The sequence below is a fragment of the Pangasianodon hypophthalmus genome, chromosome 5, assembly GCF_027358585.1.
Source record: "Pangasianodon hypophthalmus isolate fPanHyp1 chromosome 5, fPanHyp1.pri, whole genome shotgun sequence".
Classification (NCBI taxonomy): domain Eukaryota; kingdom Metazoa; phylum Chordata; class Actinopteri; order Siluriformes; family Pangasiidae; genus Pangasianodon; species Pangasianodon hypophthalmus.
Window position 1 is genome coordinate 17,836,363 of NC_069714.1, and position 72,089 is coordinate 17,908,451.

A 72,089-nucleotide genomic window follows, 5' to 3' on the forward strand; every position below is an offset into this window, starting at 1 on the left:
GGCAGTAACGATGACCTGTTTCCTCCTACTGGTGGTGGTGGAGGGGGAAAATCATTTGAGGATCCAGAGGAAAATGTGTTAGAAGATGGACGGGCACTAGAGGGAACAGGTGGTGGTGGTAAAGATGTTTGGCGGCCAGGGGGAGCAGGATTTGCAGGAGTGCTGGGGCGCCGACCTGGCAGTGTTGGTGGTGTAGAAGGGGAACTTGGGAATCGACCTCCTGGCAGTGTTGGTGGTGTAGAAGGGGAGCTTGGGAATCGACCTCCTGGCAAAGGTGGAGGGCCACCAGTATTTGGACTGCGTGACGAGGCAGATGTAGAGGAAGGCACAGGTGGAACACTGCCCCTGCTCATGTTCGATCGCCCAGAAGGAGTGTCAGGGAGACGAGGAGGCGCTCCTCCACTTGGTGCTGGGAATCTCCCACTGGTGGGTGGCATGGGTGGCCTTGCTATTTAAAGATAAATATAAATGTTAAGAACTCAAACAGTAGGCAGGAAAATATTTCATTAGACACATTTTGAGCAATTTATTCATTCATTTTTTTTTTTTTAAAAAAAGATGAAATGTTAATTACCAGGGCCACCTCCTGCAGATTTTAGTCTTGGCATCCCACCCTGGAACAGCCCCCCAAGTCCACCTGGAGCTCCACCTCCTAAACCACCACCACCACCACCACCACCTCCACCAGAAGCCCCACCCCCTTTGGGCTCTGTAAAACAGTTTTATTATTGTTGAAAAAAACCACACTGTGATTGCTTTTAATATACTAGTGAGCTATACTGTAGCTATTGTTGAAGTATAGTAGAAAAAACTTGTTTTGAAATTTGAGTTACTTACTATCAAGGACTGGAGCACTGCGGTCATTGGTGACAGTTTTTTTCAGGCGGGTGCCTTTGTTGATATCTGAGAGTAAAGCATTTCTGCCATGTTGCTCAGTTCTGGACAGGGATGGTTTCTCAGTATTCGCCTGTAAAAAAAAAAAAAAAAAAAAAAAAAAAAATCAGTTTCAGAGATCACTAATAATACAGTCACCACTAGGTGGCGCTCTACAATAAAAAATGCTTGATACTATTCTTCCTGAGTACTGATTAAGTAAAGATGAGCAGAACACAGGAAGAAAGTGCAGAAACTGTTTAGTAAGATACAAATAAAATTGTGGCAGTGAGCAGTTCTTTTTATTTGAATAACATAATGCACAGGATATATGTTACATTTTTGAATTATATCTAGCTCTACATTAGGAACCACTTGCTAATCTGAAGGGAACTAAGGGAAACAGCTCCCTAATGGAAAAAAAATACATTTCACATCTAATCATATGCTGTTCACGTGTGACTATGTGAGTAATGTAAACGTGGAAGAATAAAAACATATGCACTACATGTGAAAAATGAGTGAAGCTTGACATAGCACATTTGACTTTCTTGTAACTTTTCTGTAAGGGATATCTTTACCCTTTCAACAATCAGAAGAGGACAGAACTGTGTAGAAAGCTGTGATGTTTCTTACCAAAGCAAAGGTTGGAGGAGGGGGTGCTGGTGGGGGTGGAGGACCAGGCATATTAAGTCTGTGTTGCTCACTCACTCACGCTTTACCTGAAAAAAGAGAAGAGAACTAGAATGGACTAGTGTCTATAAACCTCCAGCAACATACACCATCTTAAACTTCACACCCCACCCCTATTCACACTTATTCTTCCGGTGGATTAAAAGGGAGCAACATACAAGGTGCAAAAGAGGCTGAAGCAAAGAGAACTAAATAACAAACTCAATCTTACTCCCCAAAACAAAGAACTTAGGCAGACTGCCTATTATTATGTTTCTTTAAATGAAACTTGTAATCATGTAGTTCTCAGGTCTGAATTCAATTCAGCTTGATAGCAGTAAAGATGTATTCAAAACAAGATCATATTTAGTAGAATGTCTTATGGATCCAAACTAGCCATGCATGATGCAAAGACCTGTGTCAAAACTTACATTTTTTCACCAACATATTTTAATTAAATAAGCCTGTTTCACAACAAGCCCAGGTCAAAGACAACGTCCGCACTGTACCCCGTGACGGTGGTTGAGTGGGACAAATATTTTATAACATGTGCAACAAGTTGTGGTTCTTGCTCTCCTTTTGCATCAAAAATTAATTTATTGTACAAAATAAATGTTAGACTGCTGAATCTGAAAGCTGTGCAGATTCTGGCTTTTCTCCAGTGGAAACTGACTTGGGACTGAAGCCAACTTGCAGTAGCTCAAGGCCTACATGGCCTGCATGACCTGCTACCTCACAGAGACGGCAGGAAGCTGGAGCTCTTTTACATTTTACATTTATTTTATTTTTGTTTGATTATGGTCTATAATGTATATCTCAAAAGTTATGCATTTATTCTGAGTTTTTCCGCTTCTGGTAGCTATCTGGATGTCATATCCAGTTACAGTAAGCCTTCCAGTTCTCATAGAAGGCAGCTTGAAATGAATTTCTGGAAGATATTAAGTCATTTACCAAACGTAATAGCTATCTTTAGTAAAATATGATCTCGGCAGAATTATGACCTTGTTGGTCAGCCAAATCTGTATGCTTTGGTGAGCAGAGGTGACAACAACTTCCTGATACAGTACATAAGCTACAAATAAGGGAGTCTAATACAGGCCACTCCGTTTCCTCTGCAGTTATAGCAATCAGCCTCAGACCAAATTTGTGAATTTGAGAATGTAATACACAGTAGCAGGTTCAGCATGATTCTAAAAATGAACCTGAATGAAAAGACCTATTATATGCCATTTGACACCTTTTGAAAAATTTACTTAGTGTCAGCTGTTTAGTCTTAATCTGTGAATATTGTTGCAGCATAAGTTACTTAACTGTAAGGAGGAAGACAGGAACTTGCTAGTTTAGAAGTTGTTAAAAAAAAAAAAAGTGGAACCAAAACAGTCACAAGAAAAATGGGATATGTTCCTAAAAGAGCAAGGAATGTAAACAATAAAAAGGCTTTTTTCCTGAAAAAAACCCAAAACATTTTATTAAAGTTTAAAGAGAATTATAACTTGTCAACAAACAGAGTTGATTTACAAAAATGTGATATTATTTACTATATAAGTTTGAAATGTACGGGTGTGGAGTATGAAGGCAAAAATAGGTCAAGACCAATATCTTTTTGCACCTTTCTGATTTAGGCTGTCAGAGTGACACTGGTTTTAAGTAATATATAAATGATAGAGTAACATGAACAATAAAATATTATAGCAATATAATGCTGCTGACGGTTTTAGTCCACCACTGATAACTAAGGGTTTTCAAAAAACTATATGTATATTTCACTCATAAATTCTACACTATTTCTGTTATTTCACTTCATATTTCTTCAGATGCCTTAATTTTCTAGGAAATGTGTTGTACATTGTGAGCAGTTCTCACAATGGAAAACAGATGAACAGACGGTATGGTTAACCTGCAACAACCCAGCAACCACCCTTCTGCTTCAGTAGCTTTGTGAGAATTCATATTTCCTCCTCTGAATTTCCTCTACAGCGGAGTCCAACAAACACATTCGCATGAAAAAACACCAACCTTTGACAGGCAGGGATGCCCTCACTGTCCTCCAAAGCTTCCCTTTCCTCTCTGTTCTCTCCTGAGTTTCCCCTCAATCTATTCATGGAAAAGATGGACTCACCCGAGGTTGAAGTTGTAGAGAAGTAAGTATCACAGTTGTGAACACTGTTCCATTGCACTTCCTGTCTCTGATGCAGCCAACCAATCAGTAAATGTTTTTACTAAGTGTGTGTGTGTGTGTGTGTGTGTGTGTGTGTGTGTGTGTGTGTGAGAGAGCGAGAGAGAGAGAGAAGAGAGAGAGAGCAGTCCTTCACACACAGAGTGGGGCATGCAAACGAACTCAACCACAGCAGACATTTCCTCACCTCTTCATTCTGTATGAGTACGTGAACACTAAGAGTAGCAGGTGAACACTGACAGAAAGAGGAACAAAGTGAATGATATAGGCAGAGATAAGGAGATGTCAAAAACATAAACCCTGCTAATAAATGCCTGAGCACTTGGATTTGTGGAGAAAAAAATCCTTTCAGTTCATTGCTTTATGCTGCTATCTTCAGCAGCACTTTGGTATTGATTTGTAACTGATATGGTTTAATTCAGTTTTGCACAGAAAATGTGTACTCTATGGGACAAACATTAATGAGATGGTATTTTAAGGGTATACAAAGTCAGATTTTGTGAAGATTAGATTTCCAGATCACAGGAGAATAAGAGCATTTATGTGAGAGGCACTTTGCTATTCAATCAAACCTGAAGGAAGAAAAAGTGAATTGAAGAAGACTGCTTCCTCTTTAGGGATGGCCTTTTGAAATGAGTAAGTCTGTGCCTGTTTACTTCATACTGAAGTAAAAGGAGAATGTCTCAACTGCAGTATGAGGAAGGAGCACTAGCAAGTTTTAAATTAGGACATGAAGGACGTGAAGAGGAATTGAGATCTGACCATTTAAATATTGCAAGGAGCTACTAATTAGAGTCTACACTAAACCTGACACAAAACAAAAGCAAGAATTGAAAATAAACATACACGCGAATGAATAAATCCAAGAAAATTAAGTGCATTTTAGACAAAAGGATATACTTTTATTCATATCAAAGCAGTATGCATTTTCTAAGAAAAATCTATATCAATAGTGAATATAAATCAGCCTACATTTAGGCACTGCTTTGCATACTGTGACTTGAATGTGTATGACACAAGTTTCTGATAAAACAATATAATATATAATCATTACTCCATGTTTTTCGGCCAACATTCATATAATGATGCACATCATACTAGACATTATGAATTTATGTACATAATTATTCTTCCAAAGGCACCTTATATTATAATTATTGATATAATATCATAACCATGTTATAAAAGACTGAGCTCAATGAGTCTCCCAGCAAAGACAGCCAATGTTCCAATTATACACACTGCCATGAAGACACAGAGCAAAATGTGGTCCAGAACCATCGCAACAAACTTCCACTCATCACAGGCCTACAGAGAGAGAGAGAGAGAGAGAGAGAGAGAGAGAGATACTGTGAGACAGAGACAGATATGTAATAACGATAAAGACTGATAAAGAATCAAAGTAATATTGAACACTTTATCACACTTTATGGTCTTACATTGTTGGACTCCTCATCTGATTTCATGGTTTCTGCGATGTATTTGACTCCTTCTATAGCACTGCGTACATCTGGGTTTTTGGTTATGGGTGATTGGAAGGGCACAGCAGTGGGCATCGGCTTCCCTGAGATATCAGAGATGTCCAGATCAGGGGTGAAAATGTTTTTAGTGCGTTTTTCCACGCTGGGCCTCTTCATAGCGGAGAAGAACATCCAATTGGGGATGGTTTCAATAAAAATCTAGATCCGGCAGAAGAAGAAGTGATAAAAGTTAAGTAATGAATTCTGTTTAATACATTATAGTGTTTTCACTTTTTAATTTTTATTTTTTACTGCGTTTAGTTGTTTACATATACCTAAATCCTGCTATGGTGTAACTATAGTTTCCATCACAAATTTTTTTCTTTGCTTATAGAAGATGAGTGGATATTTGCCTACAGCAAATGTTACTGTAGCAGACTGTGGTAGATCCATTTTCCTTCCTAGCAGATGTCTCTGAATGATAACACAGGTAAACTTTGTTATATTTTTTCTGAAAACTGTAGGCTTAGCCTGGATTAAATAGGAAAGATGAGTCATGAAGCCAAGCTAACTTGAAACTAGCTAGTTTAGTCCAATTTTCCAAGCTGACATAGGTTAGATATATACAGTAGCTGAGATATATAATAATACTGACTCTGTAATTGTGTTGTAATGTATCCCTTCTTGTGGTAGTGATAACTAGTGGTGATAACTGCCATTGTGACAACCTGAGAGAAACTTTTCCATTTTTAAAGGTTTAAATGTCATGTTTGTCATTTATGATTAGTTATAACTTTCCTGTATTCTCTATTCTTAGGCATTTCATTTGTGTTCTACACGGATGGATATTTTAATAATCTCAAAATGTTGTTTTGTATTCATCCACCTTGCAATTACTAACTAACAGGGTTTTTTTCTTTCTTTTTTTTTTTTTTTTTCTTTTTTTCTCTCTGCACAGCAAAGGAGGAAGCTTGGGTTAGTAATAATTTCAAATGCAGCTTTCCAGAAATATGTCTTAATAGTAGCTGCCATTTGATCCTGATAATCAAAATGTCTAATACCTTTGGAAGTGTATTCAGTGTTTGATAAAGTAGATTAGGTAAAGTCTGTTTGTTGGTCTATCTCAGACAGGGATAACACACTGATTGAATCACTAGGCGGCAGCACTGGGTAAGACAACGTACATAACAACAATTCCATGATGTAAATAGGAACATACCTCAGGTTGTGTATCTTACAATTATTGTAATATTGTACACTGTACACTCTTAAAAATAAATTGCACCAGAAAATTGCATGATGCCATAGAAGAATTAGCCTATTTTAGTTCCTCTAACGTATTATTTTCTCAGAGATCCATGCGACATAACTGCCAGTGTGACAACCTGAGAGAAATGTTTAAATTTTTTAAATGTTTAGAAGTCATATTTGTCCTTTATGATTAATTATAACTTTCCTGTATTCTGTATTCTACATGGCTGAATATTTTAATAATCTCAAAATGTTTTTTGTTTTCCATCTACCATCTGTGTGTGTGTGTGTGTGTGTGGTTTTTTTAAATATTGTTATCAAAATCAACCTTTTGCAAAACTATTTAATTTATTACTGAATAGTAATTATACTTTTTGACTGGTAACTTGAATGCTTTCCTCCAATCCTTCATGACTTAAACACGTCAGCCTATAAATACTGTCTACGTGGATGTGTTCTGTGGTGAATTCAGAATAAAATGCGTTAAGACTCCAAAATATTACTGTACGCACATAAATAATGTCCTTAATATTTGAATAGTTGTATTATGGTTGAAGGGGGTCTGTGAATTTTAGAGATATAGGGATGCTTGGCTGCAGCGAAAAAGACCCCTGCCCTAAAGAACCTCTTGCTCCATAATGCCTTAATCATTTTTGTTGTCGCCTGCATAATTATCTGCATAATGGTAATATTTATGTTGGGAATTTTTGATTTGCTTTGGCTAATGATTCAGCAGTAAAATAATTCTTCTTGCGCCTCACTCTAAATGACCTTTCCTCTCACCTTTATTTTTAAGAATATATGGTGAATGCATGAAATGTCAGGATGGCAAGGGACTAGAAGAATATAGACTCAGGTCTTCATTTAAATCTCATATGTATAGAAATATATGTGTAATACATTAGAGTAGTAAAAACGTCACAGAGGAGAAGTAACATAAGCACACACAATTATATTCTGCTTTGCTTCTCGTACCCACCTTGCGAACCCAGGCAGGCATGGTGTGTGTGCTAGGTGAGCGGTGGTGTGTGTTGATGACAATGACAGTGATGATGATAGAGGCAATGACGAAGATCATGGTGAAGAGCATGTATTTCCCAATGAGAGGAACAGCGCTTGAGGTAGAAGGGATGAGCTCCACGATCACCAGCAAGAACACAGTCAGAGACAACAGGACAGAGATACTGAGGGTCATCTTCTCACCTACACACATATATACAAATCATTTGCTGCCTTTAATGAACAGTTTTCACCACTCGTGATGTCATGTCAGATAGAGAAACACAGCTATTCAGCTCAGCATAGTTTTCAGCTGTCTTGGTCATCAATATGACCAGCAGAGTGGCCATCAGTCAGGCTAAATATACACAAGTGGCTTCTAAACTCCAGTGGTGCCTCGCAGTGGTCTATTTATAATCTTTTAATGTGTTTGCACAATATACTAAGCTTCAAGGTCACGGTGAAGGCCAGTGGGCAGTTGGCAGAGGCTTTACAGTGCTATGGATATATACAAAGCTGTTGACTGAAACACATTTATGTAGGGAGATATTGCAATGCAAAAATAAAGACAGGTCAAAAGAAAACTAACAAACACTTAAATGTGTTATCATGCCAATGGTGTATGTTTGGGTGCACATAAAAGTGAGAAAGAAAGAGTAGCACTATACATGTATATAATCGCTCTAATCCATTCCTGTCTCAATTGGCTGGCTGATACACATCCATTACTTTAAATAAACCTAATAATCCAGGTCTGTGCATGTTGTTAGGATAGTAACATGCTGACAATCTGTGAAATATACTAGGAGACACTCCTTCAGCTGAACCTGTTTTGTGACTGTAACTCTTTATCTCTCCAACTGTTGTCACATCTGAAGCCACATTGCAACCCCACCCCGACATTTGCCCACTCTCAGTCACATGCCTGCTACACTCACCAGTTTTCTGTTAACCCTCATTTACTTCTATGTACCGTTGTGATGCTTTGCCATTCCAGCGTGCAGTCATGAGTTGTTTCCTGATTTTTACTTTTCGCCTCTGCAGTTTTTTGATTTTGATTTGAATGCCCTGCATTTGCCTGATGTTTGACTTCTTGCTTGTTTTTGCCCCCGAGTTTGTCTACTGATTTGGATCGTTAATAACATATATGCTATACTACTTGACCTGTCTTCAAATGCTCTTCAAAACTCAGCTTATTATTCAGTTATGCATCTTAACATCTATGAATTATTGAGTGACTGCAGGGAAACTAATAAGAAAGGTATGCAGCCATAAATATTGAGGAATGTAAGTGTGCAGGAGCCGATGAGTCCTGGGAGTTCAGTCAGGGGTTCATTTCCACTCTGGTCAGCTCTTTAGGATTCTCCAAGCATGAGCTATTACACAGAAAGGACTGTGTGCTGATTATGGAGATTGCACTATTGCCTTTATCATGGTCCACTGAACAAGGAGACTGCTACTTAAGCTGATGAATCAACACTGACACTAACGTGTGTGTGTGTGTGTGTTGTGACCTTTTGGTGACTGTTCCAGCCAAAGACACTAAAACACTTATTCATATCACTAATCAGAAACATCTCTAAAATAAACCCACATAACAATGCATAACCATACAACCATGCGTAAAAATTACGGCAGATGGAGCACCAAGAAAAATTAGGATCACACTACTGATTATTAACTCAAGCTTCATCAGATCATCTACCAAATTAAGAGCCCTTATCTCACTCAGGCATCTAGAAGAGCACTTCTGAAATCATGAGACTGAGCGTGATGTGTGATGTATAATACATTAGAGCAGAGTCAGACTGGGAGACATGATGAGACACAGAGCATCGCTTCTACATACACACACATCTCATATATACATCAATGACAGACATCTGATGCTGGCTGTTTGTGTCAGTCACACATGCAATTAAATTCATTCAGTCAACCCTGTATTCCTCCAACCACCCAGCATCTTCTTTGAACCAGTGCCTGTTCTGTTTACTCATCCACCCACCCAACCTTGTGTTAGAAGCAAGTTCATACCTGAGTCTGTGGGCAGGTAGAAGACCAGGCCAGTCAGGAAAGAGAAAAGGATGCATGGGATGATCACGTTGACAATAAAGTAGAGCGGCAGTCTCAGCAAGAGGAAATGGTAGGTGATATCCAGGTATGGAGTGTCTTGGCAACAGGCATAATAAACCCAGTGCTTCCAGCTCCTGTAGTCCTTCATCACCCACTCACCACTCTCCATAAAGTTACTCAGGTCTGGCCGATCGCTGTCCTAAGACACAGAGAAGACGATCGATCTAATTCGACGCTCCACAGTCAAGGTAATTCAGTTTATGAGGGAGTGAACTGACATGGTGTGAATAGATCAGAATTTGATCAACTGAGATGTAATTAAGGTTGACTTAGCTGAAGTTTCAATCAATAACATAAATTGTCATTAGAATTCAGAATGATTCAATCAGATCATATCTTTATACAATAGCTGATACATGCAATTGTAAAATTAGACCTTACAACTGATAAAATCAGCTATTGTACAAAATCTGTATTTACATGTTTTATATACTTCCAGTAAATGTCTGTCCACAGTGTTGACTTATTTTACATCAGTACATCATAAGTCACACAACTTGGCATTAAAATACTCCAAGTGGTTCTTCACTGTCAAAAATTATATATTGTATTTTTTCAATATCTTAATGTTTTACACATGCAAGTGCAAGCCACCCTAACTCCACTCCAAGAACACTGAAATGTTTCCTCCTTAAACCACAATAAATTAAGCAAATGAATGATCTGCACTTGCAAATTATCAGTAAGATATTATGTGATGTTATTACAGGGTTGATGACGACAAGATTTCCATCAAATGTCCATGTTCCGAGTTTCATGCTGCAGTTCTGTAAGTCAAAGGGGAAGTGAAGCACAATGATCTCGCAGTAGCTCTTAAAGATGGCGGGCGGGTTCCAGGTGATCATTCCTGTATATTCTAGCAGAACTTTGGTCTCATGCACAATGGCAAAGTCACCGTCAGCACTATGGAGGTACAAAAAGAGTGAAAGAAACACCATTAACAATCTAGAGTAATAATTTAGAGAAAGAAATATACACCAAGAGGCTGTAGAGATAAACATTACTCAGTATAGTGACAAGGTGTGAGGTTCAATACTTTCTTTACAAAGCAGATCCAAAATTAATCTCTAAGACTGTTGCTGGGAAATAGTAGGCAGAAGAACGAGATTAGAGAAAAATGAGAAGTGAATGATAACAGAAGAGGATATGGTTAACAGATGTAGCTCTGCCTTGAGCCATCACAATCACGTGCATGCCAGGCAACCAGCACTGCGATTAACACAGGTCTCACACACACACACACACACACACACACACACACACACACACACACACACACACGTCCACAGCTGTTTCTCTCAGAAAAAATAAACTGCTGTGTGTGTGTGTGTGTGTGTGTGTGTGGTGTGTTATATGCAGTGTGTAGTATAAAGGATAATCCTACAGAAACTCTCTAACAGCCTGATGGTACTCTTAGCCCCTGACTTATTTGTACTACCATGAGCATGTTTTTGATGGAGACAAAAGCACTTCTGTAGGTTCTTCTAAAGAAAAGTGTCTGCTAAATCTTGTAAATGTCAGTGTAAACATCTAGATTTCGTCTGATACTATATGAGAGGCCCATACAGTACATCAAACACAGACTGCATGTAAACAAACACATCCACAAACCTACACCAGAGGAATAATCATGGCGCTCAGACTCACACAGCCTGCTCATTTTACATACATGTGTTCAAATAAAGATGACTAAAATTAAACAGATCTAATATCCTACTTGTTATAGAGAACAAGGTCAGGTCTCCAAATGTCAGTGCAGGGAACTCGGATCTTTTTTATTCCTCCGTACTCCTCTGGGTTCCACTGCAGGTTCACATCTTTCCATTGCTAAAGAAAAGTGAGAGGATTGTTTAATCATCATGAACAACACACACACAAATCGTTGAAACTTCGGAAGAGATCATTTCTATTAATTGTGACCTCCTTAGTAAATAGAAAATGATTCAAATCAAAACACAGGTACCTGTTTTAGACGTACGTTGGTTGTGACAATTTGGTTTACCTCATCCTGTCAGAGAAAAGTCAGAATGTTTACTGTTTATTTCCACATATCCGCTTGAACAGCAGGTTTATATGGTGGACATTTAAAATACCAGCTATTGTGTATTCTGAAATTTCATAATGGTACGATAAATAATAAAACTGTATAGGAAATTGGAGTAACTGTGTAATTGTGATGATGATGATTCATACCACACTAATAAGTTGGATTAGCTGCAGTCCTACAGTGACCACCACAGCATCTTTAAAGTGATTGACAGGTCTGACCACTTTATTATACCCGGAGAAGAGTTTTTTCACTAGACGAGTCTCATCCTCTGAACAGCACACCAGTCCTGCTCGATACAAAACACACCAACACTATGTAACCTCTGGCTGACACAGTTCTGTTGAAAACAGCATCTATTAAAGAGTGTTATAAGTTTGTCTATGAAAAGTTGTCTGAATCAGGCAACTAACACTAATTCATGGTTTGTGCCACCCCAATTTCTGTAAACATGTTGTGATACATGTGCTATTAAAAGTGCTATACAAAAAAAACTGCAAGTGATGTATTAAAAGAAATATTACTGGGTAAGATTTAGGTAGTGCTAATCTGGACCCTGTAAATAAAGTAAAGTGGAAGCAGAAGTGGAGCTTTAGGGTATGATGGATAATATTCTGGCAGCCTGATTTCTCACGCCGCTGGAGACGAGCCCAAAACAAACGTGTGAAAATTCCATTAGGGCTCGAGTTACCGGAAAAGCTCTCTGCGTTTCCACTGGTATCTCATGTCAGCAATTCCCAGCCTTAATATACCATTAACATTTTTATTTCAATTCTCTGACTAGATCAGGGACAAGTGTGGCATTTAAATAATTGCCTTATGTTTAATATATTGACATAAGGAAATTACTTAAATATTAAGCATGAATTTTTAAATTAGTATTAACTGCATGTCCTTTGATCAAGAGCTCTGTTCATTCATATAAACCAGTCACAACAGTCTGTAGATGTGCAATAATCTCCACGAGAGCAGTAACAAAGTCACTAAGAGTCACTTGGACATCTGAAGCTGTCAATCAAATTAATGTGTCGTGCAGGCTAAAAACAGAATGATACTCCACCTCTCGTACTGCAAACGGACATTACAACTCTTCTTTCACCTCTGAGTTTATAAATTCTTACATTGTAAATACTACAGTTCTGAGTTGATGTAATCTCTGGATTAATTATCATAAATATTTAATAATATATGTATGTAATATAATGATAAATAAAAAAGTGAGGATCAGTTAATATCTACAAATGGATCCTCAAATAAGTTATGTGAAGTATGTGAGTAAAAGGTCAAACTTGTGTAATATGTCTATGTTATCAATTATGTGACAAAATGTTTAGACCACAACTTCCTGTGTCTGGTTATATTCACACAATCACACATTATGCTTTTGATGCATTTCCTTAAATTTGATGGGCTTGGGCTTTCATTAGTCATAAACAAACAACTAGATTAATAACTAAAAATGAGCTTAGAACACACATTAAATTTTCGCAACCATTAAAAAAAATCACCAAATATAAAATCAACCATGCATGTACATTATTGACATCTTAGCATGTTTAATTTTCATTACAATTCAAATTAAATTGCAGATAAACACATGCCAGACTGTACCTGTAGAGACAGAGAGGAGCAGAGAAACCAAATGAAGCCACTTCATGTCACTGGTATTCATATAAAAATGGAAAAACCTGCTCTCTCTTCTCAAAGGAAAGAATAACAAAACGCCAGTTTACAAGCCTCTTTTTTTTAAACATGTATGGTCTGGGCGGTTTAATATTCGAGTCCGGTGCCTGTCTCTCTGTCTCTTCTCGTTTCTCACTGAGCTGTCTGGTCTGCTTTATGCTACTGCAGGGTCAAACTCATCCACCCTGTAGCACATGAAACCAGAGACAAATACCTCTAATCCGTCTCACATATAACACATACTGTATATGCATATGTATGTAAGCTGAATGCAATAATAAAGTGACATTTAAACACAGAAAAAAACCTTCTTCACTCTTAAATACACTTGGTTATTTGAGCTTTCTAAAATAGAGAGGAAAAAAATAAACTAAAACACTAAAGCTATGATTTAGAAATGGCTGCCTTTGGGAAAATAATTTGTAATAATATTTTTTGAAATTTGTCTTTTTTTAAACTTAAATTTGTGAAAAGATGCAAAATTTAAAGTTAGGGTTAGGGCCAGGCTTAGTGTTTGTACCTTTTCACACAACGTAATTCAGATTTTATCTAAAATAATTCAACCACATCATTTGTAAATTTGTTAAAAAAAAAAATTGATCAGATATGGTTGAGAATGAGAGAATTGAGAATTATTTCTGCTCTATCAATTCCAGGAGTTGGTGTTGAACTACTGTATAGCAGTATGTTTTAAGCTGTATTAATACTTAAAACTGAGATTTTTTTTTTTTTTTTTTAGCTTTTTTAGAGTCACACTAGAGCCAATGGTCCCAGTCAGCATGAGGTTATTGTATTAGATCATGACCTACTCCATCATTTTCACAAGCTGGTGCTGAGAGGCCACAGCTTTGGATTTGACTTTTCCAGATGGCTGAGCCTGACATCGCTGTGCCTTTTCTCGGTTTCACACCTGCCTCATCCGCAAATTTAATGCCCCATCCCTTCTAACAGTTCTGATGCCTTCTGAAGGATTCAACACACTTTATCTATTCAGTTTGTAGACTATTTTCAAGCAGACACACATTTTCTGTCTCGGGTATGATTGGATGGATTTAATCGCTAGCCCCTTCTGAATCGTCCCTGCCCTTGCTGATCCACAGCCCCTGTCCTGACACAACCTTCCATTCTACAGACAGGAATAATTTCCCCATACAGAGACCCCCTCCATGCTCCAGCAGACTCCATTTCCCCCTGCCTCCCTCCCCCTTCACTACTTTACTCACAGCCCTGCATCATTCATCTTATTTAGAGTCAGAGTGGCAGATCTGGCAACTGCAGAATTAAGAGAGATCAGTATCCCACACACACATAGACACACCGACATAGACACACACACATGACCACCTGAATCTCAGTCCCACATGTGTCTCTCCTGGCAGGATTAAACCCGTTCGCCCTTGACAGAGAGAGCAGAGGTAGAGGAGAGCTCCATTCTGAAAGTCCAGCCATGCCGAGAGTGTGCAGCCGGCACAACTAAACACTCGCCCAGACACACTGAACCCATCCACTGCTGCCCGAGTCCCAATCCTGCTCTATCTCAGCTTGATGCAGGATAGTCACTGTAGAGCTTGGTCCAAACACAGACACTCTAACATAACTTTTGCTGATGTCTCCAAACCTCCAATACATGCCATCCTGACACTTTTCCACCTCTCTGCTAGGAAAAGCACCAGCATGGACTTCCTGCATCACTCAGAGAAGAACATTCACATATGGCAAAATGAATTGTTTTCCCCCAGAACAATAGTCATGGAGGAGATAGAGATTGTTTAATGATTATTAAATGATTACTGAATGAATATACAGCTAATACAATCAACATTTAAACCTATCACTTTGTGTCTAGGACACTGAAATCACATATTTTATAAAACACCAAGAATTTATCCCAGCATTAGAGCCCTTGTGGCTATGTAAAACCAATTATAGTTTTATGTAATTACATTGTAATACTTCCCCTGTGCTGAGAAATGAAGGGAACCCCATTTCCTCAAAATTCACTTACAATGAAATTCTATGCAATACACTTATTACTGGAAAATGCTTTCATGAATTTCATGAAAGGTATTTGCTAATTAAGTGCTAAATCTTTTGTAAGTCGATCTGGATAAGGGCGTCTGCCAAATGCCATAAATGTAAATGTAAATCTGTATAATTTGGTCTTTCAGACTGGCGTGCCATCCGGAGTGTATTCCCGCCTCTTGCCCAGTGTTCCCGGGATAGACTCTGTATCCACCACCACCACCACGACCAGGATGAAGTGCTTACTGAAGATGAACGATGATGATGATGATGATGATATTCGAGCATTGGAAATTTGGATAAAACTACATGCTTTTGGTAAGACTTTCTCTCATGTCTTCTCTAAGATCTTTGCTGTTACTGTTGCAATTTTGAACTTAAATTATATGGTGATGCATTTTAAAACCTTTATTGACAGATTTCAACAAAGGTCCTTACACTTCCATTACAAGGGAGTTTTAAATGAGTAGGTTTTCAGTTCCTTTCTCAGTGCAGTAAAAATGCTAATGATTAAATGGATAGAGATTAGGGAGAAAAATGCTGAGATATTCCGTTAATAAATAATGGAAGAACATGGAGCATTTGAGGTCAGGGATGCATTATGCAAGGGTCTTTTAGCTCTTCAGCTCTTTTGAATCTTTCAGTCCACATTAGTATTTCAGCATACTATAGCGCAGCTCTCTGCACATAGAAATTCCATATGTACTTGACACAGAAAGGTCAGTTACACCAGCCGTCACACACAGTATTCCAATTCATTAGTGTGAAAGGCACAGTAGACCCGTAATTAATTTGGTGTGTTATTAGATGTGTGTGGATGAGTGTTCAGTCACCGTGGCATTAACACAGCGGCAGGCTGGATGAAATGGGCTTTTAGCTTTGCCACCCTGTTGTATTAACACAGATGGATTACTGATGCACAATAACAATAAATCATTCTCTCAAAAATGAGACTGCTGTGATTTTTTTCCCCCCATAAGCTTCAGCCTTCACTCAGGAGTCAATGGAGTGCAGCAGAAAGCTCCAGGGGGCATATTAACACAGAATGAAGAGGAAACTAGAAAATCAAAAACAATGTCAGTGGTTGTCAAGGTGCTGAGGATAGGGATTGTATTATGACTGATATTTAATTACTATCCCGACATTATTTGTTAAAAACATTTTTTGATTCCTTTCTATGGTGTTGGTTAAGAAATCTCAACTAATACACACACAGCTTAAGACATCTGATATATATTGACTTGTTCTTTCGGAATCTAAATAATATAATGTATGAGGTTTGACTTTGTGCAATCACCGTGTAAACTTGTTAATTCAGAAACGGTCAGAGAGAAAATAACATTCATATCGATCAGTCTCAGAGTTTCAGGGAGAAAATAACAGACAGCATCAGCATCAGACCTCACAGAGTGGCAGACAGAATGAATGGACACGAAGCCAGTAATAAGGGAACAGGTCAGGGCTCGTAACGCTTCATGGCTTTTAATAACCTAACCTAGACTGCTGCTTTTATGGGTAACTGACAGAACAATGTGGAGCAATTTAATGAGATTTTATAGAAAATTAACAGCCTCCAACATGGAAATGAATAAATGTGTGTCTTCTCCCTAACCCAGAATCACAATATTCACAATCAGGTCACAGTCTGGGACCACTGATAAGGAATTTCCTTGGGAATGTCCACACTCAGCAAAATATGCATTATAATAGCAGAGAAGCATGATGTTTGAAAACAGACCAACACTGACTGAGTGTGAAAAGTCATTACAGTATTTTGGATGCTGCAGGCAGGGCAACCCATCATCAGTAATTAAAAATGAAACATGTGAATCTTCCCTCCTGCGTTTTTTTCCCCTCACTGCAGTGATTTGGGGGATGGATGCTGCCTGAGGTGTTGTTGCTCCTATGCTAATCAGTGTGATTGACGCCAGGCCGTAGGGTTTACTGGATCAAGGCACAAAGATCGTCAAATGTCACTGTAAACATGCAAACATCATACATATGTACAAGACCTTTCATCGAGGTCATCATTTCTGAAAGCTAATCATGGCCTGTCCGTAGATTTAAAAAAATGCACCCCATACAATATTATGCCATTTTCTGTGAAAAGCTTGCAGAATTAACCCAGCATATTACATGCAAAAAAAAAAAAAAAAAAGAAAAAGAAGAATAAAATCCAAACTCCATATTTCTAAAAGTGACGTTTAATAAATTAATCCATGAACAAATCAAATACAAAAACATTACAACCAGAAACACCAGCCAGTTCTATTCAGAGTGCAAGAGATTTCTGTAAAGGCCAGACTACTATGACAGACACTGAGTAGTAAACGGATTGGAATATCCTTCATCAGTAGAGCTGAAGAGCCTCTGGAGAGTCATCTGAAGAGGTACTGCATGAAAAAGGCAGATTATAGGCAGAGACAAAGGATCAAAAAAGTCACAGGTTTTTAAAAAATCAATAGTGACACTTTACTTGAAGAGCTATTGATAACTGGTAACATGACATTCATGAGATACTCAGTATAAACAAAAGGAAAAAGTTGAGCTAATATTAATCACTGGTCATACAGAAAATGATGTAAGCAACTCAGCAAGTACAAAATCAAATCTGTTGAATGTAAGAACAACCTAAGACAGCTGGATTTCACCACATTAATACATGCTGTTACTGGTACTATACCTGTTAACTATAAAGCCCACAATGAGTTTACAGAAGTTTCTTGTTTACGACTTAACAATGTTTTCTAAAGCAGCTTTTACTTTGAGCTTTTCAAGTAAAGTGTCACCAAAAATCACCGGGAAAAATCACATTTACAAGTCTCACAAAACACAAAACCCGTTTGGCAAGTAGGAACTAGTGTACATACATGGGACAAATAAAAGTACAGTCACGACGCGTCAGATTTCACGAGCTTCATCACATGCTGCAGCAGGAGGTCGAGGCTAGCTTTTATTCCTCAGTAACCCCTAAACCGTCACAAAATAAACAACACTGGCTCTGCAGAGTCCCGCTGTTCAGTTACCGTAACCCCCGACAAAAATGGGGAGGAAGACATGCAAATGTTAAGGTACGTAATCCACGCCCATTAAACAAGAAAAAATAGAGCGTTAACCAATTAGAACTGGTCCACCAGATGTGGAAAGAATGGACTATTATACAATGGTCCTTCATATTCAGTTTCAAGTCTTTACACAAAAAGAAACACAGCACGAGCTGCAGCCCATGATTTTAAAAAAACAACTGTTCCTTCATATAGGTGGAATGATGGACAGGCTAGAAGAGGATGTCTTCGTTCTTTATCAGAGACTCTACCACCTGCCTCTGGTAGCGAATATCGTTCAGTGCTGTCATGGCGTCGAGGTCGGGCGCACGCATCAGAGTGGGACCAAACACGATCCCCAAATTCTCTGCGTTCATCAGGTTATCCTTCTCATTCTGGGTCACTCTATAAACACACACACCAACATATGATGTGTCAGAATTACTAGCTGGAGCAATATGAAACATTTATATGATAGTTGCATGATTTCACAATGTCACTTTGATAAAGATGATGGCAGGAAATCAAACATAACGGCTTTGTTCCTCACCTTTTTAAGTGACCCATCAGATACCTCAGAGTTTCACAGTGAGCAGGAGGCAGTTGCTTCAGGGCTTCATGAAGCGCCTCGAGACGCTCATCTGGGTCTGTCAGCTCTGAGACCACAAATAAACACAAGCTCTATTACACATTTATACTACAAACAAGTAAATAAGTAAGTAGATGCATACAGACAGAAACAAAACTGAACAAGCTTTCTATGACACCGATAGTTATTAATGAATGTCTCAACTCAGAGGCTGACTGGGAGACACGCTGGCTCTTTATATGATATATAATGTTTTCAAGCCTCTATTTTTTATATTCTATCCAATAGATAAGATATAGACAAATGTGAATTTCTAGCTGAATACAAAGTGATGAGATAATTGAGGAGATGCTCATTCAGTTATACAGAAATGCAACTCAGCATATCTGCATTCATCCACGGCACACAAACATGTCAATGAGCAATGACTGAGTTATCACTGTTATCTGTAAATGTGTGTGTCTGAGAAAGACAAAGACTTACTGGCAGCCTCGATGAAGCGTGGATATGCGTCGTAAGTGATAACAGGAATGGGCAATTCCCTGAAGTAGAGCTTAAGAGCACCCGTGATGATGTTAATATCTTCATACGTGTTCACTGAGATGTCTGCCTTCTCCCCATCTACACACAAAGCAGGAAAGAGACAGTCTGGTGACGCATGCTTCATCAAGGGTTCACTGTAGAAGAAGTGCTTTTCCACAAATATGGCCTGGGAGATAAGAGGATGCCAAGCACCGTGGAGGATGGAGGGATATTTGTCATGCATAGCTCTGTGTGAAGTCACATGACCCTGGCAGCGACTGGACAGCACTAGTGTGTGGTGGCTGGATTTTGAGGCTTTCTGCCACTTGATTTCTGGCCTCTCATCACAAAGCTAGAAGCCAAGCTGACACTGCTATGGGTTATAACCTGCTTGCTTTCACATCTCACTAACCCAATTCGTTCTCTCATTCGCTCCTCACTGGTCTGTTCACGTCTATTTCTATCAGTCTGTGTCTCGTTCCATCCTTTCTCCCCGTTTCTTCTTCTACCTCGGACAGTTAGACCATAACCCTATGCTCTTCTCCACTTGGAAAGCATCATAAAAACTGTATTTTCTCCCTCCCATTCAAATCTCACCTCAGAAGCCTTTTCCTGTGAACTCAGCAATTATCTCTCTCTCTCTGCAGAGGCTAAACAGTCTCTGACATTGTCCATTTGTCCTGAGTGTGGGTATCTATTGCCAGAACTGGGGCCTCCTGAGGACACACTGCTTCTGTGCAGATGGAGCATAATCCTCACACAAATGTGCAGCTTTCACATTAAAGCAGCTCAAGGCAGCCGAGGCGGTACCAAAACAGTGTTTCCACTGTTAGACAAAGAGTGACCTAAAAAAGCTGTACTGAGAACACACGTGGGTGTTTAACACTTAGTAGGATTATGCATGGGGAGCTGTGTACAGGCATGAAGCAGATTTCATATGCAATTACTGTATTTCATCAGAACTAAGTGCAATGAACCGAGGACGCATGGAACGGGCGTTGTTTTGAATATGTTCCATGTGCACAAAGGGAAACATACCTCTGTCAAAGGACAACTTGACATCTTCAATTAAATCACTGAAGCCAGACACTCTGTAGAGACCTTCTGACTTCAGACCTAAAAAAGAGTTGAGTTTACAGTAAAGCCTTCATTCAGAAATTCATTAGCGATCTGATTCACATCAGACAAAATTGTGCATTACTTAACATATGGTGTGTCTAATGGAGCAGCTCTTTTGAAGTGTAAACCAAAACCATTCAAACAATTAACCATCTGTTTAATGACATTCATTAATACAGCGTGCTGTTAAACTGCCAGTGGAATGAAATAAATTGCATTATTTAATTTTGAAAGCAATACAAAATGAAAAGCATCCACTCTATCACAATTACAGACAGATACATATTCTGTTACATGAACATAGATGTTCTGAGTGATATTACTATGTCATGATACTGGTATATGAATAAGAATTAAACAGTTTTGTTTAGAGCTCTATAATGTTTTATTTAGAGCTCTCCTGAAGGGCTAGTTTAACACTGATCCTCTATGAATAAGCGTGGCTGACTATAAAGGCGGAGCGCTCACCTCGTGATTCAATCTCCCGTATGCACATATCCACCACCATGGGTCGTTTGGAATTATGGGCTTTTACCAGAGTGGTCAAATCACAGCTGTACACTTTCTTCACATGTTTCAGGTCTGGCTTACAGTCATTGGGAACCATCTTGGAGCATTGCTTATGAACATTCAAGCCACAATCTGCAACAAACAAAAACAAGAAAGTGTCCCTGTAGTCCATGGAAGAACTGAAATAAACATAACTGATCATAATGATTTCACAATTTTCCTGAAAATGAACAGTCTTGATCATAATCATTTTCAGGAAGCCTGCAAAAACACAAACATGCCTAATATGTGCAAATGAAAATTTTCAGCACCACATGCTGAGTTTAAAGAACTGCACTGTGTGCAGAACACGGCAGTTTGAGACTAATACCTTTATTGATTGCCCATATCCTTTACCTAGAGCAGATTGAGTTAATTTTTCAACCAAGTGTGCTGAGGTTTCATTCCCCTAAATCAATATCTGTCCAAACTGTCAATGAGCCTGATCTCTGATGTCATCATTTTCTGATTGGTTTCCAGGCATGCTGTCAGTGTCACCATGGAGGAACCTGCTAGGCCTACAAACGGCATCTGATAAAAAATACATGAGCTACTTCACCCATTTATGGGCCGTGAATATGATTATGGGCCGTGGATAGGTGTGGAGTAGCCAACAAAGGAACACCCCGGATTAAAGATCATTAGTTTCAAAAGAACATGGTGAAATAAAAAAAGGATCAAAATATAAGACCTTACCAGCACATCTTAAAGATCATACAATTCAATTCATCAATCAACTGGGTCATTTTAAAATCATAAATTGTCAACATATCCTGTTAAAATAAGTGAGAAAAAAGGCCAGTGCTACAGACATGAAGCCCTTCACTACACCCCAAAATGCAGACAGTACCAGGAGTTATGCAAATATAGGCAAATGACTTCATTAATATATAATGCATGACTCCTGAAACAGGCCAGCTGCACTAGAGCAGGTACCATGTGGGCAGAAAAAAAAAGAAGATAAAGAAGAGCTGAGTGAAGTGAAAGCCAGAGCAGTGGTGTGTTTGGAGCTGGGGCAGACGTACAACCGCTGCTGCTTTGTGCGCGCAGAGCTCTCTGGGAGAATTAGGGAATTAGAGCTATGCTGAAAACAATGTGGCCTGAAGGATGAGAGGAAGGAAGGAGAGAGAGAGAGAGATGGGGGAGAGAGAGAGAGGGAGAGAGAGTGCAGCACACACCAATCGTCACACACAATAATCAAGCAGGCAGATACTCTCTGTGCTGCAGGCTACAATAGACCTCATTTCCAGCTCGAAATGGGACAGAATCTCAAAGCACTCTTCTGCGCTCTGTCTGTCTGACTCAGATTTTAGGGGCTAGCTTTTAGGTTTGCACACAAACACCCACACAATTTCTTTAATCAACATTATTTATATGATGATACTGGCATGATAAATAGCAGCCATCACATATTCCTTTCATTCTGGACTGAACAACAGAAAACTGAAAACCACATTAGTGAGAAGGTGCTGAAAACCTGCTCGCTATGGCCACAGCCCATTAATCTACTAGACACCAATAACACGATTACTCCGACCCCTTTCATTTACCGACTGAATGCAACAATCATTAAATTCATTCTCCTGCTGGATGCCGTCTTTTTAAACTGACTAAAGCTGGAGAAAACAATTTTCCCCATTACTGCCTGTAATTACATTTAGCATTATGGTACACCTTTATTCAAAATAAAAGTACTGAATATGGCAATAGTGATACCAGTTCAAAAGACTCAACATTAAAGATTGAAAATGGCCCCTTGAGCATTACTGCCTTCATTTAAATTCATTGACGGAGAAATGTAATTACTGTATGAAAGAGAGCGAAGGATCTCTTAAGAGTGGAAGACAGGCACAGTAATAGAGGGCAGCGGTTAATAGATTCGCTTTATCCTCTAAGGTCTGCTGATCCCGTGTTCAGAATACTAGTGCTAGATGACCCTCAAGCTCTCAGGTGGGGAGCGACGACACAGATAGGCTCTTAACCTGCATACACAGACACACACTTACAAAATGAATTAGAGTATGTGTGTTTGTTTATCAGTGAATGAAACCTGAGCTCCAAGCTCCAGGACACTGTGTGCACACACAGATACTCTCTCAATACACCACAAGAATTTCTGAAGCCAATTCTTTGTCTGTAATATTAGCTTTAACACTCGTCTACCGGGCTTATGATGGCAGGTGTCCTCTGCTGGATCAGTAATATTTTGGCAAAATCCCTGCTCTACTTATTACTCTAGGACAGTCAATACACTTGGAATTTCCCTTCTTGCAAAGAGGACTGGGAGCTTATCACAGAGTTCCCCATATCGGGTTATGGGGACTGAATTTCAATGTGTGTCCCCGAGCTCTCAGCCCCGCGCTTCTTTATGAAGACATGCCAGCTTTGTTTTGAGCTCTGCCATGATGGAATGGGTTTCAGAAGGAGGGAGGCTGTACCCTGATGAAGCAATGTGGCACAACATGCACAGACACAGGGGTTGGCATGCTGGCACCTGACCAAACACACATACACACACACACACACACACACAGAAAGGGGGGACATCGGGGAATGCAAATTTCAACATCAAATGCGACTTTGCTGTCCTAGTTCCTAGCAACATCACTTATAAAAAGAGAACAGGAACGATGTAGACAGAAAGAGAGTGAGACAGAGAGTGTGAGTGAGATAGAGAGGGAGGGAGGAAGGGAGGAAGGGAGGAAGTGGGGAGAGAGAGGGAGAGAGAGAAGAGGAAAAAAAAAAATCAAGAATGGGATCTAAAAATAATGGCTTTGAACTCTGCTTTCAAAACTGATTCATGTATTATTCATAACTGCAGACTCTGAAAACATGTATGTAGCTCACTTTGTTCTATAAATAAAACATTAAAAATAACACACTTCAGTCTATTTCCACTAACTGACCAGCACCTGAAATACAGAATCATTCCTGTAAACAGGAAAATGGAAAACTACAATCTATTACTGAATATAGATTAAAAAAGAGAGAGAGTTATAACAATTAATTGCAGCTCAAAGAAGAAAATAATGTGTAGCATGTTACACAGTAATAATTAGATAGTAAAACGATAGATAAATTTTTTTTAATAACAGACCTCATATCAGACAAAACTTTAGTCAACTACTCAATTTTGGAAAAAAACATATGAAAGAAAAAAAAACACTCACTAGCTTGAACACTAGCTTGAACGACTTGACAGCCTTGAGTAAAGTCAGTATAAGATATTATTCAGTATATTACTCTCATCCCTGACACACAGGGAAATCTTCAATTATGTTTCTTAGCAGATGGAGATGAGAGTGAGATGAGAGAGTTATATATTCTACATTAAAGCATTAATTAATATCACACATCAACTGTGATGTACAGGTATATAAAATTCCTAACTCATTGGCTGAATTGTATTAAATACTTTTAAACTGCCATTTTAGGCAAAAAAAAAAAAGATTAATCTACAATACAATGCATCTTCTTTAATGAAACCCACACGATAACATAAGCACACTGATTATTGTGCTTTTAACTGCAATTTCTGCACAATACAATATTTCTGCTATTCAGTACAATTAGTACAAGTGTGCTTTTTAACCAGTGTTAACACCAAGAAGTGATGTGATAGTGTTATTTAATCCTTTTAAAACTGTGCAGTTTTTTAAAAAGTGCAGGCAGTCATCATCTAACTGCACTCAAACTGTAAATGTGCACTATGAAACTGTCAATATAAAAAAGATGAAAACCAGTTTAAACTTGTTTTTAAATGGCTTTAGAACTGGCGTGTGCGTGTGTGTGTGTGTGTGTGTGTGTGTGTGTGTGTGTGTGTGAGAGTGTGTGTGTGTTCACCTGCGCATTTGACCCCCTGAGCAATGAGCCCCCACATAAAGTTGGCACAATACTCGCACCAGTGCGGCCCTCTGAATGTGTGTACCTACAGGGCAGAGAGAGACAAAGCAGGGATGTTAAAACACCATGAACAGTGCACGCACACGCACACGCACACACACACACACACACACACACACACACACAAAGCTCCCTTGCTCTTTAGGACGGTACACACGTCTACAACAGCAGAATTGGAGGATTATCTGTGATCTGGGTACGAGGGCTGCTACAGCTATGTCAAATCCAATGGCCTTTTCAATCTACTCAGACAATTAATCAGCAGATCAGTACACAGAGGGACAGACGATGTATACACAAGAAAGAGGAAAGAACAAAGGGAAGCAGACAGAATAAGAGAAAGAGGGGCCATGAGCGAGTGGGTTGTTGGACCATGGAAGAACGGCTCTCTGAGGCAGAAAGCAGAGCTATCGCAGCTCTCGTTCCCCTCTGCACCAGGTAACAGCTCATCCAATCAGGAGGCCTCATGCTCGCTCTCTAGGGAGCATGAGCGGGGGACTGGCCGCTGGAATCGAAGCCTGGCCTCAATGAATGCTGAGCAGGGTCCTTCTTTTATACACACACCAGCAGAGGTAAAATGAACGTAAATAGTTAGTGTGAATCATGAAGCAAATATTTTTTGTAGTTACTACAAAAGACCTACTTGACATGAATATACATTATTAATAAAGATCATTGCTATTAAAATATTTGTGTTTCATTCGTTTAGCAATGAAATATTGGTCTGTGTAATTATAACCAAATTTGCTTGTCGAGCTTTTGCTGTTCTAGCCAAAGGAGCAGTAGAGCAGAGTGAGTGTGCGAATGATGCTCTGAGACTGAGGAGATAAGGACCAGACACACAGAGAAAAAAAGAATCAGCAATTTCAGAGTCTGTGTGATATCATGGCCTCTAGAGTCACATTACACACAGCACACACTGTTAGATCGGAAAAAATAAAGTGGAATAAATAAGAGACAGACAGGGAGAGTGAGAGAGGGAGAGAGACATGGAGAGAGGGATGGAAAGAGAGAGGGAGGGAGCGAGATGGCGAGAGGGAGACGGATGGAGAGAGAGTGAAGGCAACAGAGGGAGGGAGGGAGAGAGAGAGAGAAAGAGAGAAGGTGAGGGAGAGAGAGTGAGATGGAGAGAGGGACAGAGATGGAGGGAGAGAAAGAAAGATAAATAAATAAGGTAAGAGAGAGAGAAGGAGAGCAGGAGAGAACTAGAGACAGAGAGGGAAACAGAGGGACAGAGAGATACAGAGAGAGCGAGGGACAGTGAGACTACAGAGAAAGTATACACAAAAAAGAGAAAGAAACAAAAAAGAAAAAGCAGAAACCAAGAAAAAAAGAAAGAAAGAAAGCTTCAAAGGAACACAGGAAGATGGAGGGGAACAGGAAGAAAAGAAAAAAAGAATATAAAGGAAATAAATAGGATATATAGGAAATGGGAAAGAAACAATGTGGACAGGGAGAGAGGCCACTTCTGCTGACAGAAGCCAAATGGGAATACACCGCTCTGCTCATGATGCCTATCAATCCCTAATCTTTCCATCTGTCACCCTGAAGCAATGGGGTCTCCCACATACACACACACACACACACACACACACACACACGTACACGCAAATATATAAACAAACAAGACATTTCTTGTTGAAAAGCACTCAGTGAACATCTTAACTGTCTGAACATCCTGATCTTCTTTATTCCCTTTCTGTTCTACTGTACTAAACTGAATGTGACAGACCAAAATGCAAAGCACAAACACACACACCTTTCAAAAACATTTGCAGAAGTGGTTCATGCTTTTTGTGTACATGTTACTATAAAGGTAGCATTTAGATAACTCAGATTTTACAATTATCTCATTTAAGATGTAAATAAATCAATACTAGTCATGTTTTGGACCAAAACAAAACAAAAAAAACAAAGCAATAAACATAAAAGAATAACAAATAAAGGAATTAACATCTTCGACACATGCACACATGAAGTAGAAGTAGGTCAATATAGCAGAGAAACCAAAAAGGTCTTACCTTAAAGTTGTGGACTTTCTCATACTTGGGTACGCGGTCGTTGTCCTTCAGCGTGGCCCGGCGCACCAGCGAGCTGAGCTGTGAATAAGCAAACAGTTTGAGAGGCTGCCAGAGGGTAGCTGGAGGTTTCTGAGGACGCATCCTCATGGCCAGCGCTGCTGCGAGCAGCTCCTGCTCCTTCCCTTCCTGCTTGGTCTTGTGCACTAGGGACTTCTCAGCCTTACTGAGAGTGTAGGACTCCCGCGACGGCATGCTCACACGTACGCTAAACGGTTTTAACACGGTGAGAACGACTGCCTCTCTAACACAGAGAGATGAAAATAAAAGCCCCTGACACTCACAGGTTTCTAGTCATGCTGAGAAAGTCCTGCATTGCTGTACTGAGAGTTCTGAGAGCCAAACATAAACAAAACAAGCCACTTCCCTAAGAGCTCAACTCCAATAGTGGGAAAAGTGTCCTTAAAACAAGAGCATCAAGTCCTGAACAGGGGGAATGGAATAGAAAAGCAGTTAAGTGTGATAGTGTGTGTGTGTGTAGTCCCTCAGTCTGTCTGTCTGAGCATCTATATGCAGATGAGATGAGTGGTTGAGTTAATCCTCTCCTCTCTGCGAGCAGCAGATATCCTCTCTGGAACACTGCCTCAGAGAGAGCGAGGGGAGGTGGGAGTGGAGGAGAGAAGTGGGGGAGGGATTCAGCGACAGTGGCACTGATTACACAGCTTAAATCCACCAATCAGAGTAGAGCAGGCCAGGGTTTTATCATCGTGATCACTCTTTCCCCCTCCCACTCCCCCGTTCACCAGAGCTGTGCGTAAGCGAGTGTGTGGGAGGAGAGAGCGACAGTAGCAGGCACAGAAGCGTGGAGGAACTGGAGAACAAGCGTGGGCCCGTAACGACCCGTGAGTGAGTCATCCATCACCTCTGAGCTAAGCGCTAACACTTTGCTAATAGCAGCACATGGTCATTTCCAAGCACATTAACACTCAGCAAACCATTAGCTTTTTTTTTTTTTAAAGAAAAGAAACAAAAACTCAAGTGGCCCAATTAAAAAAAAGTAACATTTACTGCAACATGGGAAATTTTCATCGATATAAAGTGACAACATTTTCAACACACAATGCTGACTGCACATAATCAGAGGACAATCTTAACAAATTTCCTTCTGAATTGAAGCAGTCTGAGAATCCTCACAGATCTTACAGAGATGCTCCAGTCTGATGTGCTTATTGCAGTGTAATTAAATCTGCTTCAGCACAATGCAGCACCTGTCACACAGCTTCCTGGCTTCCAACACTAAACCCAATTAAAGTGTTCAGTTAATGAGAGGCGGCGCTTTGCTCTCCAGCACAGACCATTCACAGACACTGCACATTAGACTCGCTGCCAATGACGATTCCCGGAAAACTTCGGTTTGAAAATCAGTAACAAACTATAAGAAATACATAATTACAGTAATTACCTTGAATTAAAGCGTATCATTGTAGTAAGCAATGTAACCAAAATGTAATCATTACTGCTGTGATAAAAGATACGTTAATTAAAATTAAAGTAATTTTGTGCATGTGCATCAGATACTTAAATACATTTTTATCTGAAAACTGGTCAAATTATTGTTGTAAAGATCCTTGTATTGTGTACAAGGATCTTCAGCTCATTATGCACTGCCATATTCATCTTCTAATGCCCCAAAAGGGTTAAATGTGTATTCAAATTTAACCCTGAAGTGGGAATGGCCTAAAGTGGAAGGTTTTCTTTTCTTTTTCTTCTTCCTCTTCTTCTTCTTTTTTTAAATTTAAATAAACCCTACCACTATACCCCCAGGAACAGTGAAAAAAGCCAGAGGCAGAAATGTCAGCACTGTCAGTATGATCTGTGAGGTCTGCCTCTAACAGTTCCTCAACCTCAGCTACATCATTTTTTTTTTAATCCATTACTTTTGTTGGCACTTATGGTTCCTGGAGGACTAGTGGTTAGGCCTTGGTGCTCCCACCCTCACAATCCGGGTTCAATACCCAGCCAGGGAACCAACCCTAGCCACTGTGGTTGCACAAGACTGTGCGCTCCCAGTGCCGGTCCCAAGCCCGGATAAAATTGGGGAGGGCTGCAACAGGAAGGGCTTCCGGCATAAAACTTTGCCAAATCAAATATGCGTACTAATGAGCCATTGTGGCGACCCCTAATGGGAGCAGCCGAACGAACAACAACCGCCACCTTTGTCGGCACCTGCTAATGATATTTTCCAACAAATTTATTTGGTTCTATTTCCCAAAATGTAACCAACAAGTACCCTAATTTAAACCATGGTGACCCTGATCAGGCATTTACTAAGAATGAAAGAATAAATGTCGTAAATGCAACGCAGCAGGTTTTTTGGTCTATGTTTGTCCCACAAGCCTCATATCTGACTGAATGAAAGTAAAAAAACCTTCCACTCGTCTGATTTTTTGTTGCGTTATGCGGGACCCAGTCCTGAAACACACCTCTAGTATCAACCAGACACCCTGTGAACCTTCTGGCAAACTTTCTTACCATCCGACTTTTACTGAAGTTCTCTACATTTTAACCCAACTTTTGCTTAAAAGAGTAAAGCTAGTAAACAAAACAGAGCACTGGCAATATCTTGACATGACTGTGGATATCTCTTTATGAAGGACTGATTTCTTGCTGAGACTTTGAACACAGTGAGTGAAGATCAACACCTCACCTAGATTCTGGTGCACAAGCACAAGCTCCACCTTCTCTGTCATTTCCCATCTTTCTTTCATTGTGCCATTTTCTCTTATCCTTGTATGATTATGGATTTTCTCCAACCTGACCACTTCCTTGGTCTGAAGTCGGAGGCAGCGTGAGTGCATGCGTGCTCTGCCTATACACACATGCTCACACACTCCCTCAGTGTGGTTCCCTTTAATCAATACCAGAGGAGTTCACTAAAGCTAGCCTCTTACAGTTCAGAGCCCAAATTGTGGCTGGGATAAGAGACAACGTCCTGCCTGCTGCTTTCCAGATCAATGAGCCGAACACAGGCCGACTGGCTGTAACTGCTGGAGCCGAGATGAAAGGCTGCGAATGCAGGACTCCAATGGAGGCTCTGCTGCTGTACACCCAGGGACACGCTCACCCAGCGACAGAAACCTGCACCATGTGGCTCGGCACAGCAGCCCTGCACGTTTCATATTCACCTCCCCTCATGCTGCTGCTGTGTTAGTGTAATAGTGCGGCCCGCTGCGTGTTCAGGCTCTTTGGAGTTTAATAGCGCTGCCTGCTGCTCAGTGCAGTGCTGGCGTCTGGCTCTCAGGATGGGGCCGCTTATAGCCACTCCACTAATTGACACTGATTGATCTGGCCGTTTCTCAAACAGCACCCGGACCCAAACTGCACTCGTAAAATGGATGGAGGCAAAGTGCTGTTAACTCCACACCATTTTCAGCCTTTACTAAAAGCGAGGGAAAGCACAAGTCCATCTGGCCGTGTAATTACTCATTAGTCTGTTGACTTTAAACACCTGATGGTTTAACAGGAGTCTGATGCTTTTAGAGGCACTTAACCTGGATGCCTATTAGCTGCACTAGAAGGGTGCCATAATGACCACCATGATGAGGGGTGAAATTTACTCAGATAAAAGCAACATCAGCTATATGAAGTTCTGTTTTGTTTTGCTTCAAAAATCTGAACAACTTAAAATGGCAAAATGTATTTAATCTGATCAAAAGAGAAACATGGAGAGATAACAAGAATGAAGGGAGGGGGAGCAGGCAAGTAGGCAAGAGTAGGCAAGAGTGCTGTTATGTAAGATGCGCTGCTGATCTGTAAAGTACCATCAGAGTGGCCTGACTTCCTCTCCTCCGCTCATGATTTCATACTTACAGAAACACAAAGCTCTCAGTGCCTTCTCTCAGACACACAGAGAAGACATCGGAAGTAAGGATGTTATTTTGTTCAGGTTTCTTGATAAATAAAGATGATTATGGTCGACTACGATTCCATCAACACACAGACGTTTACCATCCTTTCATGAAACAATACCGATTGGGCCAAATATCTTGGGTTACAAGTTATGTAACGTTATATAACCTGCATTCCTGATTTGTAGTCGTAGCACATGATTTGTCATTACTGAAAAGGAAAGAACTAGGACTCTGGTTCTCAGTGCTCTCTGAAAGCTCCATACACTTGCTCTGTACATCTCTTTACTTTTATTAGCACTTAGACTGCACAGCTGAGGTACAGGCTGGACCCACACGCATATCTTCATCATTACCCTCCTCCTCAAATTCACAGCTGAATACTGAGAAGACAAGCTGAGAACAGTGCAGAGGAACACAGTGTATTGGAGAAACTGTTACTATAGCAGCACTCTATATACCGAACAAAGCCTGAAGGCCTGTGATTACGTAAGACACTTAAAAAGAAGCAAAGAGAACTGCAGGAAGACTGAAGCTATACTTGCCATAGGATGACGCATTTAAATGAAGTAAACTAGAGAATGCATTTAAATGAAATAAACTTTTAATGAACAGACATTTATATTGAATTATATCATTTGATATCTGATGAATAACACCAGATCAGATTTTATTAACTCTCTTATTCATTCATAAAGTTTAATTCTGCTTACATTTATCATCTGATCCAGTCAATGCAACTGAGGAGCAGATATACAGTGTAAAAGGAAAAACTATTTTGTTTCTAAATTAGCTATAAAATTGTTACTATACGATTTCAATATCAAGCAAATTTCAAATAATCATGATCATTATTTCAGCCAGTATTGTGTAGCCTTATATACTGTATCATCACCCTAAAACGTTTATGCCCAAAATATAAGATACCTGTGAAAGTAATTTAAAAAAAAGCATAATTATCCATATCACTATTATATAGTGATGTCTTCTTCATCAATCTCTTTTTAAACATTGGCTCTAAAAAGTGCATTACATGGGAAATGTATTTTATAGCAAAACATCTACCTGTTTTATCTTTTTTCCATTTTTACTTACTCGGCAAGAAGGTAAGGGAAAAAAATAACCATGTTGTTTTGGGCAGATAAATAGATTATCAGACTCTGTCTGGGGCTGGGACAATGATAAATGAGGTGTGACTATCACATATTGAGCGCATGCGTATACACACACAAACACACACACCAAGGTCACATACTCTGTACATGATACATGAGCTAATACCCACAAATAATTACTTCATATCATTGAATACACTAGAAATCCATTAGAGTCTGTGTCTGTGTGAGTGCTTGTGTGTGTGTGTGTGTGTGCACGTGCTATTGCCACAGGTTAAGGTAAAGAATGGCTCAGCTCTGTATACATGAATATTTCATCCTTCGAGCATGATATATTTTCCAGCTTTTTCTGTGCTCACCACCAGGATTTAGACCTTTATAGATTTTGATCTATTAATATATTTTAAACAGCATTCATGTATAAAATCGTTCATTTGTATAAAAGGTAACATTACAGAAACTGCATTATTCTCTGTTTGCACTGTTTTGCTCCAGTGTGACAAATCTCCATAAAACAGCTTTCTCAAGACTTTCCCTCGTGTGTATCTGATCCTAAAATCTTGTTAGAGTGCTGAATTTGTGTAATATAGTCACATGTTTTAAATACATGTTTTATGTAATTCTACATCAGCCCTTCGGTTTCCATTACAAGTGAGTTTTTGAGTAGACTAGATTTTTTCCCCCAATCTTTTCTCAGTACTGAGAATCATATGAGAACTCTAGTCTGTGATTAAGTAAACAAATGCTGTGGTATTCCATTGCTGCCTGTCACAGTTTCTTCCTTATTTGTGCAGTATTAACACAGTATTCTTACTTTTATTTATATAGCACCTAAGGCTGGACGATATGATATAATACTGATGTCACAATAAATTATCATTTTACAATACTCTTTTCAGAGATATAATGGATATCCTGATATCTTTTTTTAAAACATTTAAATAATAATAATAATTACAAAATGAATGGAAGCAAAAATTGTAAATAAGATTGTAAGTTTTCAGTGTTAAATATTTTTTATTTATTATTTATAATGGTTTATAATGGTTAAAACGGTTATTTTTGAAATATATATAAAAATATAGTTATAAATGTGTTTATTAACACTAAACAGATGTATTATTATTCATAGCAGTTGTTTCAAATGCAACACTACTGTGTTCCCGTCTGTTTGTGAGCAAACGTATACATTATCTTGTATCACAGCAACAGATTTGTATATCACGTATCACAGAAATGCCTTGAAGAATCTTGATGTGATATTTTTGTTACATCTCCCACCCTGAATAGCACCAATCTTGTGCAAATCACCGATTGCCTTAGTTGAGGAATAACATGATTGCTTCCTTCAAATGTGGCTAAACTAAGGAAACTTATGAGACAGATGTGCTTTACCCTTAAGATGCTGCCTCTCAGATTGAATTCAGGGATAATGACCATATATTAGATGCTCCACGATTATTATTGTTGATTATAGGCATAATTATTCTAATTACTATAATATATACAGTGTTCACTAGTCTCTGTGGTGGAAAAATACTTTAAATAGCTGATATTCATTTAGTGTTTATGCTGGAAAGCTTAATGCAGCACAGTATAGGACACTCTTCCCTTCCTCTTGCTCACTGCAGAACCAAGGGTCAGCCACCACCCCTGAGTTTCAGGCTGTATCTCTGATCGATGTTATGTAAACCAGCTGCATTCTTCTCTTCACCGCATGATGAGAGAAAAACAACCACGTAAACACATAACAGCAAACTTTCTCACATTCAGGCGGAGCTGCAGCACTGCAGTGAAAGTCCAAACTGCAACCAGTACACAAACCTGAAATAACTGAACTGAAAGATCAACATCATTAGCTTGAGGGACATGAAAGCATAAGCAATCGCATAAGATACATCTATTTAAGTAGCAGCCAAAATTAGGACACTATACTTATCGAGACTCTATGCAATGTAGTATTTCGGCTATGAGGGTGAATGTTTCATAACTACTGCACAGGCACAGAGATGGAAAATCACTAGATGGTGTTTAGGATGGTCAAAAAAGGAAGACAGGAAGAGAGACCACTAACATCGGCTCGACTAAAAGAAAACATTTGATTCATTTTTAGCTCAGATATTTTAAAAAATAGAACATGTATACAGAAAAAAAAAAGAGATAAATGGAAGATCATTTTGTGCTACTTAAAAATTAATAATAGAAAAAAGATGGAGACTAATGATCCATGTCACCTTACAGAGCCAATTTCCCTCCTTGGAAGAACGGAAGATGTTTTAGTAAAGTGAGCTTCACCGTGTTTATTCAGCATGCTATGAGTGTTCATTCACTGTTGATCACTGCAGCTGGAAGTGGATATGGACCATGGAAGTCCATCCTTATCAAAGCACTCTAAAACATCTAAGAGCTTTAGAATGACTCATAGCTGATGGCTCCATATGATGACGAAAAGCATCAAAATTATGTGCGCACTGAATGTGCGTGGGCCTAACGGTGTTTGCTGGAAGGAGCTCGGTTTCCATAGGAACAGCTCTTGTGTGTGCTTCCGGTGTGTAGGATCAGTGATTATCCTGTTTGCTGAAACGGGCTCAGTGAATTCTTTAAAAGGCAACATTCTTACACACTTAAAAAGCTCCACCAGCTTCCTCAATTATTCGTCCTTCTTACACCCACACTGATTTGATACACATAAAAAATCTAAACACTCCTATACCCCAGAAAAGCCTCCCACTCAAACCTCCTACATCAGATGCTTCATAATAATATATGATGCACAACCTACTGTTGATGTTTATTCACATTAGAGGAGAACTAACTCAAGCATCTGTGTGTCACATACGCAGGACAGCTGTAGTGAAAAACTAAAAGAAAAAAATAAATGCCGGATGCAACACACAAAATATTTTAATCTAGTTATTTAATATAGTTATAGGCTCCGTGTTCTTTATGCTTAAAGGTTTATTATATATTACTTTGTTGCCATATTACTGACAAATGAATGAGAGTTTTACGAGTATGCTTTCACCCTGCAAGCCCCTTAATGAAAGTTTTTCTTCCTTTTCTGGTTCATTTAATATTGTGCAGCGTAAAACCAAACCAAAGCGCAAGTATCAATTCCAAAAGTATCACTTCTGCCCTAATTTCGATAAACAGACAGATATGTGTGAAAGCACCATTAAACACCCTCATTCTATAATTTAACTCATTCTTAAAACACAGTAGAGATGTAAAATAAGTCACTCAACTATGTAAAATGCAAGAACATGAAATGCCTTGGCTGTTTTTTAATCCTCCAAGCTTTTGACAAAATCTGTAACTGCATCTCAGCAATCACTTCTGATTATTGATATGATCTTAGTATATTACTCCTCAATATTAATTGCTTAGTGACTTGATACGTAAATAATTAAAAAATTATCAATACATTCAAAGCTCTTAAAGCTGCAATTTCTATATGTCATTTTTAGAGAATGCAAATATCAATCTGAATGTCACCAGTGTTAATATCTCCTGAAAGTAAATACCATAATTATAATGATCAAATAGCTCACAAGGCAAAGCCACAAACTTAGAGGCTCAGACACATGAACAATGTTTAGCTAGAACAATCAACAGGGAAATTCTCTGGAAGCAAAGGGCCCGTAAAGTGTTTAACCAGACTATTCAGGAAACTCTTTCACTATAAAAAGCATTCACGCTGCATTATCACATTCATCTGACCTGATTTTAATTGAAAAACATCTTTGCTTTCTTCCCTGAAACTACTGAGCTTCTGGGTGAATGTGCTTTTTATAACCTCGTACGTAGACAAACACATGACTAGACACTGGTCTAGTCTTCTAGCGAGTCTTAGGTAGAGGAGTTGAAAAAAATTCCCAGAAATATAAAGCAGTTCCAGCTGCATCAACACCAAGGCAAGTTAACTATAAATGATTAAAGAGAACGTCATTCGTGACACAGTGGGGTTTATTGTACAGAAGAAAAACTTGTCATGTAAAAGACCACTGATTCCACAAACTTTGTGTTTTCTGCCTAATACACTTTTAAGCTCTTCTCTAAATACTTATTTGGATTCGCTTATATACAGATTCATGTATCTATGCTAATGATATGTAAAGAGAAAGACCTTAGTATTATCATGCAACCCTGTTTTTAAATAAACCTTGTATTGCCTTGTCTTATTTACATTTTAAATAAACCTTAAATCTCTATAAATATAATATCCATGACAAATTATAAATTCATTATTTAACCCATAGAGCAAGAGAAAGCTCTGATGTGCTTGCCCAGTCTCATGTAGCAAATGAAATTAAAGGTAATTAATTGTATTAATACAGAGTAATGAAAGTTAGTGAGTACTCAAATTCCTCTGTGCATCCAAAATCCTCTCGTGATCATGTCCCTGATGTAGCACATCAGAGTAGCGCACGCTAGTAGAGTTACATTTAAACGTACATATCAGGTACAAAAATTATTTGCAAAAGTAGACAGAAGAAAAGAAAACACTGGAGGAGAAAAAAAAAACAAAACTTTTTCCAGAGAATTTTGTTTGCCAATATCTGGCCCAATAACTGCAGTAGTATTACAAGTATCATACAGCTGATGTTACCAAGACAAGCGGAGACTTTGTGACTTCCTGTTCAGGGGATAACACCGCTTTATTAAAAATAAACCTACAGAGACACAAAGCAATTTACGCAGGACACAGTACAAGACACAGCGCACAGTCAGCACAACCTGTAATACATTATTATTAACTTTTCTTTGCACCAGACACACAAAGACATTTCTATCTGGAGTCTCCCGCCCTGTGCCTGAGTTTCTGTTGCTTCTAAGAGACAATTCTTTGTATGAATTACAAATCATTAGCATCACAAAAGAAAGGCACCATCTACAATATCTGCGGGAAATGTGTTTGGCAAGATTAACAAAACAGCTCAAATTATAATGTTCCAAAAGGCAAAACAGCAATTAGGGCATTGTAGCTTGAGAAAATTCCCTTCTCACGATTAGAATCTCATCCTCCCTAATAATTCAGGCTAAGAGTTCGAATGATGACTGTGTGTAATTAGTGCATGTTTAAAACAGGACTAATTTGCTCTTCAGCTAGCTGCTTAATTGTGCGGCTGAGCCGATTGTGTGTTGTGCAGTGTAATGCAGCTGCAATGCCCCTTCTCACAGCATTTCTCAGATCTTCATGAGCTCAAAGCAATCAGCACAGCCCAATGAGAGGTGCCGAGGGAAAAACGTTAACATCATGTCAAAGAGAGTGACGATGAACACAAGATTTCGAAAGAGTAAAATGAACTGTAGAAGATATTCGTTTCTGAGTCTCATCTTTCATCTATTAATCCATTTTACACTTACAGTAAGCCGGCTCATTGTTTTCCATGTCAAAAGGCTTATTATTGTTTCTAAATACAAATGAAAAGATTGGACACAATCTTGAGTCATATGGATTTTTTTCCCCCCCTTTCATCAGAAGAAATATTCCAGAGTGAACAGATGAGTCACACCCAAGTGTGGGGAAACGTCACCATCACTACTTGGCACAAAAGAGGAACTGTGGAAGCAGTTTATGGGAAAAACACACATGCGGCAGATGTAAACACACAATGTCATTTCTCCAAGCAAGGACAGCTCATGGTGTCTGTGTCTTAGTGAAACACTAATACAGAGGCCCAGACTAAAACATGTAAACAACTCCAAACTCCTCCAGCACGTCTACATGGCTCATAAGTTACAAGCTAAATGAGTCAGCAATGCAAGAATTATTATTCAGCAAAAACACCAGAAACAGTGAGGCAAATCCACATCAATGTCCTGCAGATAAATTACATTTCCAGGCACGATCAACAAATAATTAATCTGATTTTGAGAGAAGAATAGTGCACAAGACCATTAGCATAATGACACAATAATCACATCTGCACACAAAACACAAGTACTCTACATCAACAGCTTAACTGAACCCTTTTAATAAAGCTAAAAGAAGGAATATGGATCCCTATCATATTACTACCTCATGGAAAAGGCATCATTTTCTGAACAAAAATATGCTTTTTTTTGTAGTTCATCTTGATTTTATAACAAATGGTCACTTGTTTTTTTGGATTGTGTAAATGTTGTGACTCATCAAGACACCCACACAAGTGCTCATTAGTAACAGCTGAGACTGGACAAAATGTTCACAGTACACAACAAAACACTTGTTATTTGTTTGAGGTCTCACCTGTATATTAGAGCTTTCTGCATTAATAGTATTGCAAAGGCCAATATCGTGATGGACAATTTTGTTTACTGTGCAACCTAATCTAAATGTCAAAGTCACTTCAACACTGCTTTTCCCCCAGAGAGAATGACACATCAGTTGTATTACTATAATACTCAGATCAGACAATTTGGCACTGCCTGATAATGAAGGTTAAAAGGAAGATCTCTGCTTCAGGTTGATAAATCAACTAGTTCTTACTGAGTGTATCTGTTCTACTAGTAAAGATAAATAATGAGGGATGGACAAATCAGATTCTGTGTACCAGCTATTAAAGTTTTTTTTTTACATGTCGTTGCCTGGTGGGAAAAGTAGGTTCAACAGCCAGAAAAAGTAATTAAACCCTACTTCCCATTTGCTTTTGCAAAAGCATTTGATATGTACCCTCACCGGCCACTTTATTAGGAACACATGTACACCTGCTCATTCATGTGATTACCATGGCATGGTTGTTGGTGCCACATGGGCTTGGTTGAATATTTTAGAAACCGCAGATCTCCTGGGATTTTCAGGCACAATGGAGTTTCTAGAGTTTACAAAGAACGGAGTGAAAAACAAAAAACATCCAGTGAGCAGTTCTGTGAGTTTAAATGCCTTGTTGATGAGAGTGGTATGAGCAGAACAGCCAGACTAGACTGAGCTGACAAGAAGTCTACTGTAACTCAAATAACCACTCTTTACAACCGTGGTGAGCAGAAAAGCATCTCAGAATGAGCAACACATCAGAGTCTGAGGCAGATGAGCTACAACAGCAGAAGACCACATTGGGTTCCACTGTTGTTAGCTAAGAACAGGAATCTGAGGCTAAAGTGAGCATGCGTTCACCAAAACTGGACAGTTGAAGATTCGAATAACGTCACCTGGTCCAATCTTCACCTGTCCAGGTGTTCTGAATACAGTGGCTGGTGAGTGTCTGTTTAAATGTAACATGCTTCACAATAACGTGACTCATCTCGATGCAATAAGTACCTCCTGCTGCACTACACGTATTGGCTGAGGCACAATTTGATTGATGATTGAACTGTTTTTTCTAGGTTGATTAATTTGTGTGCACAGGTGACAGAATAAGAAGCAGGCATGCAGAAACACAGATGAAATCGAGCAAAATAAAGAGTAGCGCGAATCTAACATACAATACAGTCCTGCTAGAACTATGTATACAATATGCCACCTTGCAGCTAAAGTTATGAATATATTAAAAATTAATATAAAATTAAAATTAATTGCTCTCAACAATTTGGTGGCTTTACGTCAAGGGTGCTCCATCAAAAACTTTATGAGGAGAGGATAAGGACTGTGGATACACAGCTACCCCTCTCCTGGAAGTCATAAATCCGTTTGTTTCCTTTACTCTGTATTAGTGCACTTAACTAGGTGACTAAGACATTACATTATATTATATTAGCTCTCACTTTTTAGTCTAGTCAGTTAGGTTTCCAAGCAACCAAAAAGTAGGCTAGGAAATGAGTTTTAGATTTGTCCACCCCTCATACTGCATTGCCACAGATATGTGTATTGCAATTCTTTCTGACTCAACTATGGAATGTACAAACCACAAGAAAAATGACATATATGCAGGAACAGATACTCTACAGCGCACAAGCTCCTACCTTCTAATGTGTGCTCACTCCAGGAAATCATATGTTTATCAATTTCCAAATTCAATGATCCTTTAATACAGTACAGTTTATCATTTTTTACTAAACCCCACAAAGTATAGATGAGAGATAATGACAGACTCACCCTCTCTTCCAGGCCGCTCTCCTCCCCGGATGGCTCCTTCCAGTCAGGTGTGTCTGTGCTGACGGGTGCAGGTTTCTTCAGTGCTGGCTCACGGTTCAGCGTGGTATATCCCACGTGCTCATAAATGGGGTTAATGGTCATCTTAGAGATGTACTCAGCTGCTTTGGTCTCGATGTAGAGTGTGATCAGGCCATCTGTGACCAAGTCGTGGATTGACTCAAACCGTTTCTCTCCCACAAAGTGCTTGCCATCGTAATAGAGGCGGAAGTTGCGGGTCTGGTTCCCGAAGCTGATGGGGGGGTTGAAGAGAGAAGGGGAAAAAAAAATAAGTGCTGGTGGAAAAACCAATAAGAGAAAAAGAGAGCTAATGACCAGGTGAAGAAAGAGAGAATGATGGCAAGGGAGAAATGCTTTCTAGCCAAATGGTCACTGACCAACAGAAATATGACCATCTAGTGAACCTGAGTACTTTATCCCACAGTTGTGAAAGGATCTGATGGGAAAGCCAGAATCCTTAACTGTCCACAGCGTTCACGTTCACACACACACACACACACACACACACACACACACACACACACACACATACCCATGCTAGCCTGATCATCTTTCAGAACTAAAGTACTTAATGGCCATGAAGGAGCCAGTTCTTAGATCAATAAGTAGATTAGGAGCAGCGAGCCTTTCATCAACACACAACAGCAAAACAAAACTGTGTTATAACACACAGATAAAAGGCACAGAAACTCCACATGCATGCAAATCTTTTCCTTTTCCATTCTCTATCAGTAGTGATTGATCTTACCTTTTTCAACTAAAGTTAATGATACTTTCTACCAAAGCAGTGATATTAGCAGAAGGGAAGAGTAGTAACTTCCCTAAAGATAAATTATACATTAGCCTAAACATGCATTAGCCAAGTTTAACATGCAGTCAATGTCATTACGTGAAACTGATCAGGTAATTAAATATTGATGAGGCAAAGTCGAGTATACTCATCTTTAGATCAACAGATTAAATTAGAACACCAGAACTCACTGTTAGCCAGTTAACATCTTATACACACTTAATAATCACTTTACACTTTATACACTGCTAGTTAAACTATAACTACAATACTATAACCACAAATACAAATTAAACGCTTAATGCTACAGAACATTAAACTATGCCAGTACCTCAATCAGAAATGCAGGGGTGGATGATACACAAAAATGGAATTACAATAAAATACAGAAATACAATAATGTAGCCATTTAGCAGTAAACATTAATAGTGCATAAATGGTTCATATTACGAAAAACAGTACGTTCAGATACTGTCACATGATACTGATACCAACAGTATGACATATTGCTGTGATGCTTTATCCAGTGCAACACAAACAATATGAGCTTCACAGAGACATGTATGTGTTATTACATGCTAACTTTATGCTAAACAAAGCACTTAATACAGGGTTCAGGGTTCTAATACGTTCTGGCTGCTTCTGGGTCCCGGCTGTGTTTCCTGTGTGAGTTCAGTTATAGTCCCAGAGAGAGGGATATCTGACGCACATAGGAATATAGGACTGCAGGGGGTTTCGTCTCCACACACAAAATAGTTTTGCGCTAGATCTTGTTTCCGGCTTCCTATCTGGAGAAAACCGATACTCCATTATCTCCACAGACACACTGAAGCTAATGCAATTAATTGATTAGGATCTAACGTCACAACATGTTAATAAAACTTATTAAAGGTTTAATACATGTTTAGATTTAGATTTTCAGGGATATTCTAGGATGGTTTGTGTTTTAAGATAAAGTTTAGATAAATATTCAATGATTTTTGCTTCTTATCAGTAAAAATGGAAAGTTTTCCCATCGCTGAGTTCTGGTACAAATCAATTTCACAAGCGATAACTCACTACCACGTATATTTACAATAGCAATATCACTCATATCTGATTTGGCTCTGGTGGTTGGTCCTTTGTAATGCAGACAAACAAAATATACACAGAAATCACACATGCTCTCTCTCTCTCTCTCTCTCACACACACACACACACACACACACACACACACACACACACACACACACACACAGAGCACATTAAGCGGTTAAAGCTTTCGCTACACAGACCCTTTGCCTAATCCTGTTAATATCAAACTGACCAAAACTCTTTTATTATGGAGACATCATCTGTAATCAGAGGCTGCAAAATCTGAGAATTTACACAAACAGATGATGTCTCAGCCCAAATTAAAAAAGATAATCCTCTTTATTTTGCATGCCATTAAATCCAAGAAAATGCTACTATCTTACACAAAACAAAATAAACCTCACAGAGAATAAGACAGAGTGTTAGAAATATTAATTGAGAAACATGATAACCTAGAATAACTGATATACTAATACCAAATAAATCAAACATATCCGTACATGTAAAGAAGAGCCCTTCTCCACATCACATCCTTCACTGTGGCCCACTGCACAACACAATGAAACTGAAAGCCCCTGGCAACATGATTTCTAATGTTTAAAAACTCTGTGGTACTAAAGATGCCACTAAATAAACATTTACCAATGGTAGATTCAAGAAATACACAATGGTGAGACAAATAAAAACCTTCTTTTTTTTTGTGTGTGTTTTTTTGAATTGTTTATTGCAAATAGTTGTTAGAAAAGTGTATCAGGTATAAGGTAGCAGTAGAAGGGGCGACTTTTGCAAAAACAAATTTAATACACTGTTTCTATAATTTATGTTGCACTTTTAAGGTTGTCATATGACTCAGCCTTGTATAATCCCTAACAACAGTTTAATTATAACTAACAGCTACAAAGTCCTCATTTCTACTTGCAGGTAATATTGCAGTTTGTGTGTACTTCACTGCTACTTCCTGCTTTCCAGCCAAGTTAAAAAGCTATACTGATCAACAGAGCATGGCACTTTAACCTGCAGCATGCATATGGCAACTGGTTTAATAAAACTGTTTAAAATAAACTATAATGTCCACTCATTTACCTGCCTACTACTACATATCTGAGAGAGGCTGCTTAACCATTTACTTGCATGAGTTTTGCCATTGATGCTTGGCAAGATCAGAGTAACTCTGACATATTGTTTTGTTTATAACCGAATCTGTGGTACTTGCCTACCATATTGAAGCATTAGGTAGATCATGAGTAGCTCAAGTGCAGCCACTCTGCAAATTCTCATTCTTTTCACCACTAAAAAAAGATGTAGGTAGAACTAAACACCACTGTCACACAAAATACTCTGCTTAAATAGCGTATTTAAATGCTAAAAATTATGATTAGCTGCAGTTTTGCTGATACTCGGGCCTAAAAGAGGCTGAGTGAGCACTTCTGCGTTTGGGATAAGAGGGAAGCTGATTAAAGCAGATGTCTGATTCTGATTGGTACTGCGGTAGGCTTGATGTCACACTTACCAAATATCTACAGACAAAAATAGCAGAAGAAAGAAATTCAGAAATCTCCTAACTAAAAAAGCAAAAACAACAATGTTGTTTCTTTTGCAGGTCGTGATAAATTCTCCGGATATGCTATAGATAACAGCAAGAGGCTAATTATGAAAATAACTTAACAGGGCTTTAAGACTGCATACATTAATCCTTTTGTCACAATATTACAGTTCACAATGTGGACTGTACAACCTAAGGCATAGTAATATTCTGAGATCTGATGTGCGCTAATGATTACAGAAAGGTCATCCACACAATTCATTACATAAGCTAAATTTAACACAGTACACAGAACAGAATTAGATTTGTGGGACTGCAGTAACACTTTCCCCCCAGGACTGCAGCCAGGAAGCTTTAAATAGGTTTAGATAATTCAGGTTCACGTTAATGAAATGAAAAGAGAAGAAGTTATAAAAGAAAGAATGAACATGAATAGTAGAAAGGTATGAAATAAAGAGCATTCATATTGAGGGTGGAAGATCACAGACCGTAAGGCTAAGGTGTAAGTGCCAGGCTGTCTCTGGCTCTCTCTTATGAGGTAACTTCCTTCTGCCACACTCAGCAGCTGATCCGCCTCCTCTCTGGAGATCATGCCGTGGTACCTGAGCAAAAAAGATGTATCCTGAACCATTTCTAATCATTTAACGACACACAGATTTCAAAACTAGAAAAATGGTACTGAAACTCACTCTCGACCGTAGTATTTCGGCCTGTTTTCAACCTGCGAGACAAGAAGAAAGAAGTCAACACATAATCCAATTAAAAAAAAAAGCTGAGGAGAGTCTTCTTATTACATTGGAGAAAAAAAATCTTTCTCAAGGGCTGTTTTCACATCCAATTCGTCTGCAACAATGTATATTATATACTTGGCTTTTTGTGAGGATTTTGCGAGTGTACCAAACTGCTGGCACAGGAGGGGGCTCCCTGATTCTGTCAAACATTAAAAACAGGGGTGTTTAGAAGAAACAAGTGATTTTAGAGCACAGTATAAGCTACAGCTGGAAAGCACCAGGACAGTGGGATGATTTATAATGTATGATGGGTATCCACAGAGCAGGGATCTGCAGAAAATAGGTTATTACAATCACATATTAGCATAATAAACCCACAAACAGCATGCCCCCAGCTGTTTAACCTTCAAATGACTGTGAGACGGCAATCATCAGAAAACACATGAAAATGGATCTCATGCAGATTACAATGATATTGGCTTATTTGTAGACCCAACAACGGCCATTTCTGTCATCAGGTCACACTCGGCCTTCCTTCCCCTAACCATGCACACGTTTGGTTCGTCTTATACAGCAGTGGAATAGAAAGTGTAAAAAACTAAAAAGAAAAAAGAGAGAGAGAGACAGTGAGAGAACAATGTAAAGATGTGGTGTTATTTTATATGGCAGCTTTACAAGGTTCCTGGGAACTTTAGCTAAACAAGAATTTCAAAAATAGTAGACATAGTATCAGTTCCTCTAGAGCAAGCAATGCCATCTATGAGCTGTATGTAATCTACAAGCTGTATGTGTATAATAGCATAACCTGTTCAGCTTCACATAATGAAATCCACAGAGCAGGGAAATGCTGTGTGTAATACACTGATGAGACAACATGTCACTGAATAAATGAGTCTGGGATTGCCCAATTCTGTCCTTTATTACGGTGAAAATAAGAAGGAGGAGAGGAGTTAATGAGAGAATCACAAATGCTTAAGAAACCATCAAGGCATACAGTTAGTATGCAGTATGCAGTGGCAGAAGGGTGTATAGAGGTGTGTGGGCTAGCTATCTGGACTTCTGCAAATTGTGTCCTACTTTTAGGTTTTTAAAGAAACAGATTAGGATTCTGGAAAAATCAAAAGTAAACGTCAATATCGCAAACTTGCACATGTAGACAGATTTCACTACATTACACTGTCTTTGGGGCTTCTGAAACACAGAACAAACTGAAGATAGGATTAAACCAAAATGTTAGGAATATGCCATTGAAACGTTATAAAGATAAAGAGTATAATTACATATGGAAAGAACAGCAGGGAAAAGGAGGGAAATTGCTCGAGGAACACACTATGTGTGAATGAAAATCTGCTCTATACACAGAGGAATGGAGGAGAACTCAAGCCTGAAGCTTTCACTAAAATGGGTCAAAGAGTGATGACTCACTCAAGGGGAGAGCTGAATTTGCCCTCGCTATTAGATAAAAACAGGAAAGACATTATGAATAAACAAATCATCTTGCATTCACCCTGACAGATTGTAATCTGATTTAACTTCTGTGTGCTGGTGGTATAAAGGCAGTGCAGCACTAACCTGAATGCTTAGTGGACCATGTGATGAGCTCAGCACAGCCACAGCCCACAGCTCTGATTAAAAATGAACAAACCCACTGGATTACGTCACAGGGACAGACCGTCCCAGAACAGTGGAGCCTGATGTGCTGCATTGCCGCTGTTCTATCTGTTCAAAAACTAATCTGCACGGCACAGCGTAGATGGCCTTACAAACTGCCTCTACTATCCACATCATAATCAATCATATACAGACAAATGCAGACTGATACTTAGCTTATAACCAAGCTATTAATGTAGCTTGTGCTAATGTCAGGGCATTCTAATTGTCTCCTGTGTTGGGGGATAAACAGCCAGAGGCTCAGTGTAAACTGTAGTAAATTAGAGATCTTATAGATTATAGAAGGTCACTGGATAGTGCTCAGAAAATCCTTAACAATAAGACAGTAGCAAATGAAGGGTCCAGCTTTCTCTCTCTCTCTCTCTCTCTCTCTCTCTCTCTCTCTCACACACACACACACACAAACACACACACTTAATTCAACACATTAGCATATTAACAAACATTTCATGATGTGAATCAGGTTTATAGGAGCAAAGAAATAACACTACTCTCAATGTTACATTTTGTCTTTGTTTTCTCTCTTTAATTAAACACTTTTCCAATATCAAAATATACCTGGGTGTCTATTTATATCCTATCACCGCATTAGTGTGTGGTTCTGCACTGTAATGGCAAAGGAAGAATGGATGTAACTCCACACTAATATGAAGAAACAATCCTATCAGTATAAACTAAGCCAGTAGCCTTACACCCTGCCTGCAGCTTTGCAGCGTGAGATTACAAAGATGCTGCTCAGACATCACGGACATCTGCACTAATTAGAGCTCATAATCAAGTCAACATAAGTACTTAAGGATTTGGACAAATGATAATCCCAAAGAGCAGAGCCCCTCTTACTGAGAAATACAGAGAAGCACAGACATGCTAATATACACACAGACCTTCAGGGGCCATGGTGGCTTACATCAAGATGAATTTGTGCATAAATTTGGGTTAGATGGTTTTACACAGGATGTTTGACTCATATTTTCCAATCACTTATTATTGGACTGTCCCATATTCTGCACTGGGGGTTCTCAAACTCTTTGCACCCAGGGACCCCTTTAACTGTAAAATTAAAGGGACCCATCATCAAAGATTTATTTTATCCAGCTATTTAAATGTGTTCAAATGTGAACAGTAATATTTTGGCTATATACTGAAACCATAGAGATTTTTTTATTACTAAAATTTCCACTAGCTGAACACAGATTCAATTTGACATTATTTATTGTTTTTCAGTTATTCAGATTTGGATTAAATTTACTCAATTCAAGTGACCAAACAAACAGGCTAATAATTACAAGAACTCTGTAATAAATATAATATTTGATAATGATATGTTGTGATTTCCACTGCTGCAAGAAAAAAAGACCCCTCACAGACCGCTCTCGGAGAAACATTGTTCTTTCTCCATAGTCATAGACTTGCACAGCAATGATGTTGGGAAAACACACATTTCTTTGTGCCACAGCAATTTAGCCTATTGCTATACTGGTAAAACATGGAGTTTGTGTACGAAAACTAAAATAGCTAGAGTGAAACATTTTAAAATAGAATAAAACATTTCACATTTCATTCCAATTCAGTGAACACCATCAGCATGGTGCCATTCTGCTCGCTTACCTAACAACTCAAATGCCAGCCACCCAACCCCCCTGTCGAATGAGTACCAGGATCTGTTCAGCGATTCCTTTAGGCTGGTACTGTTAAATATATGCAGAACCACAAGGCAGATCATGCATGACAAATGGGGCTCAGTCACTGGATACAGTAATGAAAATAAATACAACAGTAATAGCAGCCAATTCCTTGAAAATTGACAGCAAATATTGCTTTAGTAGCCTTAAAGACTGCCTTTGAAAATGTTTGCATAATAACCCATTTGAGAGATGCAGGAGAGACAGTGGATGATGTGCAATGCTTAGAAAACATTGTGTGCGGCTGCTCTGCTCCTGTTGAGGGTTTGCTTGGGGAAACTGAAGACATATTAGCATATTCTGAATGAGATGTAAATCAGGTTTTTTGGACTCCGTTTGCACAGGGTTAAATCTCTTGCCACATACACACAATGCCTCTACCCAGGGGAAAGTGTGCTTTTCAATAGCCGACTTTGATGTATGAACCTACAGCCAAAAAAAAAAAGTCCCAAAATGAAAACTTAATGACCTCTGGAAGAAGAAACATGCAAACATTTGAAGACGGAGTTCACGTCAACTTGGCTGTATGTTAATCCATGAATAATTGTGCATCCATACTGCTGAGATAGAGCTCTGGGAGCTGTGTGTGTGTCTGTATGTGTGTGTGTGTATATGCGAGAGAGACACTAGGTGAATTACAATAATAACAGGCAAGCCCATCACTCAGCAGCTCAGTCTCGCCTCAAACGATCGCACTCTTTTGTTCCGTGATAACCACACAGTCCAAAATTGTGGCTTATTTATTTCATTACTGTATTTGTTTACTTCACATTTCAATGAGAATGAGCTTAGATGATAGATCTAACAGTAATTAAATTATGCACATCAGTGGCAGTACAAGTATTAAATGTATTAAATAATTAAATTTAGTGAGAGGAGAAACATTTTTGACTGAACAGTTTTCTCAGATTTCTGCTGGTATGTTCACTATTTAATAAGTACCTCATGTTGTACTATATTTACACCTGTAAATAAATAAAAATATATAAATTATGACATGCCATCAGTGCGCCAGCATTCTGGTTTGAAGCATATCTTATAATGACCATTCACTAGTGCAATTTCTGAATGAAGGCTCTTGGCCTGGCTGCATTTCTGCTCGTCTCTAAACCCATTACCAACTGCGGCACTTCCAGCTATCTACTCCAGCCTACAGACGCTCTCAGACACTATAATGATAATACAGATGAATAATTCAAAAGCATTACCCTCTCCTCTTCTAATTAACACTTCTATCCGCACGACTAATCTGGTCCTGCTGGATGGATGGGAACGGGGCGCGAGTCTGCATTCTGTGTTAAACACTGAGTATGAGTGATATTTTCAGTAGCACACTGTTTATATTATAGCTAGACTCAGGGGCAAAACAAGCAGTCTAGACTATCACGCAATTAAAATAAGAATGTGTAATCCGATAGCAACCACTGGCCTATTTATGAATAATCACACGGATTATAAACGGTTTAATCAGAAGAAATGAAATTAAAAATAGAACCACTCGTGAAGTGTAATGAAGCGTCTCTGGACGTGTGTGGAAAATTTGAGAATATGAACATGTATCAGGACATGGAAAGAATACCATGTTGTTGTTTTTTTAATATAAATAAATTACATATTTATTTACATCATCTCTCACCTCACAAATGCATGTGACTCGCCGAGGGTGTGGCGCCTCCTGCTGGAGCTGATACACTAAAACAACAACAGAGCAATCACACAGTGTCCTGTACAACCAGCAGCTCTTCTAGCACATAGACAGAATGTACTAATGAAATAATACTGCCCATAAATTCTATTTTATGTGAATCATATAAAGTGCTTATTTCTATGTAGTAGTTTAGGAAAATACTCTCTTACTACACAAGAAGACTTAAAATATATCAAAGCTCATATATGATCAAACAATATGTTAGAAAAATAATGTATTCAACCTGAATTAATACAGCTTTGCATTTCCATTTGTGTTGAAATAATACAAATTTGAAAAACATTCATTATTATTCCCAGTTCAGTTATGATTATAAATATATGCACCTTTTCAGATACAGTACTGTGCAAAGGTCTAGGCATGTGTTAAGAAATGCTTTAAAGCAAAGACGCCTTCAAAAACAATAAAATTAAACATTTCCTACATAAAAATATACTTTAAAGAGCAATAACCAATAATAAACTGAAAGTTTATTTGGCATGGCAACACTTTAAAAAAGCATATCTGGAGACTGTCCCATTTTCTTCTGTGTTTGCAGATAAAATCTGATTGCCTTCGTTATAGTTTTTCATCCTCATAATTGGTCTATGACATTATTTTCTTTACCGACACACAATTTTTCTGTAACATTTAATTTTTTTGTTGGTCAAGTAATGCTTGGAAACATAAAATATTTTTCCTGGCTCAATGATGTAGAAGTCAAATAGGACGCCTAAGACTGTTGCATTTTGTTTTAAACACTGTCTTCTATGCGGTATCCAAAGAGCAGATATGTTCAGGTATGTGATTGATTTCAATGTTTATAGACAGGCAATATTAAGGAATAAAGATACAGTGCGTGTGTTACTCTTGCTGCATATCTGTCATTAGTAATCACAAATTCTGCGCTCATAAAACATCCTTTGTTTTAGTATTAATATCAATCCAAGTTCCAACATTTTACTAAAACCAGCAAAACCACGTTAGTATTCAGCAGAGTGCAGTGAGGTGAATGTGGTCATATTAAAAGCTTTACTCACAGTACGACTTCCATACTGGTGGTCTGTATTCATCGTTATCTGTCAGAGAGAAATTCAAGACAGTGTTAGAGATGGCGATAGCGATGAGACTTAACACATCACCCTATCAGCTAAGAGAACACAAGCATTCTATATAAGACTACACAAAATGTGTAACAGACAACATTACATTTTTCAGCAGATATACCTGAGCCACAAAACAGAACATTGGTTAAGAAGGTGCACCCTCTAGTGGAGTGGATATTGTACACATGCTCATTGCTCCACGTGCAATTTTTTTTTCCATCTTTAATAAAAAGCATTAAACTTTCTCTAAATTATGATCAGAGTACAAGCACCAGTGAGGCTAAGATTCAACCAGTGAAAATTGTGCTCTACTATAACATGCAGAGTAAATCAGCTGTTTGAAATTCACTAGACGCTGCAAAGAAAATTTGAGTAAAAATGAACTACATTAATTACAATGTATAGCAGGTAGGAATAATAACCAACCTATCAGTATTATTCTCATTTCCTCATATTCTATAATATACTCATCTATTTTTTTTTCCAAGCTAGAAAAGATTCAGCAAATTATTTCTACAAACATATTAAAAACTACATTGTGTGCCAAGCAGATTATAATTATAACTAATTATATAACTTATTATATTTTACATTTGCATTTAACAGTTAGAAGTACATTCTGAGTCACTTCTATTAGAACTTCACTTAATATATCTAAAATATAATTTAAATTACACTAATGCTAGGTCCCACACTTCACTTGATAAAAAGCACTTCTGTGCTTTCAATATCCACTTTTGTAAGCATCTATTATCATTATATCGGGTGACTGAACTTATGGTAAAATCTGGTCTGGGAAAAAGTCCTGGGGCCATATTCTTATCTGACCACTAAGAGATCAAAGTTCCTATCTAATGAGTTTGTTCATAGCCTCGAAATGCTTACTGCCCGTAAAATAAACGTTCAGCTTGTGCAGCATTGTCTTCTAATGTGTGTGGGAAATAGTTAGAGGGTAGTATTGATTTTACGATTTATATAAACAGCTTTCTTAATTATCAGTCTGTACCTTAGAGCAACAATAACTTTGTAATTAATGAACAGCTAAAAGAAAAACTGAATGATAAGCATTCAGGAAAGGGCATTTACTGTTTGATTTATAATATGATTTACAGAAGACTGGAATATTCCCAGTTAAACTGCAACATACAAACCTTTTTGAAAGCTCAACTGAAATATGGACTGCCAGCAGCAGACATTTTTATGATTATGTTATAATGGATGCATTTTCAAAATTATACCATAAATCTATAGTCACTTAGACTTACCACTAGACAAACTGCTCTTAAATTCAATTTTCAATTCAATTTTATTTAACAACACACACTCTCACAAAGCAGCTTTACAGAAATGAGAATGTACATTTACATCCTTGAGCAAGACCGTGGCAAAGAAAAACTCCCTGAGATGACAAGAGGAAGAAACTTGGAGAGGAACCAGACTCAAAAGGGAACCCATCCTCTTGTGGAGAGTGCGATTATAAATCATTACCCTTCTACAACTGTACACTGTAAAGACAAACAGCACTAGGAGTGTTGAAAGGATGTTTTAGCATATTAGGAATTAATCTGGGATAAAGACACTACGGTCTTTATGATTACTGCAGCAGTTCTTAAGTACAAACAGCCGATACTTTTTATTTGTAAATAAGAACTGCTGCAGTAATCATAAAGACTGTATTCAGGTAAGATTATCTACAAACTGTTTTGGGAAGTGTAAATCATTTTATACAGTTTCTTTCTCATAAAGAATATTGAACACAGGATGAAACTGTACAACAAGGAGGCTTTAAACAGGAACTAGCTCAATTCTCATTCAAGAGTCTGTGATGGAAAAGAGAGAATAAGGATAAAAAGAGCTTTTCATGTGCTTAATAAAGGCACCTGCTGGTGCTTCACAGGCTTAATGAAGGGCCTCAGGCGGGAAACTCTGCAAAAACCTCTCAGCGTAAGCACTCTCGGAACAATGCATCTCCGGAGGAAAGAGGCTTTAGACAATGTCACAAGGACTCTCAAAAACCTGGTCCTTCGTCACTACACTACAGGACTCTCTCTCTCTCTCTCTTCAGCTTCTTATGAACAGAAAGGGAATTTCCTGAGAGGCGACAGTTTCCTCTGTCTTTTATTTACAACATGTCCAAAATGTAAACTGTCCAATTCTAAACCACTTTCACTAATTCCATAAACTCATAATGACACTGTACCTGTTCTGAATCCTTCTGACATTTTCTTTAATTATTAAAAGGGTGACAACCAAACTTTTTGTTTCCCATCTGCTTCCCTTAAAAATGAACACGAGTACATGAGCCACCCTGCTGAAAAAAACAAAACAAAAAAAACAGAAACCATCACAGAATTTGTAATGGTTTTAATGGTTATAATGGGAATTGTATTGGTTTTAATGGAAACTGTAATGGTCCCTGTGGGCCTCTACTGGTAATTTGGTGCATTCTACTGGTGGCATGTTATGTCTAACGGATACAATTAAGGATCAGTAATGATAACGGTTTTAATAGTTAGCTGATGGTTTGTAATGGTATGTGTAGTGGAAACCATTCGAAATTCTGTGATGGATTCTATTGTTTTTTTTCTTTAGCAGGACAGAAAAACGGCTCTAAAATATTATAATGAACTTCCAACTAGTAGAATCAAACTCTCTATCATATCCAGAGATATTGCATGAGAAATGTTGGAACACATCGCAAAAGCATGAGACGGTCCCGCATTTAGAAACGTCCCCAACCATGAAGTCTAGAGGAGGAAGGAAGACACTGTGGCTCCAGACACTGTTGCGGAGACGTTGTTTCATGCCAAATTAGGATGTGTCCCTGAATCATTGTGCTCCTCCTATGATTCAGCATTAAATATTGATAGAAAATGGCTGCTCCCTTATCCAGAGATAAGAGCTGCAGGGAAGAGCGCTTCCTCTCCATGACTAGTCATTTAACCAACAAGTGTCTGAGGTGGTCAGCTTTCATATCATTGTATTACTGTGTCCTTCAATCATTGCTGTTTGTCCTCTCAGGCTCACTAGTACTTAAGAAAGTGCTGTAAGTAATACTTGGAGAAAGAAGGGCCTTGAAGACAGGTATAGTATAACATCAGTTGTTCCCTCAGTAGTGCTCTTGAAGGCTGAACTGGAGACAAAGTCCCTAGGGCAAGAAACTGAATGACTCTCTTGTGCTTTTAAACATATAGGACATTTCGTGGACTAGTCATTTTACACCAGACTGGTAGTATACTCCCGAAACACCTGCAGGAAACAATAAGTAGAAGCATGCTACAAATAAAGGGCATGTTGTAAGCTAAACCCGAGGAGAACCTGTTGGCTGTGATAGGAGCCTGTTAGCTTCACATGGCCAGTCTATTGTTGATTAGCACCGGCGGAGACACGCTGCCAAAACCCTACACACCCTGCAGGGCTTGTGCTGCAACACGTTTTCTTCAAAATAATGCTCACAATACTTAGGTTTTACACAATAGTTAGGTATAAGAGCACTAACGGGTGGTGTAACTTACCGAAAACGAGGATAGCCATGTTATTGCTGTTAATTCCAATGGACAAAGCTCTGCACTGCAGCGACAAGTTCCTTCCTTCTCTCTCCCCCTCTCTCTGTCTTTCTCTCTCTCTCTTTCTCTCTCTCTCTCTCTCTTTCATTCAGAGATATTCCATGAAGGAAATCCTCACCGAACAGGCTCTATGAATTTAAATATATATATTTTTAATTATCTCACTACACTAGGTGTCTTGAATTGATCTTTTTTCCTGCACAGGCTATACAGAGCTAAAGTTTAAACCCCACTCAGTCTTATCTAGCCGCATCAGTTTAGCGCCTCTCTGTAATTTAAACACAAAGCAGTGTCGCTGATCAGCACTATTATCCAAGCCCGTTCATTTTTTCAAATCTGGTTTGCTGGCGATGCGCGGCACTGTAAGCTCCGACTCACTCTGAATCCCTGTACTGAAGCCGCCATGTTGTGAGACCACGTGACCCAAAGCTCATTCTGTCCTCAGGGACTGCAGCCTCTTCATGGCGCGTTACCATGGAGACGCACTGCCTCAGCATGATGAGGTCACGGTCATGATGCTGCATTTGGTGTCTGGGTGATAAACATGTTATAACCTGTTGAGCAAGGGGACAAAATCAAATGGGTGGCTCTAGGATGGATTCTTGTGCTTGTGGTCTTCAGTGTCTACTCCATCCATCCAGCCATTCTCTGTACTGCTTATCCTACACAGGGTTGCAGGGGAGCCTGGAGCCTACCCCAGGGGCACAAGGCAGGGGATACCCTGGATAGGGTGCCAACCATCGCAGGGCACCATCACAGATAATTTAGAGATGCCAATCAGCCTACAGTGCATGGCTTTGGACTGGGGGAGGAAACCAGAGAACCCGGAGGAAACTGCCAAAGCATGGGGAGAACATGCAAACTCTGCACACACAGGGCGGAGGTAGGAATCAAACCTCCAACCCCAGACAACAGGGCTAACCACTAAGCCACTGTGCCCAGTGTCTAGTCCAGTAATGTCTATTGAAAGGAATGAAATGAATAGTTGATTTTTGTACAAGCTGCATGTACTCACAGTATAAGCTGCTGTTTGGTCAGCTGATTTTAAACAAAATGAGCTTCGGTATCAGCGGAGTAGCAGGAATTACTTTCAGGTTGAATGAGGAAATATACTAACTACTTGTATACCAGTTCCACTGAAAATGATAATAATAATAAAAAAAACAGTTAGAAAAATGTTAGACATGTAGATGCTCTCTGAACCATCCATGAATAAACATTTGGAACTGTTATAAAATATTTCAAATACGCCCCACGCGTCTGGTACAGACTCTGTTGAAATTTTGATGTTAGAGTTGTAAATAGACAGGAGGTGGGAAGGGTGGCATACTCTCTCTCCTCTGTCAATCACAGCGACACCAGCCAGTTGTGGGCGTCTGTGAGCTCATATATGTGGAAGAGGGTAGATAGCTCTTTCCTCAGAGTGTGTTACACTGACCGGTGACACAGTCTTGCAAATATTAAGTGTAATGTTCAGGAACAAGGTTAGTTAGCAAATGCAGAATTGGTCAAACTTTTTTTTTTAATGTTAATGATATTCATTATTTGGAGATATAATATTGTAATCATTCAATTATTATTAGCTCCCATTAGCTAATAATTTGAGTTTGCATACGTGTAGCCTAAACTGCGCTACAAGATGTAGCCTAATGTTATTTCAGGTTTTTTTTTTTTTTTTTTTTTTTTTTTGTAGCTTGCTAGATAACAAGCAAATGTCACTTAGGTTTGTGTGTTTTAGATCCAGTGGGGAGCCTACTCAGGCTATACACAGGGTTATCTACATTATGTCATTTTCCTTGGATGTAGATTCATATTTTGGCCCACCCAAACTGCCACCCCCATAAAGTCACTGGGTCAAACCTGGCCATCCCATTGTGAAAGGTTTGGCTACACCCCTGCAGATAGTGTGACAAATTGTCCTCCACAATCGCCAAATTGTTACTCTCCTGTTTTATTTAAAAATGTTATTTAATGCAATTTAGTTTTATGGCTCAGCAACCAAAATATCTCACCATTTTTTCTCATTTTTTCACCAAAATATCTCAGCACAAGATTAATCTCACCTTTTAAACATTCAATTTCACCTTCTTTCTAAGTGGCTCTTCAAGCCTTAATCAGTGCTGTTGGGCATGCAGGTCAGTTCAGGAGCATGACTTGTTCAGACTGCAGTGCCACCTTTAAAAGACAATGTGAATAACCTAACAAAAAAAAAACAGATTTATGGAGGAAAATGGATTTGAGCACTCAGGCTTGTCATTGTACTCAGGCTTGTCATTGTACGTTGTGGGGCATAGCACTATGCCCTAGAATGTTTTTTTTTTTCAGCTACAGATTAAACTTTTTAGTTCTTTGTTTACAGATCTTATTGTGACTGATTTTTCTGTCATAAGATCTGTATACTAAACGGTAAAGTATTTATTACTGTTTGAGATATTTTACATATTTTTGCTCTGGAGTGATTCAGGTATACTTTAGAGTTTTATTTTATGTTACTGCCCAAATTCACTCTAGCCTTGATTTTTTCCCCAAGTGCTATCAATACCAAGCAGAATCAGCATTAAGACTCCTGTGGATGAAAAAGCAACCTCTGAACAATAAATTTTTCTCTGGGGAAGAATCCTTTTCTTCACATGTCCCAGCTTGGAAGTTGGGGTCAGAGCGCAGGGTCATCCATGATAGCGCCCCTGGAGCAGAGAGGCTCAACGGCCCAACAGTGGCAGCTTAGAAGTGGGATTTAAACTCATAACCATTGTACTGTGTTATGTTGCATTTAAAACATACCATTACTGAACATAAGCACACAACAGGAAGTGAACACTTTCTCATAACTTAACATTATATTTACAACACAAGAACAGTTGACATAAATAAAAAGAAATATATACCAAACGTAATGTAAATTTACCTTGAATCACTTTGCATAGCAAGCTGTCTATACTAGATAGGCTGTGTGTGTGTACCGAGCGCAAATCTCTGGGCTAACACAGTTCTCAGTTTACTTCAGAGGTTTGATATATTCATGGTGATTTGCTGGGTACAGATTAAAAAAAGACATAAGACAGTTGATTAGTCATTTCGTTTAAGAAAAAATGTGCAAAAATGCAGAATGCGAATAATCGCCACTGTAATCACAAACCATTAATTAAGTATGATCTAGTTTTTCATCAGTTTTTCATCCAAGCCAGGGACTGATTCATCTGAAACCTCAGACAGATAGCAACACTCTGTCCACCACCTTATCAAAACCCTCCTTCTGACAAAACCTACATAGTCAAGTTTCGCATTTTTAACCAGGCTTCTTTACATCTACTTCCCTGGCATCTTCCCTTCCCTGTCTTCTGGCACTGGACTGCCCCTAAATTCACAGGTTACAGGAAGGAACACAGTGCCTTTAAGTCTACTGTACAATCTCAAATACAGCTTCAGTCAAATGTACAGCTCCAAACCTTCCTCTTTTCTCAGTACTTTGCATTTTATTGTTATTCCTCCTGAATGTTTATATTGTAATGATTCTAAGGTCATTTTTGTTTAGCAGTGATTATTAGCTGTTTGCAACCTTGGGTGTTACATGATTTTGCTACAAACTAAATCCATGTGTTTAAAATACATACAACTCTTCTTCTTCTTCTCCTTCTTCTTCTTCTTCTTCATATCATTATTATTAATATTATCACTACTACCATTCACAAAATCCAAATATTTCTCTCCAGTAACCTCTGTGTTTGCTTTTTCCCCGCACATGGACATCCTGCACTGACAGAAACATAAGATACAGAAACATAAGCAGCATAATAACATTTTGCTACAAACTAAATCCATGTGTTTAAAATACATACAATTCCTCTTCTGCTTCATATTAGTATTATTATTATTATTATTATTATTGTTATTATTATTACTAGTAGCATTCCCCAAATCCAAATATTTCTCTCCAGTAACCTCTGTGTTTGCTTTTTCCCCCCCACACGAACATCCTGCACTGACAGAAACATAAGCGAGCGTGCACGCTAACAGGAAGTTTAGACAATAGCAGCCCAACAGCCTGCGTGCGTTCAGACTGCTACAACGGGAGTCTCACTAGAACATAATTTTGGTGAATGCTCATTTCCCCTTTTTAACAATACAGTATAGGAGGCCAGAGCGGCAGTGAAAGCCTTCCATGAAATTCATATGATGTCATTTCTTGGATACACTCCTGGAAGCATTTTATTGTGTACAATATATTGTTAAGGTTATGGTTCCACATAGAAATTTGGATTTCTATATGCAAGACATTTACATGGATAAATATAGGATAGAGTAATGGTGTACTTTTGTTGAAATGAGGTAAGTAAGATGAAGATTTCAGGATTCTCTGATGTATTCAGTGAATTTTATACTAAACTGCTTACTGCAGAAACCTCAGCAGAAAAATCCTTCTTCGGCCATGCATAAGAGAGTGAATCTCTTTACTGTTTGCCAGGATCAAGGATAAAATCTTAATAAGACTTCACTTCGAGAAGGAAAGGCCTGGTGCACAAGCTGTTCTAGATAGCAACAGCGCAGTGTAGGTTTTAAGTAGTTTACATCGACAGTGTTCACAAGCAACTAGTCACAGACATTAAAATGGCAAGAATTTCCATTTTTGGTCCTTTTTGTTACATTAGCTTACACAGATAATCCATGTCTGACAGATAATCCAGTGTGTCTGACAGAGTATTTTGCATAATTCTGGTATTAACTAATCTTTTATCTTGCATTTTATCATCTCAACAGTATAACAGATTTTAGGTTTCAGGTTTCAAGTCAACTGTAACATGAGTCAAAGACAGCAGAAAGCACCTACCACAATAAAAATTGTTGGAGAAACTACATCCCAGTGGCAAAACCTAGTTTAAGTCAAAATCAGCAACTCAAAAATCCCTGGAGTTTTTGCTGACACAAGTCAGTTGAATCAAGCCAATGATTAAAGAAACATTTAAAGGACTGCAGATGTGAAAAATTTCAGGCAACACTATATAAAGCTTCCCTAATAGCATTTTCATTCCTCTGTTGTTCCTCTTGATTACACAATCTTTTGTCTAAAATCAAAGAATCAAGTTTTAAGGCTATGGTGCTGTCTTTAAGCCTTAGCAGACTTTCTCAGTTAAATTCTTCTGCATTCAGAGAGCTATACAAACTGGAGGCCCTGAAATTGAATTGAAATAATATTTTAAAGAAAATAATATTTTCAATCCAGTGTGAACTTCTGAGAATTCATGTCAGTGACAACGCCATTTCAGCCTGTCCCAGCTGAAGATGTTGAGGCTGAACAACAGCAGGCGCTTTTACTTAAATCCACAGGTGTTTGGATCCAACACTCAGTTCCACTCGTTGGACTTGAGAGGCGATGTGTGGAAATGTGACTGTAGATTACTGAGCCTGGAGAGGTGGCTGGAGTCAGAGAGAGTTTCCTATCACAGTGAGGTGCTCTCACCCAGAAACTCTGAAAGGTCAGTACCTCCACGCTATCAGCAATCCAGTGATCCATGGTGCTGACAAGCAGTGCAGCAGAGCGCAGAGCCATGTTCAATCAAAACCAACCCACTCAGGCAATGGCTCACGGGCCACCAGACAAACCTCCCATCATGGTGACAGATACCACACTCAGAGAAGGGTGAGCAGGAACGCTCCACAGCTTATGATCAAGCATACAGAGAAAGGAAACCCTCTGAAAGTAACGTAATACTGGAACCAGCCACCAGGGGTAGCCTTGTCTCCTTAGAAATGAAACCCCAGCTGCACTACTTGCTAGATGTTCTAACCCAATCGGACAAACTGCCAAGAATGAAGGAAAGATCAATGATGCATGCTCTTACAACCAGATGGTCATTCTCTACATCTCTGCTGTGACAGTCACTTCCAGCTCTGTGCACTTACACTGGAGTCTGGCAGAAAGTGACATGAAGAATCTTGTACTTCAGAGTCATGTACAATCAATTCCACACACTCAGTGTGTAATCTGTCTGACCTGCAGGTCTCTACAAAATATTATCACTATATTGTATATATATAATATTGTCTGTACTGAGAGTGTTATAAGAATATCAGAACTTTTCAGAATATACTACGTCCATAATAAAATGAATCATGAAATTTTTCTTTTTTTTTGCTTAAAATCTTATAGCTGTTAATTACTTCTCAGATGAAAAATATAACAGTCCAATGAGCCAAAGTTCACTTGTGTAATGTTTACTCTATTATTGTTATTATTATTATTATTATTATTATTATTATTATTATAGCACTTTTCATAAATCACAATTAATTATTCACTAATTAATTAACTCTAAATCTATAATAATACTAGAGTACATGAGAAGTATATAGTATATACTACAAATTATGAAAAAGTACATTTAACAATGAATAACAATAGGCAAGATAAACAACTATGTTTTTTATTTTTTATGTTTTTCTTTTCTGATCTTCACTGAATCACTTTCTAAAGTTCTGGGGTGATGTAAGAAAGGCATCTTCCACCAGGTGAGCTGCGAGTGATCCTTCGGTCTAGCAGCTGGTCTGCCTGAGCTGAGCAAAGTGCATGGAATGGGTTCTGCACCAAAATGGGCCTTTACTGTCTTCTAAAAGTCTCCCAAGCAAGTGAGCTGTGCACTGGATTTTGTCAGAAACTCCATTCCTTGACGATTTCCCCAATATCTGTAGCATGTTCTTTGTGATTTTTATTAGAACTCAAATTTAAAGACGTTTCGACAAGATCCAGTACACAGCTTATCTAGTGACTGAGGCAGTGAAATGTTAGCAAACTTTAAAAGCTAACTGATTGGTTGATGATTAAACGTGGATAAACATAGCTTTAAAATGTAACATTTCTGCAGCTCATCACATCCTGTACACCACAGAGCAAAAATCTTTTAATCCTAGAAACATTTGGAAATATTAGCTGCCACATGAACAAACAGACGACGTAACATAGTTATGTCTCTGGATAGAAATTAAAGGTTTTTTTTTTTCTGTTTTCCTTCCATTAATTGAAACCATATAAATACTGGATGTTATACTAATTATACTATAAGACATTAAATCTCAGTAAGGGCTTGTAGCACATTTGAAGATGTACCTGTTCATACTATAACAGTAATATCTACAGAGACACTGTTACTGAATTATTATTTACTAAGTGATAGTAACATAGTTGAACCTAGATTGTACAAAATTTTACCATGTGCTTCAGATCATGACCAGAGTTTTTTTTCTTCCAAGTTTCACCACAAGATGGCAGACTAACCCAAAACAAACCCTTAGAAAGACACAATAAAACTGAGCTTGACAGGTGATAAAAATATCAGCTGACAAGTTTTAAAAAAATCCACACTCTTGGAATAGATTTAAAGAGATATTAAAAGATTTATTACAACATTGTATTAATTTATGTTACTTTATACATAACTTTCACGAAATTACAAGTTTACTGCCAACACAATAATAGTAACATCCTTTTTCCGCAGTGTGGCCAAAGTTTAACAAACAGCAGAAAGTAAACCTGCCACCTCCTGACTGAGAATCAAAGTTTAACATGTTCTACAGCAATAATCCAACTAAGATATGATTAAAATACCAGTCTAATTCTCTCGGAGAATCAGTCCTTCATGCAAGTAAGCACATAACAGTGACCATACTAATTTACCTGTAAAACAAAATCATTCTTCAATAGATGACATGTAGAAAAGCAAAAAATAATGCATCAATAAAACTACACAGTAGTAAGCCAATACATTTTAAGAGATAAGGCAATTTGAACCTAACGGATGATACTAGGAGTTACTCTTACTCTGTAATTATCACTAAGCTCAACTGCAGGTTAAATAATTTAACTTAAATAAAGTACATAATCATTTTCCTTATTTTTGGAAATAACCTCCTGATTATAATATTAACAATTCAAAAGTTGTATTATTATTATTTACTCATTGTTACCTATTGTGTTTTGAGGGAATAAACTACTCCACAAGTCAAGTGTGGAACGTGTTTCAATTTTTTTAAAAGAACATGTTCACTATTCTTGAATGAAGGGCTGTAAGACCCCAACATAAACAATCCACGAAATTTCTGCAGATATCATATACAATGTTATCGTCATCATTAATGAAATTTACAGTGGTTCCTAAAATGCAGTATCTGACAATCAACTGAGGTGAATTAATAACAGCAAAAATCTTATTTTATCTAACAGTGTTTTGAAAAGTAGAACACCACAGATTCAGAATCTGTCCTTCTGTCAGCAAGTGGCAAAGAACACCCATAAAAAAAGCATTATGCCTCCCACTCAATCCACATTATGTACATGAAAGCCTCTGTGATCTGAGAACACAATCTACTTTTATACAGCCGTCTGCCTGTATTCATCAGTTACAAATCAATATCTGTAACTAATACATTTTTAAAAAATGGCACACGGCTAAATCAACATCAAAGACATGTCTGTGTGGTGAAATGTGCACTATAGTCCTACAGTTACCGAACTGGAACAAACTACTCATGGAATGTTGATCAAAGCTTTGCTCTTAAAAGATGTGATTCTAACCAAATATCCTTAAGACTTGCCTTTACAGGTCTAAGATTACTTAAAACATTCTGCCCACATCATACCACTTGTGGACGTAGCCAGCAACTCGCACACAAAGAAAAAAATAATTGTTTAAACTGCGCTCAATCATTGAAGATTTGAAACAATGCATGTATTCAAATCTACTCCTAGAAGCTGCCAGAAGTGGCCATTTCAACAGGCAAACACTACATTAAAAAATAAACCACCTGTCTCTCCTCATGTGCAAAATGGAAAAGGCATAAAGAAATAAACATGGCTGCTCCGTCTCTCTGTAGGCCTGCAGTAGTGCTGGAGAAAATCAATTTCCCATTACAATGAGCCATGACACACTTTGGCATTTGACTCTTATATAAAACACACCGAGTCAGTCATTATTTCAGAGTTCCAATGTCATACAACTCGTAATCATGTACATGTAATAAATAAACATAGATACTAAAGAGAAGGAGAGGAAAAAAATTAGACAATCATTACAGCCTTACTCATGGTTGGTAAAGTGCCATCTCTTGCATCTTTACTACATTTTGATAAAATGTGTTTGATGGAAAATTAAATAAACTTGAGGATGAGTATTCTCCAGACTGAAGAAATGTGAGGAATCTTTTTCCACCTCACGTTAACATGGCTGCCAGGAATAAAAGTAACCACAGAGAATCCTGATCAGCTCTTAGCGGGCTGGGTGTGAGTGGCCGGGGCCGCGTTTGACTCCTCCCCCTCTGTGCTCTGGTCTGTGGTTGGCCCAGTGGCAGAGCCGGATGCCGTAGTGGAGCTCACGCCATTGGATGTGCTGACAGAACTGTGCTGGATGGCCTCGTTATGAGGGCTGCTGGGGACGGACATCTCCTCACTGCTGTCCTCCTTATCGAGCACTGAAACAGAAAAGCGACACAACTAAAACAAAAAACACTCCTTTAACACAGATTAGTCTTAGAAGGGCATGTGCTGATAATCAGTTACAATACAATTTACTGCAATATTTGGTGGCACTTTACATTAAGGTTCCCTTAACTTACTTTATTTTCTGCATTATTTAACATTAACAAACAATAAACTTAATCATTAATAAACTGTATGTAATGTTAAGAAAATAACATGGTAAGTTAACACATGTATTAACAGATGTTTGTTTAAATGCTAATGAAATCCACCTGCATACAAAATAACAAAAATTTCATCATAGCATGTTACTACATATTGATAACTTCCCGAACTCTGGTTTCCAGCTGTAAATATTTATATTATTCCAACCTTGGTTCTGAATTTTGCTATGTTCATTAAGATGTTGTTCATATTGCCCATTGTGGGTTTATTTTTACTCACTGATGGGATAAACGATGGTTTATACATGTGTATAATATATATGGTTTATACATGTGTATACATAATATTTGGCTTATTATAAAAAAAAAAACAATTAATATAAGTGTCAGTTACTTTATTACGTATGGTGGATTAGCATTGATGTTTATGTAAACTAATGTGTTATGTAATGTAACAATGTAATTCCTGCAATATTGTCATGGACACTTTAAATTACTGACTGTAGAGGTGACTTGCCTTTCTATATCTGTTTATACTAAGCATTTCTAAACATATAATGTGCTGTTACTAGCCTTTCCATTAGGAACTTTTCCCAAGAATTTTATTTGAATTTCAAAAGGTCCATTGTACAAAACAAAACAAAACAAAATTATATATATATATATATATATATATATATATATATATGTGTGTGTGTGTGTGTGTGTGTGTGTGTGTGTGTGTGTGTGTGTGTTATATATATGTTCAGGAAAACAAAGCTGGTTTATCTTTTAAAAAATGCAGCCATTTTTAAATAATATTGCAATATCATGAAATGCAAATGTAACAAAATGTTAAGCAGTTGCTACAATGACAAATAGTAAAAATGTAGTACATGTCACCCGATGCTCTCAGGGTTTAATCTGTGTTCAGGAAAACCTGAATGCTAAGGCCAGACCCTGGCTCTACTGAAAATAACAGATTTAATTCAACACATTTTACTGAGAATAGAGTGCAAAGAGTCACTGTATAGCAGTGCAAAGACACACAGATATCCTCAAGATCCTTGGAACACTGAGAGGATTGGTAGACAGCCCATGCATGCCATCAGAAATGTTTCAGCATCAAGTATAAGCAATGCTTGGCTGTGTAGAGGAGCACCACATAGCTACGATTCAAAGTGGAGACTCAGCCGCTCTGTCCGGGCGTCCCCAAGGACTCGGCTGGCCGTGCTGTCCTTGGAAGCAAAAGACTGCAGTGTCTCCAGTATTGTTATGGGAACAGCTAACAAGCAGAGGTCTGCATGTTCACATTAAAAAAATACAGCGCTTAGCATTGTCTTCCAAGAGCTCTGACAAGCTTATGGCTTGTCATCTGAAAACGGTTAGCCCCATTCACAAGAGGAAAAGTGTTTACCTGGCCAGACTGGTGTTAATACTACACGAGGAAAATCGTTAAGACTAAATTGTTACCAAGAAAAAAGTTAAGAGCATAAAATCAAACTAAATTCCAAGAATTATTGCCTTCCTGTAAGTGGCTTTCATAAAGCCGTACAACCGAAACAGCAAAAAAAAAAAACCTCAAGAACTTTCTCAAGAGGCCATGGCACTGTTTCTGCAATTCCTGAATGGAACTTTAATAAAAGTAACACCGCAATGCCACAGTTCTAACCCTGTGAACACAGCATGCAAAACAAGCTCGCGTCTACTCAGTCGATTTGATGCGTAATTGCTATTAAACTCAGTTTCTGAGCCTGATCCGTGCTTTGCATTTTATTATTCCCCATGCTTGCTTTGTAACCTTTAATTAAAGTTACAATGTCATTTTAAACCAACATCATAAGGGTGTATTATAGGCAGTGGCGTGTGGCTGAGCCCTCGTACCCCTCCCAGCGTTCTCATTTGTTTCTTGCTACCTTGCCAACTACTGCAGCGACAGATGATTACAGCACCTGATTTTAATGATGCTCACACTGGAGAGAGGCAGAGACTCGCAGTCCAAATGCCACCAGCTGCTCCACAATCGCAATGAATTAATTGGATCCTGATGAGGGAGGAGAGGAAAAAAACTCTCTCTGTCTCGTAAAGAAATGCAGACTACTATGATAATTAATACAGCTAATGATGCAAAAGTCCACTGAAATGGCACTTGATAATTAACATGGGGGGTTGTTATCTCGTGTGTGTGTGTGTGTGTGTGTGTGTGTGTGTGCGCTTCTTATTTAGGCTTTGAAGACACGCAGGCTGATTGTTTAAAACACTTGCAGCATTGTGTGAGACCTGGTTCTGAACAGGTGATGTAGCAAAACATGTGCTTCCAGAAGGCCATAAATACTCCTGACAGCTCTGAATAGGTCGCACTCAACGTAAGTTGACGAGACAAGCATTTTTTGCTCTCTCTTTTTGCTCCATATTTAGGCTCCTATAATTACTACTAATGGCATTATACAGACGAGCACAGGGTGAGATATATTATCATATGCAGCACTTCTGATTCCTGAAAGTGCCTTTCTCTCTTCCTCTCTCACATTCATTTCTGATCATCTAACCAGCACGAGCAGATGGGTTATGCTCATTGCCAAGCCAAGGCATGGCCTGCCATGTTTGCAGGGCAGCCTGAGTAATTCCCCCCACACCTGCCACTGTGGAGCCATGATCAATAGTGCTAACAGTTAGAGATGCACAAGCATGTGGACCTCACAGACCTGGCTACTAATGTTGGACCAGAGAGACTGACCTGGCCTACTTCATATCCATAATTCAGCTCAGTTAATATATTAAACACAAGAAATGGTATTTCATTACACTAGAGAACTTCCTGACAGAAGACATGACCATCTGCTGTTGCAATGCCAGCAATAAATGTTGGAGAACCTCATTTCGTTGTTTACTAAAATAAAAAGACAAAGTGATATTCCAACCTCCATCTTATTTCAGCTCGCTTCTAATATATGACCCCTCATACCGCACTCCACCACAAACACGAGTGAAGGATGGCCTCATCCATTACCACAGCCCTCACTCCGCTCCCCCAAACGCACCAACCAGACACCCGTAAATGAGTTCATTCCCTGACAACCTCATCCCGCCCGGCCACCATCGCTCCAATAATATGCATGAGATGTGTCAGTCCTGCTGCTTTAACAATGGCGTTGGATAATGAACGGCGTGGCGGCGAGGTGGCATGTCTGCAGCAGGACAGCCTTGCCGCTATAATACACTCATTTCGGAGGCAATCATTGTCAATACGTCTGTGCGGCGCTCTCATTGAGCTCTGGAGACGGACCTGAGGAGAAGCAATGCTCTCAATCTCTCTCAATTGTAATCACTTTTCCCTCACAAACATACACACGCAACACCATCAAAGAGCTGGAAGTCATTTTGTTTAAATAAAAAAAAAAGAAGTAGTAAAAAATAATAAAGTTGAAGAAGTGCTATAACCAAGGACTCGCCAGAAAATGCTTACACAAAGACAACCATTATGTTCTGGTAGTTGCAGAGAGCCTGAGGATCCGCTGCTAGCACAGCCTCCCACAACTGCTCCTTCATTCCACTGACAACAGCAAATTGATATGAAGTGGCTGCATATGGGAGACAAGCTACAGATCTGCTCATTTCATAAGATGTCATTAGAGCATAACGGCTAAAGATGTGCCTGAATCACATATGCCCCTCCATCTCAGACTCGCTCATTTACCTTTAAAGCGAAAAGGTAGCAGTTTGGAAGAAGAGAAATATGAAAACAACATTGCTAATTAAAAAAAAAAACCCTACATACATATAACCTATGATTCATATATAAGCAAAATCATTAAAGAACATGAAGTCCTGAGAAGCTAAGCGTGAATCCGTGTGGTTGTTATACTACCTACGGGCCTTTTCAAACTCAACGTTGGTTCGTATTCTAGTCTTCACATTTCATCAACTACCCAACATAGCAATTACGCCAAAGACAAATAAAAAGAAAGGAAGAATGAAAGCAGAATATGAGGTTTTAACAGCCTGTTAAGCAAGCTTGGCTACTTCAGGGCATACTGATGGTCCAAAAACAGGAGGAGCGTGAAGGAGCAAACATATCGGAAAGTAATGACATCATGGAGAAATCTTAGAAATGCCAAAAGCTGTTTCAGTAAAACACTTTAACACACTGTTTAAGCTAAACGCAACATTCTGCAAAGAGGCCTGTTGGGATAATATTCAGGAGCTAATAAAGCATGAATGAAAGCATTCTCAACTTGTTAAAAAAAAATCCAAAATTAGATTTACAGACGTGAACGTTCTGCGTAACAACTTGCCTTCTAAGGGAAACCGCATATTTGTGTAGGTGGGACTTTGGTTTTATTCATCAGGATTTGATTGGCTTATGAAAAGCGGGCATCTCTACATGCCTTTGCTGAATGACTTTTAGTTTTTATTTATTTTTTGTTCCATCCATGACTATCATAGTAACATAAGCAAAAGTCAAATCATGTTTGGAGGCAGCAAAAAGGCACTGTACCTTAGTGGAAGATCAAATATCATTTTGTCTTTTAAGTCATTACTATTGTTGAATCATGTACAATCTGAGGAAGGTCATGAGCTAACAAGGTGGTAAGGTCAGGTTTGAGTTCAGTGTTTGGATTTACACTGTGTCACACCTTTGATTTTAGTTTGTTCCAAGCTCATAGTTCTGTCACTCAGTGCTCACTCAAACTTCAGTACTCACAGTGGTAGCCAGATTTCTTCTGCATGAGCGTCACTGGGCAGTCCTTATGAGCAAGCAGGAGCTGCTTCAGCTGAGCCACCTCGTTTCGTAACAGAGTCACCTCATTCTGCAGAGACAGAGGACGAGACAGACACATCCAGCTGAGATCACATTCATGTTAGGACAAGAACAAATAACCTTCACATACTTCAATAACATCTCAGAATACATATCCATTCTCAGCAGAGATGATGTCTTGGTCTGTTTGCTAGGGTTCAACACCTGTGAATAGAAATTATATACAACAGAGACAGTGTAAACGTGTTCCCAAAAAACAGACCTGTATATGAAAATGACAAAACCCACAAGTTTTATAAAGACGCAACTACGGAAAACATGAGAACAGATTTATATAGGGGTGGGAATCTCTGGGCACCAAAACGCAATTATAAAAGTTTCTTTTGTAATTTGGTTTAATTTTTTTAGTTGTATATCCTATTTTGTTCTAGTCTGACCACTCGGTTTTAAAACAACATTCTCATCCGTAATGAAAAAAAAAACAAAACCACTAGGATTAATGTATTTTCAATATCTTTTATAACACCATATTAACAAATAAAAGTGTATCAACTGGCAGGTTACACTGGAAGGAAATTAACATGGACTCCAGAATGTTCTGAATTTTTAACTCAATCTGTTTCATAAACTCCATGCGCCTATAAAACCTCTCAGTTTATCCATTTTTTTCTTAGATGAATTTTACTGCAGTCCACACGTAGAACTGTGCCTTTATGTTTCACTATCTAAGGGTTTTAAGGTAAAGGTGAAAAAAAATCATGCATAAGCCCATGTAAAGGTCTGATTCTCGGAGTTTGTGCACTGATGCAGAATCTTGCATGTGAGAATTGCAATGCATTTGATAGTTATTATTTGTGCCATCCCTAATCACAACCAGTTCGAAAGTTACGCAACAATGAACTCAAAAACACCTTTAAACCAAGTTTCAACAATCAATGCTGAAAACCATTTACACGAGTAAACTATGGAATTTTGATGTTCAAATTGGTTGATCCTTTATCAGCGAAGTGAATTATTGTGTCATTACCCTCAAAAAGGAAAGTGGAGAAAATGAGATGAGAGACAGACAGAAGGAGAGAGCGCTATCCTCTCAGTCAGCAGAACTCCACACCCCATTCTGCCAAGATTTACTCTCCTCTTACTGCTCCCATGGGATGCCGTGCTGCGCGTGTCAAAGATGGGCCCGTTTAACAGTGAAGGTGACTTTAAGAGGATTTAGAGGAACATGGGCATGTGAGAGCAGCAGACTACTACATGGCAGATTTAAGTGCTTTCTCCTCTCCTCTAAAACATGGCTGCAGCTTTAATCTATTCGGGTAAAAAGCGGCCAATTTACTTGATTCCATCTGTTGGGGCTTGGCGGCGCTGGCAAGGCAAGGCTGTAGAGGAACAGATTTAAACACAGCTGGTGGAGCCATGGCTCTCCTCACCACACGCACGGCAACATCCCATTACAACCAGCACTGCGGCTCTCGCGCTCGTACCGTAGCCTGCTTATTCGTCTTCTACTCTATCCATCCCTCTCTCCTTTCTACCCATAAAACACTGATGGATCCATGTAACCCCTTTATACAATACAATTCTGCTGGCAATATAGGAGAACTGGAGGCATCAGGCAGATAATTGCCCACTAAATATAGGCGCACACGTCTCTGAGAGGAAGTGATCGGTTATTAGATTAAAGAGGGAATTCCGTTGAGAAACATACAAAGTAGAATTGAGCCTAAAGGACAACAGCAGGCATGTTGCTGTTCAGTGAGTGACAAAGTACTTTAGGAGCCAAATCACCAACCTGAAAAGCTGCGAGTGCATGAATTTCAGTGCTTTTACAGTATCATACATGTCTTTACAGATCATCCCAGGATTACTAATGAATTCAAAACCTCAATGCACCATTTATTGTGTGGTAATAATATTTTTGGAGGCTCAAAGGTGGTGTAATGTGCAGATCTCGTGCAGCATGCTGGCCGGCTGGCACCGACATCTCGTTAAAGAGCCCGTTAAGGATGATGTCAAAGTAATCGTACATCATTAGAGCTCTCTGTGCTGATCAGCAAAACCAATGGGACAGACAGAGAACATTACAACACTCTAATGGCACTGATTAACATACTGCATAAAAAGATACACTCTAATGGTCTACATTTAATTTCAGTATGAAGCTCTGCTCTGCTCTCTGCAGTTAAACTTGCTGTTTTAATACCCTTCTTTCCTTCCATGCCCCCCCCACCCCCACCTCTCTTCATCTGCCTGTGTTCATTTAACCCTAAGCAGAGTTACAACAATCTCATCAGCACCCCCCGCCTGTCTCTCCATCACAAATTAATCACTCTCGTTTCCTCCTCCTCCTCTTCCCCCTCTTGAAGCCCCCACCCCTTAATGGACAAACAGGACAGACAGCACGCAAATAAACAGCGGCACATCTCATTAAATTGTCTGGAACACGTCGCCTCATAGCCTAGCGTGTCCCTATCAGCAGAGACAACAGTTACGTGAACTGTTTCGAACTTGTCAGGAGTGAATCCTAATTGCCTGCCGCAAAATGGCGGTTCAAAGAGACGGGTTTCCCTGGGAGAGTTCCAGGGCCAGCTCTTAAATGCGCAGACAGAAGAGACGACACGCTTGTGTGCCGATGACATCTGGAGGAAATGTCTTTATTGACAGGGATGTATCAATGCAGGATGCTTAGACATACACTTACACACAACTCACACACACACATGCTCACATGTGCACATATTCACCATAGCTGTCAGAACAAAACACTTCTTAATCACCATTAATGATTTCATCACTATGTCATGGAAATAAATGCCTTTAATCAGGGTATGAACATAACAAACAAACACACACACACACACACACACACACACACATACCCCTTACTATCTTTGTGAGGACACTCCATTGACATAATTATTAATGCAGCTAATTAATGCTACATTTAAACCTAACCCTATAAAAAAAATGGTGGATCAGAGATTGTAGAAAACTCTCTACAATATATCGGTTATCAGATCCTATAACAAATGATAAGAATTGGATTTGGGTAAAGAAATTTCATTTTTGCAACTGTTTACATACAAGACTTGACTGTTTTTTTAGGATTGATTTTATTATATTTATACTTGATCTTTTATTATATTTATTCTTATTACAATGTAGGTGATTTTTGTGTGAAAGCGTTTAACTGTAAAGAGATTCAGTTAAAAAGAACATTTTAAGCTAAGTAGGAAAAAAGAAAGAAAACAATATTGAATGGGAAAACAACAACAGTAATAAAACAATAAAAGAAAGAAAACTATAGAGGATGTGTATCAGTATCAGCTGATATTTATATTTATTATAAATATTACATTAAAATGACAGTTACTATTATCTAAATCCCATTCACGTTCGATACCCACATAAATAATTTACATTTTGAACAAAATAATGTTAACTGTTAAGTTCAATCAATCAAACAATCAATAAAAATAAAGGTTATTATCCAATGTACATACTTTTAAAATAAAATGAAAGCATTCTAACACTTGTACAGTATTTATAGAATTTATATATTAATACAATTAATATTAACTATTTTATTCCAAACCCCTGAAAAACGTTTTCACTGGAAAGGTGCATTTTGGAGGTTGTCACATGATACCCTGACTGAAATATTAAAGTGCTGGCCCACTGTATCTGCATGGTTTCATATCGACATGTAGTATAATG

The 72,089-nt window shown here is 38.6% G+C and overlaps 4 protein-coding genes across 6 annotated transcripts in view; all 4 read right to left on the reverse strand.

Moving 5' to 3' along the window:
* The window catches only part of wipf1a (WAS/WASL interacting protein family, member 1a), a 6,613-nt gene extending 2,818 nt beyond the window's left edge, over positions 1-3,795 (reverse strand). For 2 of the 3 annotated variants that reach the window (XM_026913157.2, XM_026913155.2), the window contains exons 1-5: positions 3,562-3,719; positions 1,510-1,595; positions 838-967; positions 575-709; positions 1-448 (exon numbers count right to left, since the gene is read on the reverse strand). The exon at positions 1-448 is cut by the window's left edge and continues 485 nt beyond it. In XM_026913157.2, the coding sequence (XP_026768958.1) occupies positions 1-448; positions 575-709; positions 838-967; positions 1,510-1,560 (764 nt within the window). In that variant the 5' untranslated portion in view covers positions 1,561-1,595; positions 3,562-3,719. Of the gene's footprint in view, positions 449-574; positions 710-837; positions 968-1,509; positions 1,596-3,561 lie in introns of all 3 variants that reach the window. The other variant, XM_026913156.3, reaches the window with a different exon arrangement.
* An 802-nt stretch (positions 3,796-4,597) lies between these two features.
* LOC113547453 (acetylcholine receptor subunit alpha) lies at positions 4,598-13,492 on the reverse strand. The gene is made up of 9 exons (XM_026947803.3): positions 13,223-13,492; positions 11,758-11,900; positions 11,528-11,572; positions 11,282-11,391; positions 10,272-10,467; positions 9,466-9,703; positions 7,412-7,635; positions 5,161-5,400; positions 4,598-5,029 (listed from the first exon to the last, which is right to left on the reverse strand). Exons 1-9 carry the CDS (start codon positions 13,281-13,283, stop codon positions 4,901-4,903), a joined length of 1,386 nt encoding a protein of 461 aa, XP_026803604.1. The 5' UTR covers positions 13,284-13,492; the 3' UTR covers positions 4,598-4,900.
* Positions 13,493-17,504: 4,012 nt separating this feature from the next.
* Positions 17,505-54,458, reverse strand: chn1 (chimerin 1). Its single transcript, XM_026912706.3, has 13 exons — positions 53,954-54,458; positions 50,373-50,411; positions 49,282-49,337; positions 44,251-44,282; positions 44,050-44,163; positions 40,098-40,386; positions 27,064-27,141; positions 24,983-25,067; positions 21,059-21,232; positions 20,510-20,587; positions 19,433-19,570; positions 18,911-19,016; positions 17,505-18,765 (listed from the first exon to the last, which is right to left on the reverse strand). The coding sequence occupies exons 1-13, from the start codon at positions 54,090-54,092 to the stop codon at positions 18,594-18,596; spliced, it is 1,500 nt and encodes a 499-aa protein (XP_026768507.3). The 5' UTR covers positions 54,093-54,458; the 3' UTR covers positions 17,505-18,593.
* A 6,908-nt stretch (positions 54,459-61,366) lies between these two features.
* Positions 61,367-72,089, reverse strand: part of atf2 (activating transcription factor 2) — a 26,290-nt gene continuing 15,567 nt past the window's right edge. The window contains exons 11-12 of the mRNA XM_026911759.3: positions 68,316-68,421; positions 61,367-63,460 (exon numbers count right to left, since the gene is read on the reverse strand). Of these exons, the coding sequence (XP_026767560.1) occupies positions 63,252-63,460; positions 68,316-68,421 (315 nt within the window). The 3' untranslated portion in view covers positions 61,367-63,251. The remainder of the gene's footprint in view (positions 63,461-68,315; positions 68,422-72,089) is intronic.

What these genes read in the sequence shown, in the direction of transcription:
- LOC113547453 (XM_026947803.3), bottom strand. Translation starts at nt 13,283, where the DNA reads ATGAATACCAGTGACATGAAGTGGCTTCATTTGGTTTCTCTGCTCCTC. An exon ending in GCTCCTCTCTGTCTCTACAG is followed by an intron (nt 11,901 to 13,222) that starts GTACAGTCTGGC and finishes TGTATCGAGCAG; the next exon opens with GACTGGTGTGCTGTTCAGAG. An exon ending in CAGATGAGGAGTCCAACAAT is followed by an intron (nt 5,030 to 5,160) that starts GTAAGACCATAA and finishes CTCTCTCTGTAG; the next exon opens with GCCTGTGATGAGTGGAAGTT.
- chn1 (XM_026912706.3), bottom strand. Translation starts at nt 54,092, where the DNA reads ATGAAAGAGAGAGAGAGAGAGAGAAAGAGAGAGAGAGAAAGACAGAGA. An exon ending in ACTTACACCTTAGCCTTACG is followed by an intron (nt 40,387 to 44,049) that starts GTCTGTGATCTT and finishes CCCCCCCATCAG; the next exon opens with CTTCGGGAACCAGACCCGCA. An exon ending in AGAAAGTCCACAACTTTAAG is followed by an intron (nt 25,068 to 27,063) that starts GTAAGACCTTTT and finishes TCTGCCCTGTAG; the next exon opens with GTACACACATTCAGAGGGCC.